We start from the raw sequence: 72089 nt of genomic DNA, 5'->3' as shown, positions 1-72089 counted from the left end.
GAGGAAGACGTCACACATTTTTAAAAATAAAATAAAAAACAATCCAACAAACAAGCATTTAATAAATTCCAGTCAACATTCTTTGACTAAAAGCTTATGCATGAAGCTCGATTTACACCACATCGCAAAAATTTTTTTTTGCTACCCAGAAGAAGAGTTTGAATGCTGAGGTATTTGGTAGCGGCACCAGCTTTATGCCAATAGTAACACCAAATCAGTTTCTACAGAGACAATGTTGCCAAGCAGTAATTAATTCCTATTTTATTACGAGTTTATTCGTACTTGTCTAATGTCCAGTAGTTGGACGGACCATCACATCAGAAAATCGTTGCCTGTACAAATTCTAATCATAAATGGTCATTCAATTGAATATTGGATATTCTTGACAAGACTTTGGCTGATTCAGACATTGGAGCGAGGCTGGTAGCAAAGCTTCTGCAACTTTTGCAACTGGTCATCATAGAATTGATTCTTTATTGTTATGTATAATTTTTAATTGACATTGCATAGAATCACTTTGTTGGTATCATTCGTGCTAAAGTGCTTTCATTGGCTACAATTAAAAGTTCATAAATTAATTTGCTGTGATCTGTTAATGCATAAAGTTGTAGGTGATGATCACATCTCATCCCCCTTTTTGGTTTATTATTGATTGTGAAATAATGGCGTTGTGCAATACGGAAGTATGTGAGATGAGTAAAGCATGGTTGGGAATTTTGTGTTGAGGAGTTATAAAAAAAACGATTTATTTTATTGTAATTTTAAAGATAATTGTATTAATAATTGTCATTTAAATTTAAATTTTATTTTTTACTTTTAATATAAATTTTTTAATTATTATTTTAAATTTCAAGATACATTTTAGGTTTTTTTTCTTTTTTAAATTTTAAAGGTAATTATACTAATAACCCACAAAAAAAATTGGAAGTTCTTCTACAGGCACAACCTTAAAAGCACTTCCAAAAATGTCCTCCCAAAGATGTTCTTTAGTTTATTTAAAAAATTAAATTTATATAAAAAATATAAAAAAATTAAATTTAATTTAATTTTTTATATCGCGCTTTTTTCATATTTTTAATGGGTAATTTTAACTTTTTTTGTTTCAGATCGGTAAAAAACAGAGTAAAAATTAACAAAATGGAACAAACTATTATAATTTTATTGGTAAGAATGCTGAATCCATTCATTGCGAATTTTTGAAAATATTTGAGATCAAACGTTTCAGACAAGCAATGGAATGCATTAAAAATCATAAAAAAATTTAAAAATTATTTATTTGTCAAAATATCTCAACATTTTTTATTTCACATCAAAAACACTGCATTCGGATTACACCTTAAGAAGTGATGCATATTCAGTGCAACGGCTGCTGAAGTGGTGTACATCCGTCCTATGACAAGCCCAATTTGGATTCATCGCTTCTGCGTCAGTTTTGCACCACTTCCGGATCCACAAAAAAAAAATTCACTACTTTTTTGGCGACGCTTTTTTGCTGGGTGATTATACTAATAACATAAACATAAATTCTATTTTTGTTTTGTGATGTTAATCAGAGCCTCTTGGAGGAGCAAATTTCATCCGATCCGGTTGAAATTTGGTATGTGGTGTTAGTATATGGTCTCTAATAACCATGCAAAAAATGGTCCATATCGGTCTATAATTATATATAGCCCCCATTTAAACCGATACCCAGATTTGACCTCCGGAACCTCTTGCGCTAGTATAGGGCCGCTAACAGCCATGGAAAAATTGGTCCAAATCGGTCTATAGTTATATATAGCCGATTACTAATAACACAAAATTGGTCCAAATCGCCAAAAATAATCCACCAAAATTTTATTTCTATAGAAAATTTTGTCAAACTGAATTATAAACGTATTTAATCCGCATGGACTAACTTACAATTTAGAAGACGATGTTAAGAAGTTTTAAGATACGTTGTAATCGGCAAGTGTTACCGCAACCCAAGTAATTCGATTGTGGATGACAGTCTTTAGTAGAAGTTTCTGCGCAATCCATGGTGGAGGGTACATAAGATTCGGCCTGGCCGAACTTACGGCCGTATATACTTGTGTTAATTATTGGTTTTAATTTTAATTAATATTTAATTTTTTAAAAAAATAACTTTAAATTTTTTAAATAGATAATTATACTAATGGTAATTATTATTATACTATGTATTTATACCCTAAACCACATAGTGGTCAGGGTATAATAAGTTTGATCGGCCAAAAAATGTGCCTATCAGAAATATTGATTTTAGACCCCATAAAATATATACCGATCGACTCAGAATCACCTCCTGAGTCGATCTAGCGCTTGGTGTCCGTCCGTCCGTCCGTCTGCCCATGTATTTGTTGTTCACAGGATTCCGGTCGCAATTATTAACCGATTTTGATGAAATTTGGTACAGGGAGTTTTTTGGGCACAAGGACGAACGCAATTGAATTTGGAATAAATCGGATCAAATTTAGATATAGCTCCCATATATGTATCGCCCGATTTCGACAAATGGGGTCACGTTGCGCGTTTTTTCAAACGGATCGCCACCAAATTTTGCAAAAGGTAATCTTTTCCATCGCCCTTCAAGTCTGCAAAATTTCATCCAAATCGGTTTAGATTTAGATATAGCTCTCATATATATGTATCGCCCGATTTTTCTAAATTTGGCCATAAAACCCTTATTTGTCAACCGATCTTACCCAAATTTGGCTAAATGTAGTCTTCTATAGCACTAACTATATGTGCAAAAAATCATCGAAATCGGTTCAAATTTATATATAGCTTCCATATATGTATCGCCCGATTTTGAAAAATTCGCCCTTATAACCTTATGTTTGACCATACAGGCCTCATTTCGTAACTGATCTTACTCAAATCTTGCACAAGGTAACCTTTTGTGGTATTAATCAAACCCGCAAAATATTATGCAAATTGGTTCAGATTTAGATATAGCTTCCATATATATGCATCGCTCGATTTTCCCAAATTTGGCCATAGTACTCTTATTTATTAACCAATGTTACACAAATTTCAAATTTTGATGTACTATCCGATCGTACTTATACGTACTTGTAGCTCTTACATATTGCTCGATTTTTACAAGTTTGTGTTTATTACCCATACTAATTTAACGATTTTCTCTTTTTTAATAATGGGCTCAATATTAATGGCATACTAACTCCGTAGGCACAGCCAGTGTTGCTAGAAGTAGGGGAAATTCCCTATATGTAGAGTTTTTCTAATATTTAGCGTCTTGTAGGGACGTAGGGCCACAATGTAGGACATTTTCACTCAATACAATTTATAATAATTTTTACTTTTTTTGGTGGCTCTTGTGGAGGAAATTAGAAGCCGGCAAGGCTTGATCTTTAACAATGTGGGGTAATCTTTATTCCTGTAGAAAATTTTGTCAACATTTTATTTCTATAAAACATTTTGTCAAAATTGTAAAATTTTTCTCAAAATTTTTTTTCTATAGAATTTATTGTCAAAATTTTATTTCTATAGAAAAATTTCTCACAAAAATTTGTTTATAGAAACTTTTTCCAAAATTTTATTTTTATAGAGATTTAACAAAAAAGATTACTAATTTGAGTAGAATTCTACTAACTGTGGCAACCGTGGTGATAATACAAATTTATATTCTAAGTTATATACGTTGCATATTCATGTTTTAAGATAATAAAGTACATAGTAAAATTTTTTTAAATTTAACGAAAAATATAGTAGGGAAAATTGTTTGGGAATGTATGGGAAAGTAGGGAACTTTTTTTGTCCTTGTAGGGTAAACCGAACATTTTCCCTGGCAACATTGATTATGAGCTATAGTCAGATTGACACAAAGCACCCATAGACATGTACCCCTTAATTTTCTTAAATATGCAACTGCGGTTTATTTCCCAGACCTATATGTTACCCCACAAATGCTTATGATTACTAATTCTGTAATGGTGGTTTAGGGTATGATATAGTCGGCCCCGCCCGACTTTCTACTTTACTTACTTGTTTTAAATTTAACTTTAATTTTTATTTTAATTTTTATTTCAAATAATTATAGTAATAACATTAATATAAATTTTATTTTTCATTTCGTTGATTGATTGCTTGATTTAATTTTAATTTTTCTTAATTTTAATTTTACTTTTAAGTTTATGTTTAATTTAAATTTTTATTTCAAATTTCAAGATATATTAAATTTTATTTTAAGGTTAATGATAATGATTTTAATAATTATTATTATTAATTTTTGTTTTGAGATAGGGTTTAATGTTAATTTTAATTGTAATTTAATTTTAATTTTTATTTTAATTTTAATTTTAAGCCGTCTTAATTTGATTATAGCAAACCATTACACATTTGACTTCAAATATTTTTTAACAGGAAATAATAGTGAATGTATTTAGGAAAAATTTCCTTTAGGGTCATTTATCAATTTTATAATTTTTGCCTGTTTTCACACACACACACACACACCCAAACAAATACAATATACAAAGAGTATCATTACTGTTTTAGTTCTCATTTGCAACACATGCGCTCTGTATAATACCTCTGAGTGACGTCACATCTGGACAAAAACATCGTAGGTCGGGATTGAATAATTTTGAGTGTAAATGAGAAATATGAAATTCCATTTATGTATGTATGTAGTGACAACAAATATTTACACACTCTCGCAAGAAAACATTCTCTTATAGGATTTAGTTGTCAAGGTCGTTTGTGCATAGCACCAGACAAAGAGACTAAAAGTGAGTAGTATAAAATTTGCATTTGTGTTAGTAATCATTGTATATATCCACATGGAATAAGTATGGTTGTGGTTTCTGATATAGATTTCTTGTCATTGTTTATGTTGCCTGCACACTTCTTAGGATAGACATATTCCCTACCCCCACCCCCACATCACACACTATGAGCGTGTGATATTTTCAAGAGACAGTAATAGACGAGATAATAGTAGTGTACTGTGTGAAATATCCTTGAAGTCAGGGACATCACAACGAATCCGAAAAAAATGCTATTGAATGTTAATATGGATGGTGAAATGCTTCTCTAAATATGTAGGCGAAGTCAATATTTTTCTCCATATCCTATGGTTCTTTAGTAGCACGACTTGTTGTCGTTTAGTGGCAATGATAGCTAACTTGTTTAGTTACTTAGAGTAAATAAATGCAAGTCTTGTAAGCCCTTGACTATGTCAACTGCATTGATTTTACTTACATATGCAAAAGATTTTTCAATGTATATCCCCACCAAGTTTTTCGTCCCATCATTATTTTGTTTTTAATTTATTTGCGAAAAGTTTTGCTTCGATTTCTTTTTTTAGATTCCACTGTTATTTCTCACTATAGCGTTTCAAATAATTTCCTTAAATTCATTACTTTGTTGGAGATATAAAAGAATTTCTTGAATTTATCTCCGCATTCTTGCAATCCAACTTGGGTCAATTGTCAGTTCATGCTATCGATGCAGCATAATTGAAGGAAATGAAAAAAGCACATAGTTTTGCCAGACGTAAAACTCTTCATTGTTTATTTTTGTTGAAGTGATAAAATTTGGGAGTATTTTTAATTTAAAGAAAACTATTTCTAGAGTTTGTATTTTTTCTAGAAATCTAAGTGTTGATACCTTATGGGAAATTGTATGATAAAGTCGTGTGCACAATAGAGAGATACATAGCATTTTTATAGCCACAACCATACACCCAGATAAAAGTGAACCATACACCCAAAAAATGTAGATTTATATTAGAAAAATTTTACATTAACTATTTTAGTAATTGCGACATGACACAAATAAAGTAATTATTTTTGTCAAATTGAATAAAATTTATTAAAAATAATATTTTTTTTCTTTCTGTTGTTTAAAAAAAGTTCATATTTTGGAATTAAAAATTGTTAAAAAATTATAAATAGAATTAAATTGCCTTTAGTGCCATTTTGGGTTAATTTTTTTGAGTTTATAAAAGCGCATTTTTGGATGTTAGTGTACAGTAGTGACTCAGGAAGAACTTCCAAAGTTGTTTGCTGTGTACTTTCCATGTAAAATAATCTAAATTTTATTCCATTTTATTACATTTCCAAAATTTAACTTAAAAAAGTTACTATTTTTGTGAGTTGTACGAAAATTTTATTCTGTTTTTATTTGCCTTGAACTTATGTATACACTGAAAACAAGTAAGGAAAGTCTAAAGTCGGGCGGTGGCGACTATATTATACCCTGCACCACTTTGTAGATCTAAATTTTCGATACCATATCACATCCGTCAAATGTGTTGGGGGCTATATATAAAGGTTTGTCCCAAATACATACATTTAAATATCACTCGATCTGGAAGAATTTGATAGACTTCTACAAAATCTATAGACTCAAAATTTAAGTCGGCTAATGCATTAGGGTGGAACACAATGTTAGTAAAAAAATATGGGAAACGTTTAAATCTGAATCAGTTTTGAGGAAACTTCGCAAAAGTTTATTTATGATATATCGCTCGATATATATGTATTAGAAGTTTAGGAAAATTAGAGTCATTTTTACAACTTTTCGACTAAGCAGTGGCGATTTTTCAAGGAAAATGTTGATATTTTGACCATTTTTGTCGAAATCAGAAAAACATATATATGGGAGCTATATCTAAATCTGAACCGATTTCAACCAAATTTGGCACGCATAGCTACAATGCTAATTCTACTCCCTGTGCAAAATTTCAACTAAATCGGAGTTAAAAATTGGCCTCTGTGGTCATATGAGTGTAAATCGGGCGAAAGCTATATATGGGAGATATATCTAAATCTGAACCGATTTCAACCAAGTTTGGCACGCATAGCTACAATGCTAATTCTACTCCCTTTGCAAAATTTCAATTAAATCGGACCAAAAAATTGGCCTCTGTGGTCATATGAGTACAAATCGGCCGAAAGCTATATATTTGAGCTATATCTAAATCTGAACCGATTTCAACCAAATTTTGCACGCATAGCTACAATGCTAATTCTACTCCCTGTGCAAAATTTCAACTAAATCGGAGCAAAAAATTGGCTTCTGTGGTAATATAAGTGTAAATCGGGCGAAAGCTATATATGGGAGCTATATTTAAATCTGAACCGATTTCAACCAAATTTGGCACGCATAGCTACAATGCTAATTCTACTCCCTGTGCAAAATTTCAACCAAATTGGGGTAAAACTCTGGCTTCTGGGACCGTATCAGTCCATATCAGGCGAAAGATATATATGGGAGCTATATCTAAATCTGACCGATTTCAATAAAATTTGGCACACTTGACTATAGTACTAATTGTTCTTCTTGTGCAAAATTTTAAGCAAATTAGGCTAAAACTCTGGCTTCTGGGGCCATATAAGTCCATATCGGGCGAAGTATATATATGGGAGCTATATCTAAATCTGAACCGATTTCTTCCAAAATCAATAGGGATCTATTCTGAGCCAAAACACATACTTGTGCCAAATTTGAAGTTCCACAGTGTGGAGCAGGGTATAAAAATATTTACGTGATATTAAAAATTACGCAACCTAAATTTTAGGATGCGAAATTTACAAACTATTAAAGACAAATTTTTTTAAAATAATGAAGTTTTAATTAAAATAAAGTTTATAATCTTTGCTTCAGAAATTATTTTCATTAAACTTAGGACACAAATTTTGTAAATTTGCGTCCCTCCGTTAAAGTCTCATGTCCTTGAACCAAGGCTAATTTTCCTTAAAGTAAAGAAACACATTTTTGATTTAAAGAATTCTCCCTTAATTGACTGAAATATTGAATCTTTAGATTTAAGATAAAAACGCTTCAAATATAGGCTAAGACTTACTTTGAGGATTTACCATCTTTGGTTTAAAGTTTTTTTGGAATTAAAAAACATTTTTTTCTTTGAAGTATCCGTTATAATTTGGATTTTAAACTGGTCTTTGTTTGTACATGAGTACCTTTATTAATAAACCGCGAAAAGAGAATGAAAATTTGATAAATGAGATCTGTATCCTAATTTTAGTTTTATTGGTCCTTGATTTAAAACCAGATAGGTCGTTAAAAAATTTCTTTATTTTAAAGAAGCCGCATATTTGGCTTGGAATCAATGCCAAAATCCTTATTGGAAGGTCAAAATCTTTGGATCCAAGTAAACTTTTTTTGAGTGTAGTATCATTGCTTTTTATACCTCCGTTTAGTTCATAAAATTTTTGAAACATACTAGGAATAAAGAAAATTCCATTAGAATGGGGAAAAGTTTGTTAAAATGTTTTTGTTAAAAATAATAACTTTATTTTTTTATTTCTATTTCTATTCTATTTTTTAAAATAGAATAAATTAAATTCAACAAAAAGTTAATTGAAACAAAAAACTAATTAAATTCATATGTGTTCGTGGATTACATATAAAAAATTGCATTGATTAAAGCTTCTAAGGGGAAATAAAGTACTATTAAATTTAACGAAATTTATTTGATTTTCATTTCAGTGGCCACAACACAACAATCCCTTCCTAGTTGCAACTGTTTTACAAATAATTTATATCAAGGTAAATTTTGTTCTAAAATTTATAAATTTCTCAATACAATGTTCCGCTAAATATCTACAAAACAGCTATTATTTGTGACTCATAAAAAATTAAGAAAAAAAACATTAGAGGAAATATTGAATTATTTATTGAACTCCTCTAATTTTACGATGCATTTTCATCTAACTCACCACACAATGCAACACAAATAGGCAGGTATCAACAATCAGAAGAAATGTTTATAAATAAATTAAATCACACATTACAAATTGAAAATAAAATTAATAGACGCACGCTAATGGAAGAACAATTTCAAAATAGAATTAGATGACAATTTCTGCTATGCGGAATCGAATTGAATCGATTCGAGTAATTGCATTGAATTGAATTAACGCATAAATAAATGGAATAACAACATCGACACATCGATTCTGATGAGAAGTTTTTTGTTTTTTTTTTGTTTTTTTCTTGCTGACAACATTAACACCATAAAGAGAGTTGGGTTATCTTGCAGTCAACCTGCCTGCTGGCAATTATTTTAGTTGCTATTACAATGACCACAACAATGCAACATAAAAATTGTCACAAGGAAACCTAAAGGCAGCAATGCCCAGTTCAATTGTCTTTAGACGTGAGTGTGTGGCCCATAGAGCTGAGTGATCTCTCGTATAACGAAATGTAATTTATGACCATATGCCTGGCATTTGTTTCCGGATGTGTTTTATTTCGACAATACCCTCAGATAGGGTTATGAGAGCTCGTCAGAAAGAAAATATGAAATAGGTATTATTACATATATGTGAGAGTTTGTGTAGGTTATTAACTTTTCCGGTAAGAAAATTTGGAAGTTCATTCAAAGATTATTTTTTAACATAAAAATTCAGAATTTTAAAGAAATTTGTCTTTAGTATGGTGAAAATTACGTGTCCTAAAATTTAGATTACACAATCTTTCATATAAGGTAATTTTGTATATAAAGTCAATGTAGATGAATATAGATTCCCAAAAATGTTTTTATACCCTTCACCACTACTGTGGTACAGGGTATAATAAGTTTGTGCATTTGTATGTAACGCCAAGAAATAATTGTCATAGACCCATCTTTTAGTATACCGATCGGCTTAGAATTAAATTCTGAGTCGATTTAGCGATGTCCGTCTGTCTGCACCCAGAGAAGGAATATGATCACCTTAAACATGTTTTAAGAGAAAAATGTTATTTTTGGGTGGTGACCATGTAACATGGTTTTCGCAACCATGTTATTTTCTCGGAAATCATGTATCTGATTTCGGCAAGCAGGTTATATTTGACGAGAAAATAACATTTTAGTGACAAACATGTCACATGGTCAACATACAAAAATAACAGTTTGCTCTTGAAACATGTTTGAGGTGATCATATTCCTTCTCTGCGTGTGTCTGTCTGTCTGTCTGTCTGTCCGTCTGTCTGTATATGTAATTTGGTGCACAAAGTTCAGGTCGCAGTTTAAGTCCGATCGTCCTCAAATTTGACATAACGTCTTTCTTCGGGTAGAAGACAATCGCTATTGATTTTGGAAAAAATCGGTTCAGATTTAGATATAGCTGCCATATATAGTTATGACCGATTTGATCATAATTCACGTATTTATGAACCGACGTTCTTCAAATTTTGTACATCTGAATGTTTTGTCAGTCCCGTAAAAACTGCCAAATATCAGCTAAATCGGTTCAGATTTATATATAGCTCCCATATATATCTTTCGTCCGATTTCCGACTTGTATGGCCCCAAAAGCGAGAGTTTTGCCCTGATTTGCTTCAAATTTTGCACAACGAGTACGTTTAATAGTATCGTTAATTGTGCCAAATTTAGTTGAAAACGGTTCAGATTTAGATATAGCTCCCATATATAGCTTTCGGCCGATTTTGACTTATATGGCTTCAAAAGCCAGAGTTTTGGCCTGATTTTATTAAAATTTTGTACAAGGAGTACGTTTAATAGTATCGCTAATTGTGCCACATATAGTTGAAATCGGTTCAGATTTAGGTATAGCTCCCATATATATCTTTCGACCGATTTGGACTTTTATGGCTCCAAAAGTCAGAGTTTGCCCAGATTTGCTTCAAATTTTGCACAACAAGTATGTTTAATAGTATCGTTAAGTGTGCTTAATTTGGTTAAAATCGGTTCCGATTTAGATATAGCTCCCATATATATCTTTCGTCCGATTTGGATTTATATGGCCTCTAAAGCCAGAGTTTTGCCCTGAGTTGCTTGAAATTTTGCACAAGGAGTATTGTTAATTGTGCAAAATTTAGTTGAAGTCGGTTCAGATTTAGATATAGCTCCCATATATATCATTCGCCCGATTTGGACTAATATGCCCACAGAGGCAAAAGTGCTGCTCTGATTTACGTGAAATTTTGCAGAGGAAGTAGAGAACTTGAAACTTTGCACAGGCAGTAGAATTAAGGTTCTGCATATGCGTGTTTATTTTGGTTGAAATCGGTTCAGATTTTGATATAGCTCCCATATATATCTTTCGCCCGATTTTCCGTCATATGACCACAGAGGTCAAAGTTGTTATCCGATTTACGTGAAATTTTGCACAGGGAGTAGATTCAACATAGTAACTATGCATGTGAAATTTGATTGCAATCGTTTCAGATTTCGATATAGATTCCATATATATGTTTTTCCTATTTAGGCAAAACTGGCCGAAATACCTACATTTTCCTTATCAAATCGCCACTGCTAAGTCGAAAACTTATCAAAATGACTCAAATTTGCCTATTACTCTATTACACATCTATCGACCGATAAATCATAAATACACTTTTGCGAAGTTGCCTCAAAATTGGTTCATATTTAAATGTTTCCTATATTTTTTTACTAACATTGTGTTCCACCTCAGCGCATTAGCCGACTTAATTGTAAAATCTATAAGTATTGCAGAACTCTGTACAGATCTGCTCAGATATACAGAATATATATATGGATTCATATAGCATCCAACATATGGACGGATTTGATATGGTATCGAAAATGTGGACTTACAAAGTGGGGAAGGGTATAATATAGTCGGCCCCGCCCGACTTTAGACTTTCCTTACTTGTTTTTTACTAGCTTGTGTTCCACCCTAGTGCATTTGCCGACTTAAATTTTGAGTCTATAGATTTTGAGAAGTCTAAAAAACTCTGTCCAGATCGAGTGATACTTAAATGTTTGTATTTGGGACAAACCTTTATATATAGCCACCAACACATTTGACGGATGTGATATAGTATCGAAAATTTAGATCTACAAAGTGGTGCAGGGTATAATATAGTCGGTCCCGCCCGACTTTAGACTTTCCTTACTTGTTTGACTTTGAATGGCCCAATGGCGCATTTTCTAGGACTGATCCTAAATAACTTCACCGGAAGTGAAAAAAAATTGATGGGCGATCTTGGAATGCTCTTAAAAAGAAATGATTGTGGAACAACTTCTAACTGTTTTGCTGGGATATAAACTATTTTTAGTTTCTCTGAAAACTATAAAATCGTCTAGAATTACAATATAGAAATTCCTCGAATTCCTTCTTTAGTTTGTAATTGACATTGATAATTTCTCATGCATAATTGTATGATTATAAATCTATACAGTAGTTATTGCTTTTGAAGCAATTTAATATCCGCTCAACTCTCACTTAGACAGATACTGGGAGTAGAAAAGGATATTGAATTGTAACAACAATAACAACAACAACATAACATTACTCAAGGACATTTCTACGCATACCAAAGAGAAAAAAATAATATAATATATCCATTTAAATGGACAAACATTATGTTTACTAGTGTGGGTAGAAGTATGTAAATATATACTGTATTCGTGCAGTTCATATAGTAAAACTACTTCAACCTACACATACCCCTCCCCCCCCCCACACGCACACCCACATATATTCTTCCCTATAATTATTTTCGTCTACAAAATCTCGTTGATATTTTGTTTCTAAGTGTCCACACAAAGAAACAAACACAACGTAAATAATACGGCACGGCATACACGCCTACACCAATACATTGTTGTAGCGCTTCACTGGGCCAAAATCAGATGCTTTGAAGAGAAATACTTTCATTTTTGCGTTTGACGTCACAGTTTTATTTAAGTAAACAAAAAAAAACAAGCCTAAGCACAGTGTACAGAATAAACGACGACGTCGTCGTCGTCAATAATGACCGTAAACGAACTAAAACGAGACTACAGCACAACCAAAGAACATGTGCCCGACTAAGGCATCACCATTCATGATGACGGCTTTAAGATGTATAGTAAAAAGGATGTGGACCTATGTGTGTGTGTGTGAATGTATGTTTTTGTGATTTTGTGGAAAGATGACGGCATATTTAGAGCACAATGAGCACACACACCTACTCATACATATGCTCACGAAACGGATGTCGGATGTAGCAATTATAAGTAGATAGGCGGATTTTTATCGATTGCCAAAAACGAATGAAAAATTAAAGAGAAATCAACGATAACCAAATATTATACACAAACACTCACACACACACAAGAACATTTTCTTTCTTCTACTTATTTGTTTTTTTTTTTCACATACTACATCCACATCGCTTTAATGACGTTATGACATATGTGAGTGTGTTTTTTGTTTATCCAAAGCCAAGGACGTCATCCTTTTAACCAATTCAAGTTCAGATTAAAAATCCTTGTTTGTGTGCGTTAGCATTTGTGTATTTTGGACGGGGTTTATTTTGTGGAAATTCTATGTTATCGCTGTTCTTATGAGTTGCGTGTTTGTTCTTGATTAATGAGATTTTGTCATTAAATACTCCACCTGTAGGCCTATTTTTTAATGGTGGGGTTTATTTGAGTTTGGTTTTTTTAGTTACAATATTCGATTTCATTAATAAAATTGTTTGTTTGTTGGTTAAAAAAAAATAGGCATGATTGTTGGTAATTTTCAATTATAGACTAAAAACAAGTATATACGACCATAAGTTCGGCCAGGCCGAAGCTTATGTACCCTCCATGGATTACGTAGAAACTTCTACGTAAGACTGTCATCCACAATCGAATTACTTGGGTTGTGGTATTTTAAAACTTCTTAACAACGTTTTCTAAATTGTGAGTTAGTCCATACGTGGTATATACTAGACAAAAAAGGTATGTATAGGTAAGTCTACAAATAAGTACGAATCGATATGGACTTTTGCACGGTACGTAGAGACCCAGAGTTGAAATATGGGGGTCGCTTATATGGGGGCTACAATTATGAACTTGATATGGACCACTTTTGGCAGGGTTGTTAAATATCATATACTAACACCACGTACCAAATTTCAACCAGATCGTATGAATTTTGCTTCTCCAAAAGGCTCCAACACCAAATCTCGGGATGGGTTTATATGGGGCTATATATAATTATGGATTGATATGAACCAATTCCTGCATGGTTGTTGGATATCATATACTAACATCACGTACCAAATTTAAACTGAATCGGATAAATTTTGTTCTTCCAAGGGGGTCCGGAGGTCAAATCTGAGGATCGGTTTATATAGGGGCTATATATAATTATGGACCGATTTCGACCAATTTTTGCATGGGTGTTCGAGGCCATATATTAACGCCACGTACCAAATTTCAACTGAAGCAGATGAATTTTGGTCTTCCAAGAGGCTCAGGAGGTCAAATCTGGGAATCGGTTTATATGGGGGCTATATATAATTATGGACCGATGTGGATCAATTTTTGCATGGTTATTAGAGACCACACACTAACACCATGTACCAAATTTCAGCCGCATCGGATGAAATTTGCTTCTCTTAGAGTCTCCGCAAGCCAAATCTGGGGATCGGTTTATATGGGGGCTATATATAATTGTGGGCCGATGTGGACCAATTTTTGCACGATTGTTAGAGATCGTATGCTAACATCATGTACCACATTTCACACCGATCGGATGAAATTTGCTTCTCTTAGAGGCAGGGCTGTGGAGTCGGAGTCGGAGTCTTGGAGTCGGAGTCTGAAGATTTGGCTGGAGTCGGAGTCGGAGTCGTAAAAATTTTGCTCGACTCCGACTCCGGCTAAACCAAATTTTTTAAAACATTTCACATTTTTGTAACTAAAAAAGTTTTTACGCAAATTAGTTTCCAATGCGTTATGCATTCGATCAATGTACACCATGATTGGAAATGAAAATCAACTTCCAATTACGGCTATCATTTTATATTTCCTAGAATGTTAGACTAGCAAATGGGCTGGATCGATCCATTTTAATCCCCATATCAATTTATTTGAAATAATTCGAACAATAATTCGAATTTATTGTTTTTAATTTTATTTTAAGGCTATATACCTACACACATATGACAGAAAAAATTGTCAAAGCTGTTTTTTATAGAAAATTTTGTCACTATTGTATTTATATGGAATGTTTTGTCAAAATTTAATTTCTATAAAAAAATTATTCGAAATATTATTACTATAGAAATATTTTTTTTTATAGAAAATTAAGTCAACATTTATTTCTATAGAAAATAAAAAATAAAATAAGTATATACAGCAGTAAGTTCGTCCGGGCCGAATCATAAACATGAATCAAATATACTAATTTCCCTAGAAAATTCCATGGGGGTTTGATGACAGATCAGTTTAACCAGTTCGCATCCCGAAAATAAATGCAAAGATTTTACCTATCAGATTCCGGATTTATAAAAACTATTTTTGTTTGAGTTTAAAGGAATCATAAACATATCCTGTAAATGTGCAAGAAAATTAAGAAAAAATACCTTGATTTGAAATCTAAAATCTATAGTACACCAACTGTTTTATGATTACGAGAAGTAATATCTGGCAAATTTACATTAATGGTAAATGCACCTTCTGTACCCTCAATATCTGAAACCGGTCTATATGGAGGCCTTACCAGCGTTGCAACAACGAATTTTTATTTTGGACCAAATTTTTCCAAAATTCGTACCAGGGGACCAGTTTTCTAATTTAAATTAATATAATTTAAAAGTTACAATTTTTCTAAAATTTTTCTTCGAAAGAAAATTTTTTCAAAATTTTATTTCTATATAAAATTTTGACCTCATTCTATTTCTATCGAAAATTTTGTCCATATTTTATTTCTATAGAAAATTTGGTCCAAATTTTATTTCAATAGATTTCATTTTAGCCAAAATTTCAATTTAGCCAAAATTTAATTTCTATAGAAAATGTAGCCAAAGTTTAATTCTATTGAAAATTTAGCCAAAATTTAATTTCTGTAAAAAATTTAGCCAAAATTATATTTCTATTACACATTTAGCAGAAATCTTTTTCTATAGAAAGTTATCGCAAAATTTTATTTTTTCTTAAAATTTGTACAAAATTTTTGCATAATATTGTATCCCAAAATTTTTTAAGAAGCTTATTTCTATACAAAATTTTGTTAAAATTTTATTTCTATGAAAAATTTGTTAAAATTTTATTTCTATGAAAATTTTGTTAAAATTTTATTTCTATAGAAATTTTTGTCCAAATGTTATTTCTGCAGAAAAATTCCATTTGGTCTGACCATCGGACCAACTTCAATAATTTTTTGGGTCTATTTTGGTCTAATCGGACTAATGGGGCTACGCCAAAAACATGGAAGGATACGTACAGTATTCAGCACACCTATTGTAGTTCTAGAATATAGACCCCAAAACGGAGGGCCGGTTTATAAGGGGACTATATCAAAAACTGGACCAATACACAATATATTCGGCACACCTCTTAATGGTCCTAGAATACCTCCAGATTTCCAATTTCAGACAAATTGGATAAAAACTACGGATTCTAGAAGCTCAAGAAATAAAATCGGGAGTTCTGTCTATATGGGAGCTATATTAAAACATGGTCCGATAATCACCATTTTCAGCACTCCTCCTTATAGCCCTAGAATACCTCTAGGTTTCCAATTTCTGGCAAATTGGATAAAAACTACGGTTTTTATGAGCCCAAGAACCCAAATCGGGCGATCGGTTGATATGGGAGCTATATCAAAACCTGGACCGTTCTAGCTCATCTTCGACATGACAAACTTATTATACCCCTGTCACCATTCTATGGTGGTGGGTGTAAAAATATTTTTATGTAGAAAATTTTGTCAAAAATTTATTTCTATAGAAAATTTTGCCAAAATTTTGCTTCTATAGAAAATTGTGCAAAATTTTATTTACACAAAAAATTTTCCAAAATTTCTATTAATAATTTTTTCAAATTTTTTTCTATAGAAAATTGTGCCAAAATTTTGTTACTATAGATTTTTTTTTTTATACAAAATTTATACAACATTTTATGTCGATAGAAAATTTAGTCAACATTTTATTTTTATAGAAAATTTAGTCTAAATTTTCTTTCTATAGAAAATTTTGCAGCATTTTATTTCTTTAGAAAATTTTGCAAAATTTTATTTACTACACAAAAAATTTTCCAAAAATTTCTATTGATATTTTTTTTCAAAATTTTATTTCTATAGAAAATTTTGTCAAAATTTGTTTACTATAGTTTTTTTTTATAGAAAATTTGGTAAAAATTTATTTATATAGAAAATTTTCTCAAACATTTATTTATATAGAGAATTTAGTTCAAATTTTGTTTCTATAGAAAATTTTGCAATCTTTTATTTACTACACAAAAATTTTTCCAAAATTTCTATTTATATTTTTTTCAAAATTTTATTTCTATAAAACAATTTGTCAAAATTTTATTTATATAGCACTGATACTCACTGCTAAGTCGAAAACTGGTAAAAGTGACTCAAATTTTGCTATATAAAAAATTATGAATGTTTCCCAAATATTGCACGAGATTTTGTAGAAGTCTGATTTCAGATTTTATCAAAAATGCAGATCTAAATACAAAGTTGTGCAGAGTATGTTACAATCGGCCCGCCCGACTTTAGACTTTCTTTGCGTTACGTCCCATAACGTTAGATTTAAATTTTAGGTACAGAGATTTTCTAGAAGTATATACAATTTTGTCTAAATCGATTCAGATTCAAATTCATGCATATGGGAATATAACCCTTTATAATAATTTTCGTCCACAAATACATATACTGTCGGTATCTTCTCATATTATGATGGGTATTTATATCATTATTTTATTTATTAAACATTGCCCTAAATTTGAAATAAAAAGTTTAATTGGTATAAATGCGAAATTAAGACCTTTCTTGCACACATAAATAAATACGATACTTTATATCGATCCATATATATACCCCATATATACCCCCTAAATAGAACTACAAATTAGTGGTACTAAAATGAGATTTAGTTATATTACCCGGAGTCGACTCCGGAGTCGGAGTCGAGTTGATGAAAAATGCTGGAGTCGGAGTCGGAGTCGAGCAAAATTGGCTCGACTCCACAGCCCTGCTTAGAGGCTCCGCAAGCCAATTCTGGGGATCGGTTTATATGGGGGGCTATATATAATTGTGGGCCGATGTGGACCAATTTTTGCATGGGTGTTCGAGGCCATATATTAACGCCACGTACCAAATTTCAACTGAATCAGATGAATTTTGGTCTTCCAAGAGACTCAGGAGGTCAAATCTTGGGATCGGTTTATATGGGGGCTATATATAATTATGGACCGATGTGGATCAATTTTTGCATGGTTATTAGAGACCATACACTAACACCATGTACCAAATTTCAGCCGCATCGGATGAAATATGCTTCTCTTAGAGGCTACGCAAGCCAAATCGGGGGACCGGTTTATATGGGGGCTATATATATTTATGGACCGATGTGGACCAATTTTTGCATGATTGTTAGAGATCATATGCTAACACCATGTACCAAATTTCACCCCGATCGGATGAAATTTGCTTCTCTTAGAGGCTCCGCAAGCCAAATCTGGGCATCGGTTTATATGGGGGCTATATATAATTGTGGGCCGATGTTGACCAATTTTTGCATGGTTGTTAGAGACCATATACTAACACCATGTACCAAATTTCAGCCGGATCGGATGAAATTTGCTTCTCTTAGAGCAATCGCAAGGCTAATTTGGGGATCGATTTAAATGGGGGCTATATAATTATAGACCGATATGGACCAATTTGTGCATGGTTATTAGAGACCATATACTAACACCACATACCAAATTTCAGCCGAATCGGATGAAATTTACTTCTCTTAGAGTCTCCGCAAGCCAAATCTGAGGATCGGTTTATGTAGGGGCTGTATATAATTGTGGGCCGATGTGGACCAATTTTTGGCATGGTTGTTAGATATCATATACTAACACCATGTACCAAATTTCAGCCGGATCGGATGAAATTTGCTTCTCTTAGAGGATTCGCAATCCGAATCTGGGGGTCCGTTTATATGTGGGCTATACGTAAAAGTGGACTGATATGGTCCATTTGCAATACCATCCGACCTACATCAATAACAACTACTTGTGCCAAGATTCAAGTCGATAGCTTGTTTCGTTCGGAAGTTAGCGTGATTTCAATAGACGGACGGACATGCTTAGATCGACTCAGAATTTCACCACGACCCAGAATATATATACTTTATGGGGTCTTAGAGCAATATTTCGATGTGTGTTATATATGTGTTAATATACCCCCCATCCTATGGGGGGTATATTAACTTCTCTATTCTTTTGAGAAGGTTTTGCAAATTACGATAATTTTTAATTTTTTTGTTGATTTTTAATGGAAAAAATATATTTATACCAAAACATAAGCCGAAAAAACTAAAAACGATGTATAACATAAAAAAAATTATTTTTTAGAAAAATGTTTAATAAAAAATTTCAGCTGGTGAGATTTGAACCAGCGTTCTTTATTTTTTCATTCATAATAAAAAGGGACATCACAGGAAGTAGTTGGAATGTCATGCCGTGATGTCATATTAGGTTCATGTCACAAACATTTGAACGTTTTGATGTATCGTCATCAATGGCGTTTGTGGCTGAGTGTGCTAAGGCGTTCTGTTAAAGGGCCAACAGACCCAGGCTCACCTCCGGTGGAAACGAAGAAGTTTTCAATTTATAAAAATTATACAATAAGAAAATAAAAATGTAACAAAAACTACTGATGAAAATAAAAAGTGAAATTGAAAAAAAAAATGTATTTTAGTTTTTTTAAATCACTTCATCCAAATGAGCTACCAAGGCACAACTTCTAAAGCAATGCAAAGGATCCAAAAATGGAGTACTGTCGTCCTATGACAAGCCCATGTAAAATTCATTGGAGATGATGCAAGTTTGCACTACTTCCGGATCACAAATTAGGGACCCAAACTACTTTTTTGGAAGCATTTTTAAAAGTGAATTTCGTTTGACTAAAATTTCGTTCCGGAGGCAAGTATTTTTTCTTTGGGTGTATATTTTTTTTCAAATAGAATATTCATTAAAATAAAATAATTTATAATTTTAATACATTTTGAAATTAAAATAATTTAATTTATTTAAGCACTTTTCAGTAAATAGAAATTCATTAACTTCGATTTACATTTGGAAATAGGGGAAAATTCTAACTCAATTCAACTTTTGTAGACTGCCTACAATATATCGTCAAGCAATACTACGCAATAAATAATTAACTTTTTATTATAAAAAAATTCTCAGTTAAACACTTTCCATAAAAATGTATGCCACATTAAAAAATATTTATCCAAACATGAGGTCAATGACTTCATATGATTAAGAAAAAAAAATTAATAAAAAAACTTTAAAAATTTGCCAAAAAACTAAACAAAGCTTTTTTAATTAATTAGTGCCATACATCATCATGCTGATTTGATGGCGGCATACACAAATAATATTTCAACAGCTTTGCCCCTAAAATGGGGCGTTTCTAAACCAACTTTAATGGCAGGCACTGTGCAAACTGAGTTTTATGTAATTTGTTGAAATTCCTCAGGCAAATAAGCAAACAAACTTAATCTTGTCGAAAACTGAGAATTTTAGTTACTCATCACTGAGGTCTTTAGTCAAATAGTTTTGAATTTGAATTTAAATTCAAATTCGTTAAAATGCATCTTCTTCAGCAATATACCGTTCGAAGTGTTTGAAGTCACATTGATTCACTATATATCAATTTATGTCATCGCTTGACTCTACAAACAAGCCCTATAAAAAACTACAAAACAATTTAATCACTATTAGTTTATTAGCAAAAAAAAAATATATCATTGGATTCATATCTATTTAGAGGATGGTTTTATTGCTTGTTAATGATAAAAAATATTAAAAACTGATATATTGTCTATTTCTAACTGAAATAATCAAAGATAAAATTATATTAAATTAAGTTAAACAAAATAATTAAATTACCTTTAACTACAACAGTTATATTTAAATAATAATAAATTATATGATAAAAATTTTAATTCAAGTGGGATTTAATTAAAATTAATTAAACTACAATAATTTAGATGTAAATTAAATTAATAAATTACTTTAGACGTAATTATATTAATTTTTTGTAAATTTAAGTGATTAATTTCGTGGTAATTAAATACAATAATTTAAATTCCATTAAATTATTAAAAATGTTAACAAAATTAGTTGAAAGACAGAAAATTAAAATAAAACAAATACATACGGCCGTAAGTTCGGCCAGGCCGAATCTTATGTACCCTCCGCTATGGATTGTATAGAAACTTCTACTAAAGACTGTCATCCACAATCGATTTACTTGGGTTGGCACTTGCCGATAGCAAGGTATCTTAAAACTTCTTCTAAAGTGTAAGCTAGTCCGTACGGGGTATATATTATTCAATTTGACAAATTTTCTATAGAAATACAATTTCGACAAAATTTTCTATAGAAATAAAATTTTGATAAAATTTTCTATAGAAATACAATTTTGACAAAATTTTCTCTAGAAATACAATTTTGACAAAATTTTCTATAGAAATAAAGTTTTGGCAAAATTTGCTATATTAATAAAATTAGAAATTAGATTATTTTTGGCGATATGGACCAATTTTTTTATGGCTGTTAGCGGCCATATACTAGCGCAATGTACCAAATTTCAACCATATCGGATGAATTTTGTTCGTCCAAGAGGTTCCGGAGTTAAAATCTGGGGATCGATTTACATGGCGGCTATATATAATTATTGACCGATATGGACCAATTTTTGCATGGTTGTTAGAGACCATATACTAACACCACTTACCAAATTTCAACCGGATTGAATGAAATTTGCTCTTCCAAGAGGCTCCGGAGTTCAAATCTGGGGATCGGTTTATATGGGGGCTATATATATAATTATAGACCAATATGGACCACTTTTGGCATGGTTGTTAGCGACCATATACTAATAAAACGTACCAAATTTCAGCCGAATCGGATGAAATTTGAGCCTCCAAAAAATTTGCTCTTCCAAGAGGCTCCCGAGGTCAAATCTGGAGATGGGGTTTTTGGGGCCTATATATAATTTTGGACCGATATGGACGATAGAGACATATACTAACACCACGTACCAAATTTCAAGCGGAGCGGATGAATTTTGCTCCTCCAAGAGGCTCCGCAAGCCAAATCTAGGGGTTGGTTTATATGGGGGCTATACGTAAAAGTGGCCCGCTATGGCCCATTTGCAATACCATCTGATCTACATCAATAGCAACTACTTATGCCAAGTGTCAAGTCGATAGCTTGTTTCGTTCGGAAGTTAGCGTGATTTCAACAGACGGACGGACGGACGAACATGCTTAGATCGACTCAGAATTTCACCACGACCCAGAATATATATACTTTATGGTGGCTCCCTATATATACTTTAGGGAGCCACCGTGTTACAATGTTTAGCATGCCCGCCTTGCATACACAAGGTCGTGGGTTCGATTTCTGCTTAGACAAAATACCAAAAAGTTTTTCAGGGGTGGATTATCCCACCTCAGTAATGTTGGTGACATTTCTGAGGGTTTCAAAGCTTCTCTAAGCTTTGCAATGTGGAACGCCGTTCGGACTCGGCTATAAAAAGGAGGTCCCTTGTCATTGAGCTTAACATGGAATCGGGCAGCACTCAGTGATCAGAGAGATGATCACCAATGTGGTATCACAATGGACTGAATAGTCTAAGTGAGCCTGATACATCGGGCTGCCACCTAACCTAACCTAACATGGGGTCTTAGAGCAATATTTCGATGTGTTACAAACGGAATGACAAAGTTAATATACCACCCATGCCATGGTATTTAGGTTAAATTTTAGTTTTATATTTTTAGATTTTCTAATTGGTTCCATATAAATTGAATAAAATAATAATAAATTATATGATACAATTTTTAATTCAAGTGAAATTAAATTAAAATTAATTAAACTACAATATTTTTGATACAATTGTATAATATTTTTCTCAAATTTAAGTCATTAGTTTCGTGGCAATTAAATACAATAATTTAAATTCGATTAAATTATTCATAATTTTAGCAAAATTAGATGAAAGATAACAAAATAAATTAAAAAATAAAGTTAAATTTTAGTTTTATAATAATGTTTAGATGTTCTAATTGGATCCATATAAATTGAATAAATTAATTAAATCAGTCTATATTAAATTGTATAAATTTTTTGTACTCCTTTTAAATTCTTATAGAATGTCATGGATTAAGATTAATTTGCATAATAATCATAATCATTTATAAAGTCGTTCAATATTATCTCATATTGCAAACTTCAGATTTCCATATGGAAATCGACAAAAATTAGCAAACTATTCATCACGAATTCTTAACTAGCTCTAATGACAAAAAGATGATGATGTTGAGACTGACGTTTTTTTTTTTTTTTTGATTATGATGTTGAAGAACATGCACCTGGCTATGTTGGAGTATGTATGTTGTTTTTGAAGTTTTTGATTTTAGTTTTAGTCCACTAAAACTAACATTTTTTCTGGTAAAACTTCATGAACATATTCATATGTACGTTAACCATAAATTCTCGTTTGCTTACAATGTTTTTGGTTTTTGTAAATCGTTTTTTTGTGGTGCTGTTGAGGCAACAAATCAATTCTTAACTTGAAATCTCCGCCCTAATGATAATTACAGAGTAGGTAGGCGAAACATTAAATTATTACAGTGGGACTTCATTTGGCCCAAGGACACATTTGAGTTTTGGGAAGCATTTGTTTGATATTTTAATGTAATGTGGCCAACAAAATATTTTTGAATACGTAAAAAATGCTGTTGTTAAAAAAAATATCGTTTATTGACATTTTTAACAACCACTTACGAAATTCTTTCTTCTCATTAATGCAAAAATAAATAATTCTCACCAAACTGTTATCATATAAGTCACGCTATAGTCATTTTGTGAAAAAAAAATTACAAAATAAAATTGAACAAAATAAATTTTAGATCGAGAAGAGGATAACTATAACGAGGCTGTGCTATGCAGAATTATTGGGACGATTTGATCCTGAACTGAATAAAAACGTACCTGCTCGGCGAAGTGATCTTTCACAATGATAACGTACCGGCTAACACCTCTAGTCTAGTCAAGAGTTACAAATTTGCTGTTTCCAATCTTAAACAAGTAAGCAAAGTCTAAAGTCGTTCGGGGCCGACTATATTATACCCTGCACCAGTTTGTAGATCTAAATTTTCGATACCATATCACATTCGTCAAATGTGTTGGGGGTATATATAAAGGTTTGTCCCAAATACATACATTTAAATATCACCCGATCTGGACAGAATTTGATAGAATTTGATCTATAGACTCAAAATTTAAGTCGGCTAATGCACTAGGGTGGAACACAATGTTAGTAAAAAAAAATATGGGAAACATTTAGATCTGAAGCAATTTTAAGGAAACTTCGCAAAAGTTTATTTATGATTTATCGCTCGATATATATGTATTAGAAGTTTAGGAAAATTAGGGTCATTTTTACAACATTTCGACTAAGCTGTGGCGATTTTACAAGGAAAATGTTGGTATTTTGACCATTTTTGGCGAAATCAGAAAAACATATATATGGGAGCTATATCTAAATCTGAACCGATTTCAATCAAATTTGGCACACATGACTATATTACTAATTGTACTCCTAGTGCAAAATTTCAACCAAATTGGGCCAAAACTCTGGCTTCTGGGGGCAATATAAGTCCATATCTAAATCTGAACCGATTTCAATCAAATTTGGCACACATAACTATACTACCAATTGTACTCCTTGTGCAAAATTTCAAGCTAATCGGGATAAAACTCTGGCTACTGGGTCCATATAAGTGCATATGGGGCAAAAGATATATATGGGAGCTATATCTAAATCTGAACCGATTTCAACCAAATTTGGCACGCATAGCTACAATGCTAAATCTGCTCCCTGTGCAAAATTTCAACCAAATTGGGCCAAAACCCTGCTTTTAGGACCATATTAGTCCATATCGGGCGAAAGATATATATGGGAGCTATATCTAAATCTGAACCGATTTCAATCAAATTTTGCACACTTGACTATACGACTAAGTGTTATGTTTGTACAAAATTTCAAGCAAATCGGTATAAAACTCTGGCTGCTCGGTCCATATTAGTGCATATCGGGCGAAAGATATATATGGGAGCTATATCTAAATCTGAGCCGATTTCTTCCAAAATCAATAGGGTTCTATTCTGACCCAAATTAGGAACATGTGCCAAATTTTAAGGCGATTGGACTTAAATTTCGACCTAGACTTTGATCACAAAAATGTGTTCACAGACAGACGGACGGACGGAGAGACGGACATGGTAATATCGACTCAGGGACCCACCCTGAGCATTATTGCCAAAGACACCATGTGTCTATCTCGTCTCCTTCTGGGTGTTGCAAACATATGCACTAACTTATAATACGCTGTTCCACAAGTGTGGTGCAGGGTATAAAAATTCACACGCCGCAGGAATGTCTTTTTGCAGGACTCGAAAAAATATCAGATGGGCTCAAAATGTTACAACGTCGATGGATTAATAATATGGAGGTTGACGGAGATTATGATGAACAACTATGTATGACCGAAAGGTATCCTAAAACTTCTTAACATCCCAGCAAAAAATGGGTCGCCAAAAAAGCAATGAAAATGTTTTTTTTTGGATACGGAAGTGCTGCAAAATTGGTTCAGAAGCGATGAATTTAAAACTTATCTTAGGACCGAAGTCATCATACTCATTTGCATCAGCCCGTTTTTGCAATTTTCTTCTATTTTTCGCATGGTCATAGCTCGGAGTTATGAAGTTTTTTTGCAACCTTTAGCAAAGATTTAGCTCTTGACTCGCCCATGAAAAATGCTGAATATGGTAAGCCGGAAAAATTTAATTGTTATGCTCAAAATCCCACAAATGTCGGCAAAATGAACATTTTTTTCATCGTTTTTTTTTCGTTTGAACTATTCAAAATTTTACCAAACAATCAAGGGAAGAAATGTAGCCTATTAAATTATGAACAACTTTCTAGTACAATTTGCAATTTTATATATCTTTTTTTTTGGTTTCTTTATATAGTAAACAACTAAATAAATGCGTAACTAAATGCGTATTTAAATGCGCATTTATTTTGTCGTTTCGTATATAAAACAAGAAAAACATAAAATTTTCATAAAATGATTATCAAGGAGTGGTCTTATGAAGTTGGTATGTACTAGAAAGTTATTCATAATTTTATAGGCTACATTTCTTGATATGCTTGTTTGGTCAAATTGTCAATAGTTCAAGACCTGTAGTCGAAAAAATCGGTGAAAACAGTGGTATTTTTTTCCATATTTTGAGTTTTGGGGTTTGAGCATGAATATGCTTTTTTCCGACTTAATATATTCAGTATTTTTATTGGCCGAGTCAGGAGCTTCAACGTTGCGGAAGACTGCAAAAAAAATCACTGCAGTTTTCAAGCAAGAGCTATGCGAAAAATAGAAGAAAATTGCAAAAAAAGTACTCAAAATCGAATTTGTCTATAAGTTGAGGAGGCTCATATAAAACGAATGTCACCAAAATCCAGAAATTACTTTACTTCCATCGAGTACTTTAGGCTGGAATAAGTGAGTTTTTGGTTGGAATTTTGTGTTGCATTTTGCTATTGACCCTATGAACCAATTTTGTTCATGCCATTAGAAGGCATATACTGACATCAAGTACAAAATTTCAACCAGATCCCATGAAATTTGCTCCGGTAGTCAAATCTAGGGATCGGTTTATTCAAAGAAAAAAATATTTTTTGCCTTCAATCACTAAATTAATAGATCCAACTAATTTTTAATGGAAATTTCTTCATTCACAGAAATGATAGTAGCAATCAACAACATCTATTAAAAATTAATTGATCCAATTAAACATTTAATTGATGCTATTAATTTTTGTGGTTGATGTGTGTTTCAATTAAAAACAAGTATATACGGCCGTAAGTTCGGCCAGGCCGAATATTATGTACCCTCCACCATGGATTGCGTAGAAACTTCTACGAAAGACTGTCATCCACAATCGAATTACTTGGGTTGTAGTATCTTAAAACTTCTTAACATCGTTTTCTATATTGTGACTTAGTCTATACTTGGTAGAGAGCCAGAATTGAAATATGGGGGTCGCTTATGTGGGGGCTACAACTATGAACTTGATATGGACCAATTTTTGTGTGATTGGGTATCGATTTATCTGAGGGATATATATATAACTATAGACCGATATGGACCTAGTTAGGCATGGTTATTAACGGCCATATACTAGCACAATGTACCAAATTTCAACTGATTATGTATATATGATTATTATATATATGATTATGGACTGATATGGACCACTTTTGGCATGGTTGTTGGATATCATATACTAACATCACGTACCAAATTTCAAATTTCGTATCGGATGAAATTTGTTTCTCTTAGAGGCTCCGCAAGCCAAATCGGGGGATCGGTTTATATGGGGGCTATATATAATTATGGACGATGTGGACCAATTTTTGCATGGTTGTTAGAGATCATATGCTGACACCATGTACCAAATTTCAGCCGAATCGGATGAAATTTGCTTCTCTTAGAGTCCCCGCAAGCCAAATTTGGGGGTCCGTTTATATGTGGGCTATACGTAAAAGTGGTATGGCCCATTTGCAATACCATCCGACCTACATCAATAACAACTACTTGTGCCAAGTTTCAAGTCGATAGCTTGTTCCGTTCGGAAGCGACCCATAATATATATACTTTGTGGGATCTTAGAGCAATATTTCGATGTGTTACAAACGGAATGACAAAGTTAATATACCCCCATCCTATGGTGGAGGGTATAAAATAAATTTGAGCCAGTTACATTTTTAATTGATTTTTTTTAGAATTCAATTAAAAATGTTATTAAAAAAATGTTGGTGATATTTTTTTTTTGTGTACATGGGGCCCAATAGCTCTACCATACCTACATAAATAACAAATATTGATGAAAAGTTTTAAGTTAATACATTTTTCTTCACATAAGTTCGATTAAATGAAAATAAATTATTGTAAATAAATATTATTTTAAATTAACTAACACTCATTTTCATTAAACCAGTGTCTGTGCTACCATACACAGAAAAAAATTTCCCTAAAAATTTTCCAATTAAAATCTTAATCTTAATTTTAAAAATATTCAATTAAAAATTTAATTGATTCAACAAAATTTTTAATTGAAACAAAAAACAATCACACAAATAAATAGTATCAATTAATTTTTTAATTGGATTAATGAAGTTTTGAATTGACTGTCAATTAATTTTTAATTGATACTATCATTTCTGTGATTGAAGACATTTCAATTAAAAAATTAATGGGATCAATTAATTTCGTGATTGAATCCAAAATTTTTTTTGTGTGATATATCTAACATTTAGCCTATATATTCCATATGTCAGTTAGAAACTGAGTTACGGAAATTTTTTCATTGAAAGTCAACTGGAGAGAAGACATTTGCAATTTATTTTCTGTTAACTGTTAAATTAAAGCCTAATAGAGTGAATTAAATCTATTTATAAACCATCATTTTCTACCCACTGTACGTTGCACTAGAAGCTAGACGATGATTAGTAATGTATAATTAAATATTTGTATGAAATAAAACTAATAAATTTACATCATTTATCATAATGATGATCATGGCGATGTATGTATCGCCTTCCTACCTCGGCATAAATATGGATGTGTATAAACTGAACGCCATTTGTAGCCACACTAGGTTGGTAGTACCTTCCATCTTAACTATTGTTAATAAATATGAACGAGTCATTGTGATAGACAATAGTTTTGTTTTTAAGTACATTTTTGTGGCTATGGATTCCTTATATCTTAACATATGAATGAATTGGTCTGACACATCCCAATCTCATTTTGGTTGTCTTTGGATAGATTGACTGGCCAATCATTTATCCTATGGAGTGGAGTCTGATGATTGGAATAGCTTTTTTTATCAATTTGCTACTAATATCAATACATTGTTCATTTCTAATGATCATTGCAGTATATTTTCTTTGTCCGTCTTTATGTATGAATATGTCCGTCCCATCGTTACTCTTGTCATCAAAATGAAACTATAAAGCTGGCTGTACATGTGTAAAAATTAAACTACATTATCTTGTAAAATCTACAAATGTTTTAAACAAATAAAATTTTGACAAAATTTTCTATAGAAATAAAATTTTAACAAATGTTCTATAGGAATAAAATTTCGACAACATTTTCTATAGAAATAAAATTTTGAAAAAATTTTCTACAGAAATATAATTTTAACAAAATTTTCTATAGAAATAACATTTTGACAAAATTTTCTATAGAAATAAAATTTTAACAAATTTTCTATAGGAATAAAATTTCGACATAATGTTCTATAGGAATAAAATTTTGACAAACTTTTCTATAGGAATAAAATTTTTTCAAAATTTTCTACAGAAATGAAATTTTCTATAGAAATAAAATTTTGACAAAATTTTCTATAGAAATACAATTTTGACAAAATTTTCTACAGAAATATAATTTTAACAAAATGTTCTATAGAAATAAAATTTTGACAAAGTTTTCTATAGAAATAAAACTTTGACAAACTTTTCTATAGGAAAAAAATTTTGACAAAACTTTCTATAAGAATAAAATTTTTTCAACATTTTCTACAGAAATAAAATTTTCTATAGAAATAAAATTTTGACAAAGTTTTCTATAGAAATACAATTTTGACAAAATCTTCTATAGAAATAAAAATTTGACAACATTTTCTACAGAAATATAATTTTGACAAAATTTTCTATAGAAATAATATTTTGACAAAATTTTTTATAGAAATACAATTTTGACAAAATTTTTTATAGAAATACAATTTTGACAAAATTTTCTATAGAAATAAAATTTTGACAAAATTTTCTATAGAAATAAAATTTTGACAAAATTTTCTATAGAAATAAAATTTTGACAAAATTTTCTATAGAAATAACATTTTGACAAAGTTTTCTATAGAAATAAAATTTTGACAAAATTTTCTATAGAAATAACATTTGGACAAAGTTTTCTATAGGAATAAAATTTTTACAAAATTTTCTATAGAAATAACATTTTGACAAAGTTTTCTATAGGAATAACATTTTTACAAAATTTTCTATAGGAATAAAATTTTGTAAAAATTTTCTATAGAAATAAATTTTTGTAAAAATTTTCTATAAAAATACAATTTTGATAAAATTTTGTATAGAAATAAAATTTGTACAAAATTTTCTATAGAAATAAAATGGTGACAAAATTTTCTATAGAAATAAAATTTTGACAAAATTTGCTATAGGAATAAAATTTTGACAAAATTTTCTATAGAAACAAAAATTTGACAAATTGTCTATAGAAATAAAATTTTGTAAACATTTTCTATAAAAATACAATTTTGATAAAATTTTCTACAAAAATAAAATTTTGACAAAATTTTCTATAGAAAAAAAAGTTTGACAAAATTTTCTACAGAAATAATATGTTGACAAAATTTTCTATAGAAAAAAATTTTTGTAAAAATTTTCTATAAAAAAAAACAATTTTGATAAAATTTTCTATAGAAATAATATTTGTACAAAATTTTCTATAGAAATAAAATTTTTACAAATTTTTCTATAGAATAAAATTTTGACAAAATGTTCTATAGAAATAAAATTTTAACAACATTTTCTATAGAAATAAAATTTTGACAAAATTTTCCACAGAAATAATATGTTGACAAAATTTTCTATAGAAATAAAATTTTGACATAATTTTCTATAGAAATAAAATTTTGAGAAAATTTTCTATAGGAATAAAATTTTGACAAAATTTTCTATAGAAATAAATTTTTGTAAAAATTTTCTATAAAAATACAATTTTGATAAAATTTTCTATAAAAATAAAATTTGTACAAAATTTTCTATAGAAATAAAACGGTGACAAAATTTTCTATAGAAATAGAATTTTGACAAAATTTTCTATAGGAATAAAATTTTGACAAAATTTTCCATAGAAATAAAAATTTGACAAAATTGTCTATAGAAATAAAATTTTGTAAACATTTTCTATAAAAATACAATTTTGATTAAATTTTCTATAGAAATAAAATTTTGACATAATTTTCTATAGAAATAAAATTTTGACAAAATTGTCTATAGGAATAAATTTTTATAAAAATTTTCTATAAAAATACAATTTTGATAAAATTTTCTATAGAAATAAAATTTTTCAAAATTTTCTATAGAAATAAAATTGTGACAAAATTTTCTATAGAAATAAAATTTTAAGAAAATTTTCTATGGGAATAAAATTTTGACAAAATTTTCTATAGAAATAAAATTTTGACAACATTGTCTATAGAAATAAAAATTTTGTGTAAATTTTCTCTAAAAATACAATTTTGATAAAATTTTCTATAGAAATAAAATGTTTACAAAATTTTCTATAGAAATAAAATTGTGACAAAATTTTCTATGGAAATACAATTTTGACATAATTTTCTATAGAAATAAAATTTGGACAAAATGTTTAATTAAAAATTTCCATAGCGTTCCATATTAATATATATATTGTTCCCATATAAACCGATCCTCCCAATGAAGGAACACAATTCATCTCATCCGGTTGAGAATTGGCTATCCAATTACCATGCGTAATTGATAATTTATATCGTAAGATAATTCATATCGTAAGAACCATTGATAATTCATATCGAACTAATGAGGGCCTGGCCGATTTTTCTTGTTATTGTTGTTCTTTTTTCGATTTATGTATCTATAAAAAAATTAATCTATCTTTTCTCTTAGTGTATACCTTCAATGGTGTGGCGCTGAAGAGAAACTCACATTTTTTCTATTTGATTTTCGAATTTCTATCTTAACGCTTCTTTTGCTTTTGTTACTCTCTTGGAGGTGTTTGTATGTGGTGTGTGCAGATCATGGCATAATGCCTTAAATATGGTGTGAATTTAATTTGAAATTATTTTTTATTGTTTCACCTCAATGGTCCCTAAGCATACATGGGGATGGTTTGTTGTCGAATGGTCTGTTGTTGGGTTATTGGAGATACTGAATTTGATTGTTAGTTTTATTTTTATTTTTTGAGCTTCTTATTAATTTACATTTATGTTTGACGTTGATGTGGATGTCGGTGGCGTTGTCGATGACTTTGTTGAGATTTCAGCTTTAATCGAGATAACGAATCGAGGTTTAAGTATCTTGTGTTTCTGTTTTTTTTTTGTTTTTGAGACCTCTTTATTGAAAGATTTCTGTGTTGTTTTAGCTACTGGAATTTTAATGGAGTTGTTTTAGGGTAATCGACAGTAGCCACTTTTTTATGTCTATTGTATGCAATTATCTTTTGCTTTTATATAGAATTACCCCAATGTGGATTACATTGAATGCATTAATGACACTCAATGATGATGATATGATGTTGGGACAGTGGTTTGAATTCCACAAAAAAAAAAATGATATTTGAAGAGAAAAGAAAATAAATGTGCGAGTATTAAGAAAACTTTTGGAACGCTGTCAATTTATTCATTCTTACTTTTAAATCAGTTTCAAAAGTGTAGCTTTGAAGGAATAAAAAATAAAGAAGTTTTATATTGATCATTTATGAGTTCCATATATATACGAAATATCGAAACATTCTCATTAAGAAAATGAAAATGTTTGTTAATAGTATGAAACGTTTCATTGATTAGCCCAAAAATTCGTTATAACGTCGTTATGTTAACAAACTTATTTCATTGGCTCAATTTCGTTTAACATACAAAAAGTCTTTAACCAAATAGGTTCCGTTAATCAAACTAACCCATTGCAAATTAAATTATGAAACAATTGCACAGTAGCCTATGATGAAATCACTTTAACTATCCACCCATATCCATCACCATCTGATGATGGTAGCAAATAATATAAAACGAATGAATACAATCTGCAGACATTCATATCAGTGAGACATCAACAAAATAAATAGTCTATGCTTGAATAGGACTATCATAATTGTATGAGGTATGTATGTTTGTGTATGTGTGTTTGTACTTCTAATGTTGTTCGTACGCACCACGGTCTGCCTAGATGATTTGCATAAAAAATCAGCAAATATTTTTTTAATAACTGCGAAACAAATAATCTTCCATATTTCTTTCTTCGCCTCATTGTTCATACATCAAACTGGTCATTGTAAACCAATAGTTAATACTCAATAAGACATAGAGTATATGCCTATGAGTCAATGTTTCAAAATCCCAACCTTCTCTTTCCTCTTTACTCTCTCCTCAGAAGCCCAGCAACAATAACTTGATTAGATTTTTGCAAGACACCAGAGTAAAAACTACTTAAGACAATAAAGACATCACCCATCAGTATTACCACCACTCTTCGTTGCCCCCACAATGCAACAAGAAAAATCTTTGGCCATTGAGCATAATCAAACAATATATATTTGGAAAATCTTAAATAAAGGCGCGAACTTAACTACCGAAGAAATGTTGTCGTGTAATAGGTAGTTGTTGTTGTTGTCGTCGGTCAGCATCAATTGTTTGCCAGTTTAGGTGATTGAAGAGGGGGTCTATTTCCCCGTTTTAAAGTGCGAATAGAGAAATCCAACTTGCCTGTTTGCCTGTCATGGCAATCTGTTACAAAGTTAGCAACATCCATTATTAAAGCCTTAAGATGTGTGTGTATAAATACATGCTTGCGTGCATCCAACCCAAATCGACGCTGCAAGTGTAAACCTAACAAAATAACAAATCACTCTCACATACTCTCTCACAGAAACCCATAGATGTATACTCTTCATATGTACTCTTCTCTATTCAGAGATTCCAAATACACACGTCATTAAAATCGTTTTTTTTTTGCTTCCAATGCTCTAAGTTTTGTTGCATACACGTGTGTTCAGTGTGTGTGCATAAAGAGGGTCTGGGGGAGGAGGGTTGTGAGGTACATTGAAAAAGCGTGCCTTATGTCCAAACAACACAAACTATAGCATCATGAGAGAAAGAAGAAGACAATATGGAGGCATATAAAAAATAACAACAATAATAAAAATAACACACAATCATCCAACCAACAATGACGACATAAATACAAGTGTACATTATTATTATTATTTTTTTGGTTTAAAATAAATAATCTTTTGTATTTTCTTTTCTTTTCGAATATGTAGTGTCGTATCAATAAAATATGAGGAAAGGTAAGAGAAAATTTGCAAGGAATTGTAAAGTCAATACAGTAATGGCAAGTACTAAATTGTGTATGGAGAGACAAGTTTTCCAATATTCTTTAACAAATCCTGTTATTGCAGTGAGAAAAAAGAAAATTTATTATTAAACCAGAAATGTTTAACAAAATTGTACAAATTTGTAAGAGTAGCAAATAGAGTAAGATATATCGGATAGAAATTTGGAAGAAATGTATCTTTTTGCAGTAGACCTGTCCGCTAATTTAACTCCCCAACACGAAAAGCGTCGCCAAAAACATACTGAAAATGTCCTTCTTTGATCCGGAAGTGTTAAAAAATTGACGTAGAAGCGATGAATATGGGCTTGTCATTACGGTTGCTAAAGTTGGTAGAATCCAACAAAAAATGGTAAATTTTTTACTGTTTGGTAGATTGGTAGAATTCATGATGTATTGGTAGTACCAACTAAGAGGTACTTAATAAATAGAAATAAAATTCTGACAAAATAAAATAAAATTTTACAAAATTTCCATAGAAGTAAATTGTTGACAAAATTTCTATCGAAGTAAACTGTTGATAAAAGTTTCTATAGAATTAAATTTTAAAAAATTTTCTATAGAAATTAAATTTTGATAAAATTTGCTATAGAAATAAAATTTTGACAAAATTTTCTATAGAAATAAAATTTTGACAAAATTTTCTACAGAAATAAAATTTTTACAAAATTTTGACAAAATTCTTTATAGAAATTAAATTTTGACAAAATCTTCTATAGAAATAAAATTTTGACAAAATTTTCAATAGAAATAAAATTTTTACAAAATTTGCACAGAAATAAAATATTGATAAAATTTTCTATGGATATAAAACTTTGACAAATTTTTCTATAGGAATAAAATTTTGACAAAATTTTCTATAGAAATAAAATGTTGACAAAATTTTCGACAGAAGTAAAATTTTTACAAAATTTCCATAGAAGTAAAATGTTGACAAAATTTCCACAGAAATAAATATTTGAGAAAAATTTCCTTTGAAGTAAAATGTTGACAACATTTTCTATAGAAATATAATTTAGACAAAATTTTCTACAAAAATAAAACGTTGCCAAAATTTCCATAGAAGTAAAATGTTGCAAAAATCTATAGAAATAAAATTTTGACAAAAATTTGACGAATTTATTTCTGAATAAGCCGGCTATCATTCAAAAACTTTTCAAGGTTCAAGTGTGGTCCATTGTTGGGTTTAATGAACTGCCTGAATTTATTCTGATAATTGGTTGATAGTTTTGCTGCAAGTAGAGGATGCTGATGGGGAATGTGGTAATTCCGAAACGTTCGTCCATCCAACCATCTTGCAGTCTATAGGGCTTTGCCCAAATAAATTTGACAAACATTCTTTTCCTCTGTTGGTGAAGCTACACTTGCAGTTTAGTCAATGCATGGTTTTAAGCTGAAATAAAAAAAACAACAACAATGCTTAAAGAACAAAACCATATTTTTGACAAAATTTTCTACAGAAATAAAATGTTTACAAAATTTTCTATAGAAATAAAATGTTGATAAAATTTTCTATGGATATAAAATTTTGACAAAATTCTTTATAGAAATAAAATGTTGACAAAATTTTCTAAAGAAATAAAATGTCAAAATTTTCGACAGAAATAAAATTTTTACAAAATTTATATAGAAATAAAATTTTGACAAAATTTTCTATAGAAATAAAATTTTTACAAAATTTTCTATAGAAATTAAATTTTTACCAAAATTTTCCATAGAAATAAAATTTTGGCAAAATTTTCTACAGAAGTAAAATTTTTACAAAATTTCGTATAGAAATAAAATGTTGACAAATTTTTCTTCAGAACTAAAATGTTGACAAAGTTTCCACAGAAATAAAAATTTGAGACAATTTTCTTTTGAAATAAAATGTTGACAAAATTTCCACAGAAATAGAAATTTGACAAAATTTTCTATAGAAATAAAATGTTGACAAAATTTTTCTTTGGAAATAAAATTTTGACAAAATTTTCTACAGAAATAAAATTTGACAAAATTTTCTATAGAAATAAAATTTTGACAAAATTTTCTATAGAAATAAAATTTTGACAGAAATTTCTATAGAAATAACATTTTGAAAAAATTTTCTATAGAAATAACATTTTGAAAAAATTTTCTATAGAAATAAAACTTTGACAAAATTTTCTATAGAAATAAAATTTTGACAAAATTTTCTACAGAAATAAATTTTCTATAGAAATAAAATGTTGACAAAATTTTCTATAGAAATAAAATTTTGACAAACTTTTCTTCACTAAAAATATTTTGAAAAAATTTTCTATAGAAATAAAATTTTGACAAAATTTTCTATAGAAATAAAATTTTGACAAAATTTTCTATAGAAATAAAATGTTGACACATTTTTCTTCAGAACTAAAATGTTGACAAAATTTTCACAGAAATAAAAATTTGAGAAAATTTTCTTTTGAAAAAAAAAGTTTTGACAACATTTTCTATAGAAATAAAATTTTGACAAAATTTTCTTTGGAAATAAAATTTTGACAAAATTTTCTATAGAAATAAAATTTGACAAAATTTTCGATAGAAATAAAATTTTGACAGAATTTTCTATAGAAATAAAATTTTGACAAAATTTTCTTCAGAAATAATATTTTGAAAAAATTTTCTATAGAAATATAATTTTGACAAAATTTTCTACAGAAATATAATTTTTACAAAATTTTCAATAGAAATAATATGTTGATAAAATTTTCTATAGAAATAAAATTTTCACAAAATTTCCACAAAAATAAAATGTTGATAAAATTTTCTATGGATATAAAATTTTGACAAAATTTCCACAGAAATAAAAATTTGAGAAAATTTTCTTTTGAAAAAAAAGTTTTGACAAAATTTTCTATAGAAATAAAATTTTCACAAAATTTCCACAGAAATAAAATGTTGATAAAATTTTCTATGGATATAACATTTTGACAAAATTTTCTATAGAAATAAAATTTTGACTAAATTTTCTATAGAAATATAATTTTTACAAAATTTCCTATAGAAATAAAATGTTGACAAAATTTTCTATAAAAATAAAATGTTGACAAAATTTTCTATAGAAATAAAATGTTGACAAAATTTTCTATAGAAATAAAATGTTGACAAAATTTTCTATAGAAATAAAATTTTGACAAACTTTTCTTCAATAAAAATATTTTGAAAAAATTTTCTATAGAAATAAAATTTTGACAAAATTTTCTATAGAAATAAAATTTTGACAAAATTTTCTATAGAAATAAAATGTTGACACATTTTTCTTCAGAACTAAAATGTTGACAAAATTTTCACAGAAATAAAAATTTGAGAAAATTTTCTTTTGAAATAAAAAGTTTTGACAACATTTTCTATAGAAATAAAATTTTGACAAAATTTTCTTTGGAAATAACATTTTGACAAAATTTTCTATAGAAATAAAATTTGACAAAATTTTCGATAGAAATAAAATTTTGACAGAATTTTCTATAGAAATAAAATTTTGACAAAATTTTCTTCAGAAATAATATTTTGAAAAAATTTTCTATAGAAATAAAATTTTGACAAAATTTTCTACAGAAATATAATTTTTACAAAATTTTCTATAGAAATAATATGTTGATAAAATTTTCTATAGAAATAAAATTTTCACAAAATTTCCACAGAAATAAAATGTTGATAAAATTTTCTATGGATATAAAATTTTGACAAAATTTCCACAGAAATAAAAATTTGAGAAAATTTTCTTTTGAAAAAAAGTTTTGACAAAATTTTCTATAGAAATAAAATTTTCACAAAATTTCCACAGAAATAAAATGTTGATAAAATTTTCTATGGATATAACATTTTGACAAAATTTTCTATAGAAATAAAATTTTGACTAAATTTTCTATAGAAATATAATTTTTACAAAATTTCCTATAGAAATAAAATGTTGACAAAATTTTCTATAAAAATAAAATTTGACAAAATTTTCTATAGAAATAAAATGTTGACAAAATTTTCTATAGAAATAAAATTTGACAAAATTTTCTATGGATATAAAATTTTGACAAAATTTTTTATAGAAATAAAATTTGGACAAAATTTTCTATAGAAATAAAATTTTGACAAAATTTTCTAAGAAATAAAATGTTGACAAAATTGTCTAAGTAATAAAATTTTGACAAAATTTTCTATAAAATATTGAATATTGACAAAATTTCCATAGAAATAACATGTTGATAAAATTTTCGATAGAAATAAAATTTTATAATTTATATTGTTATGATTTGTAATGCATTCTAACGCTAACGTTTAACTGAAAATCTTTGTAAAGCTTCGCAAATTTTTACCATGTTATTAATTCTTACTCTACTTTTAACCTATTTAAAATTTAAAAAAAGTTCAAATTACCTATTAAAACTATGAAAAAAACGAGTTATAAAAATTTAATTAAATGAAAAAATGTATTGAAAAAAAAAAAAATAAATTAAATTAAAGAACATCTTTGAGAGGACATACTTGGAAGTGATTTTAAATTTGTTCCTTTAGAAACACTTTCAAGGCATATGTTTTTCATCCGATATTAAAGTATACTTAGCGGTCAATTAACCCAATTTATGGATATGATTGTTTTGCTATCCTCAAGGCTTTTTGTCCCCATTTCGGTAAGACCAGGAGAAGAGTGGTGTAGTGCGTTAGGGATTTTAGCCTTTAATTAATATACTGAAAGGTTATGCCAATATATAAAACTGTGCATAAAAATTAAAGTACAATTCCCGCAGTTGTTTTTCAAATTTCAAAATGGAAAATTTTAGATTTTTTACATTTTTCTAAATTACTTAAATACTTTATCTCATAAACGATTCAATATATTAGCAAAGTTCCTTTTGTGATTTTTTAAGAATACAATGAGAAACCTAAATTTTGGAGGAAAATTATAGTAAATATACTTTCAGGGCACATTTCTCCTTTAAATTTAGATTTTGCGTACTTGATTTTAGGACTAAAATTTAATTTATTAGTATTATTAGCTTTTTTCTTTATGTGCTATTAAAGTCCTTTAAAAACGTGTTAACGACAACTTAAGTTGAATAAAATATAAATATAAAGACTTCATTGAAAAGTTTATCGACTTTTGGACAAGAAAAAACAACTTTATATCAGAGAAATGCGTCTTCTATGCTAAGCAAAATTTCCATTGGTGTTTTAAGGACATGTAATCTTTGGCCTCACGACAATATTTTTTTCTGTGATAGAGATGAGACATATTATAAGTTTTTTCTTATAAGAATGTGGATTCATATGAGTCATATCGATTAAATGATTTAATAGGACTAAATCACATGAGACACCATTCTTGATTCAAACGTAACCAAACATCTTTGACGTTATATTACAGTTGCATTTAATTTCTTACGTCTTTGAATTTCATGAGAATATTAATGGACATTATTTTAGTGTATTCCCATCTACATGTGTCGAAATAAAGGCGTCATAGTATTTATGACACATAGAGCTATACGATTTTTATATTCACAATAAATTTTTTCTTTAATAAATTTCCTTGTGATTTTATTTCTGACAATGCATACACTATGAACATTAATGGGGGTCGATTTCATGCACTGACGACGTGGTCAAGAAAATTACCGAATGTACTCGATGAGAGGAGAATACATAATTTCTGAATTTTGCTAGATTGGTTACCATTCGGTTTTTTATGAGCCTCTATAAATTTTTCACGAAATTCGATTTTTAACACTTTTTTGCAATTTGCTTCTATTTGACGCATGGCCATAGCTCGAAAAATTATGTGAATTTTTTTTGCAGTCTTCAGCAAAGTTGTAGCTCTAAACTTGGCCAACAAAACTGCTGAATATATTAAGAAAAATTTCATCTTCATGCTCAAATCTCCAAAAATGTCGAAAAAATACCACTTTTTTCCACTGGTTTTTCCCCGTTTTTCGACTATAGCTCTTGAACTATTGCAAATTTGTAATTCAAACAATCAAACGTACACCTAATAAATTGTCATTTTAAATCCCAGAAAAAATAACTTGAAAGTTGTTCTGTAGGCATAAGATTAAAAGCACTTCCACAAATGTCCTACAAAAAAAAAAAAAATCATAAATGTGAAGCTTTCCGATAGAGCTATCAGTTGACAGATTTCAACACTAGGGTTGTCCAATCCCGAACTATACAAGTCAACCCTCGTATAAAGGCATTGCCTTTATATAGCAATATTGTCTCTTTACATCCAGTACACAATAGATACCAGATAAATAATGAACATTGGCGCCATGGAAATGAAGAGTTTTTCATAGTGCCTTCTTGTCATCTTCTCACTCTTATATCATTATCGTGCATTTTTCTCTGAGTAGTCGAAGAAAAAAAAAACAAATAAAATTTTAACCACAAAATTCCTAAAGAGTTTCAAGATATCGATATTATATCACAACATAAACACCAAACATTTTACAACGGACTTAAATGTCCATATGATTATTTTCTCATTCCTATGTCATTCCCATACGTAAAATTATACAGTGGGTATATTGTGATATTTACAGAAATTTAATTAAACAAAATAAATGTTATTATATTGAGTAACAGAAATTATAACGTGATTTCATATGATGCAAGAAATTGAAAGAAAAAAAATTTTTGAACTGTTTAACGAATACAATCGGAATGAAACTTGACGGTACTAGAAATTGATAAAGGAATTTTTGAATAACAAAAATTCTATAGAAATAAAATGTTGACAAAATTTTCTATAGAAATAAAATATTGACAAAATTTTCTATAGAAATAAACTTTTACAATAAAAATTTTCTATAGTACTAAAATTTTGACAAAATTTTCTACAGAAATAAAATTTTGACAAAATTTTCTATAGAAAAAAAAAATTTACAAAAAATTTGCTGTAAAAATAAAATTTTGACAAATTTGTCTATAGGTATAAAATATTGATAAATTTGTCTATAGAAATAAAATTTTGACAAAATTTTCTATAGAAATAAAATTTTGACAAAATTTTCTATAGAAATAAAAAACATTGCAAAATTTTTAACAAATACAATCTGAATTTTGAAAAAATTTTCTATAGAAATAAAATTTAGAAAAAATTTTCTATAGAAATAAAATTTAGAAAAAAATTTCTATAGAAATAAAATTTTGACAATTTGCCTATAGATTTAAAATATTGAAAAATTTGCCTATAGAAATAAAATTTTGACAAAAATTTCTATAGAAATAAAATTTTGCAAAATTTTTAACAAATACAATCTGAATGAATCTTAACGGTACTATAAACTGATAAAGGAATTTTGAAAAAAAATTCTATAAAATAAAATTTTGAAAAAAAATTTCTATAGAAATAAAATTTTGACAAAATTTTCTATATAAATAAAATATTGTTTTTTTTTTTATTTCAGCTTAGAACCATACATTGACTAAACTACAAGTATATCTTAACCAACAGAGGTTAAGGTTATTCTGATAATTGGTTGTTGGTTTTGCTGCAAGTAGAGGATGCTGATGAGGAATGTGGTAATTCCGAAAATAAATACAGAAATAAAATTTTGACAAATTTGTCTATAGATATAAAATATTGACAAATTTGCCTATAGAAATAAAATTTTGACAAAAATTTATAAAAAAAAAATCTTGACAAAAATGTCTATATAAATAAAATTTTGCAAAATTTTTAACAAATAAAATCTTGACGGTACTAGAAACTGATACAGGAATTTTGAAAAAATTTTCTATAGAAATAAAATTTTTGAAAAAAATTTCTATAGAAATAAAATTTTGACAAAATTTTCTATAGAAATAAAATTTTGACAAAATTTTGTATAGAAAAAAATTTTTACAAAAAATTTTCTGTAGAAATATAATTTTGACAAATTTGTCTACAGATATAAAATATTGACAAATTTGTCTATAGATATAAAATTTTGACAAAAATTTCTATAGAAATAAAATTTTGCAAAATTTTTAACAAATACTATAAAAATAAAAAATCTATAGAAATAAAATTTTGAAAAAATTTTCTATAGAAATAAAATTTTGACAAAAATTTCTATAGAAATAAAATTTTGACAAAATTTTCTATAGAAATAAAATTTTGACAAAATTTTCTATAGAAAAAAATTTTTACAAAAAATGTTCTGTAGAAATAAAATTTTGACAAAATTTCTATAGAAATAAAATTTTGACATTTGGCTATAGATATAAAATATTGACAAATTTGTCTATAGAAATAAAATTTTGACAAAAATTTCTATAAAATTAGAATATTGACAAAAATTTCTTTAGAAATAAAATTTTGCAAAATTACAAATACAATCTTGACGGTACTAGAAACTGATAAAGGAATTTTGAAAAAAATTTCTATAGAAATAAAATTTTGACAAAATTTTCTATAGAAATTTAATTGTTAAAAAAAATTATATTTTCCTCTTTTCATATTATTTAAATTTAATGAAGGCCGTAACTGAAATTAGTATAATTTTGAAATTAATATATTTCTATTTTTTAGAAATAAATTTAAAAAATACGAAGAAAGAAGCAGTTTTACCCGGAATATAAAAAAGCTACTCAGTGAGCTCACACCTACATAACATGAAATTATATAAAACATTTTTGAAAAATTGAAAATTTTCAGAGATTATATTTAGTTGGATATCCTAGACCTTAAAATGCTTTCCTGCTTAACCATAAAATTCCTTCCCATCTCTATAAACATTTCACAATTATATTAGTATCGATAATAATGCTATTTTCATCCTCTTGAGCAACATATGGCCACTATTGTAAAATTGATTAACGTACATAGCGTATCAAACAGAGAGAGAGAGAGAAAAACGACAAAAGTTAAAAATGTAATTGATTGAGATAATTATGAGGATGACAATGACGACATTCAGGATTTTTATAAAAGATTTCGTCACAAATATATCTTAAAATAAACATTAGCATCATCCATCCACAACGATTGTGGCCCATAAGTCAATGAGCAGATGGAGGATGACTGTTTGGATACTTAGGACATGTAGTGTTTTTGTGTTAGGCCCCTCTCAACCACAAGACAATCAACGATACTAGAGGCCAATGTCTGGTCGCAATAACCATTGAAGATAATAGAGAAATTAATGGTGGCAAGCAAACTGATAATGAGGAAGAAAATTATTTCTCAAATACATGCAAATTTATATATGGCATCTTCATGCAATCGACATCATAAGCAAAGAAAAATAACTAAATTTTCTCTTTATTTGTTTGATATATATGCCGAATTTTGATACGTCGATAATTACGTTATTTAAATGTGCTGATGAACAGTGGGTCCGTTAGGTAATGCAATTTGAATTTTTTTCCCCAAACATTAACAAATAATAATAATTAATACGACGTAAAGTACACAGAAAAAGATATCACCACATTTTTTCCAATTAAAATTTTATTTGAATTTTAAAAAAATATTCAATTAAAAATTTACTTGGTTCAACAATTTTTTTAAATTAAAACAAAAATCAATCAGAACAATTAATTGTATCAATTAAATTTTTAATTGACTTTGGTGATTGAAAGTATCATTTATGTGAAGACATTTTTATTAAAAATTAATTGGATCCATTAAGACAAACAATATTTTTTCCGTGTAGTTTAGCATGGTTGATCTGATAAGTACTTAGCCTTAAAATATAATTCCCAGCACAAAGTGACAAAAATTAAAAATCCGGTCGATTTGGCTGAAATTACTACAGTATCAAGTTCAATACCTTAATATTTGGCGATGAGTCTAAGGACTTATGCCGATGTCCACGAATGCCATTCATTAATTTTGTGAGCTTTTGTGACCTTTGTCCTTCCAGGGTTATAGAGTGATCAACAACGCTGGATAAACATCGGTGAACCGGTTTCATTTTTTGCACCGATATTCGGTTTTGTTGAAAACCTGTTCGTCGGGATTTAATTTATAGTGCACTAAAGCAAAGTGGTTTAACGATTGTCAGTAAAACAGGTTGAACCGGTTATGCCGGTTATTTTGCTTTAAAAACACCGGTTTTGTAATATTTTCAAGTTTTCTAGAAATAACAAAAAGACAAAATTTTTTGCTCACTCTAGATGGCTACGAAAAACTTCAATGTGCTTTGATTATCAACGTCCAGTTACCACAAGAAATGCTACCAAGAAGGATAAAGTGACAAAAATCCATGATCTCAAGCCGCCAATGCGAGATCATGTTGAGTAAATCTGTAACGAAGTTTTCGAGATAAGAAAGCAATGGCTCATTCCAGACAACAAGCGCAACCGTGAAGCTGAGTCAGATCACCGTTCAACACAGTTTAATTACAATTCTATGGAGTTTCTCCTTCCATGACAAAATTTTCCATAGAAATAAAATTTTGACAAAATTTTCTATAGAAATCAAATTTTTACAAAATTTTTCATAGAAATAAAATTTGGACATCATTTTCTTAAGAAATAAAATTTGGACAACATTTTCGTTAGAAATAAATTTTTGAGAAAATTTTCTATAGAAATAAAAATTTTACAAAATTTTCTATAGAAATGAACTTTTGACAAAATTTTCTATAGAAATAAAATTTTGACAAAATTTTCTATAGAAATAAATTTTTGACAAAATTTTTAATAGAAATAAAGTTTTGAAAACAAATTTCTATAGAAATAAAATTTTGCCAAAATTTTCTATAGAAATAAAATGTTGACAAAATTTTCTGTAGAAATAGAATTGTGACAAAATTTTCAATAGAAATAAAATTTCGAAAAAAAATAAAAATTCGAGAAATAAAATTTTGATAAAATTTACTAAAGAAATAAAATTGTGATAAAATTTTCGATATAGATACAGTTTTGATAACATTTTCTATAGAAAGAAAATTTTGATAAAATTGTCTATAGAAATAAACTTTTGAAAACAAATTTGTATAGAAATAAAATTTAAAAAATTATAGAAATAAAATGTTTACTAAATATTTAATATAAAAAAAATTTTGACAAAATTTTCTATATAAATACAATTTTGACAATTTTTTCTATAGAAGGAAAATTTTGACAAAATTTTCTATAGAAATATAATGTTGACAAAATTTCCTATAGAGGTAAAATTTTGACAAAATTTTCTATAGTAGTAAAATTTTGACAACATTTTCTATAGAAATAAAATTTTGACAAATTTCCTATAGAAATAAATTTTTGAGACAATTTTCTATAGAAATGAAATTTTGACACAATTTTCTATGGAAATAAAATTTTGACAAAATTTTCTGTAGAAATAGAATTTTGACAAAATTTTCAATAGAAATAAAATTTCAAGAAAATTTTTGTATAGAAATTAAATGTTGACAAAATTTTCTATAGAAATGAAATTTTGACAAAATTTTCTATAGAAATACAATTTTTACAAAATTTTCTATATAAATACAATTTTTAAATATTTTTTCTATGGAAATGAAAATTTGTATAGAAATAAAATTTTGACAAAATTTTGTATAGAAATAAAATTTTGAAAAATTTTCTAAAGAAATAAAAAATTTTGACAAAATTTTCTATTGAAATAAAATTTTGACAAAATTTTCTATAGAAATAAAATTTGACAAAATTTTCTGTAGAAATACAATTTTTACAAATTTTTCTATAGAAATTAAATTTTGTATAGAAATAAAATTTTGACAAAATTTTGTACAGAAATAAAATTTTGAAAAACTTTTTAAAGAAATAAAAAATTTTGACGAAATTGCTGTTGGACTAAAATTTTGTCACAATTTTCTATAGAAATAAAATTTTGACAAAATTTCTATTGAAATAAAATTTTGACAAAATTTTCTATAGAAAAAAAATTTTGACAAAATTTTCTATAGCAATAAAATTTTGACAAAATTTTCTATAGAAATACAGTTTTGATAAAATTTTCTATAGAAATAAAATTTGGCAACATTTTCTATAGAAATAAAATTTTGATAAAATTTTCTATAGAAATTAAATTTTGAAACTTTTACAGAATAAAACCAAATGTAATCTAATATCATCGGATTGTATGTTCGGTCCTTTAAAGATGAAGTTGCATTGATTTTCAATGCAATATAAAGGGATATTCAGTTGTGAACAAAAATATCCACGTTATACTGAAAATAATTTTTTCATTTCCTCAATTGTCCACCTATGGAAATGAAAAGCATGTACAGACGTCATTGTTATAGTAGAGACTGCTTGTGTTTAGCCCATATCAAATGATGACATCTTTACTTGCTAAGGAAGTGGGCAAAATCAGTTGGCATGGTATTGAATATTAGGTGAACACATATACAAATGCATAGCGATGGCTTAATAGAAAAACTTTCTAATACGTATTTTTTTTAATATTAGTTTTTAAATCTTCTGAAAGAAAAATATCAGAAGAAAAAAAAATAAAACATTTTCTAAAGAGGAAAAAAAATTGTTACCGTTTTGTGATAATAATAATTTAGATATATGTTTTGTATTAATATTTGAGGGATTTTTTTGAGTTATTTCTATCTCCTTTAAAGTAACGAAAACTCAAGTTAGTCTTTTTCGTCTATTAACCCATCGATAATATAGTATTTACTCTTGGTTATTACGATTGGAAATCAGATGATGACATAGTATTTGAGGGAAAACACCTGCGTCAATTTCTGTGTATCGCAATTGTTTGTCATAATAAATTTGGGTTGTTTTCGTTTTGCCTGCTTCCTCAATGCTAAGATGGCAATGAATGCCTTTAGAAATAGAATAAAAATATATTCGATATATATTCATCAAGATGTTATTGCCAATTATTGAATTAAACAATAATGATGTCGCCATGGGTAAATCTCTACTTATGATAATCAATGATGATACATTTCTTTCATCAAGTTTGTCGGCTGATTTTGCCAAGATAGATACATTTTTAAGGTATAAGGGGAATGTTTTGTTTTACTTTCTTGTTTTTTTTTTTTAATAAACACATAATCATAAGGTAAATTTATAAAATTTGCTTTTATTGTACTTTTTGCAAATATTTTCTAATTGCATAGACTATACACAGGTTCTTATTTGTGTTTATTTATTGGCGTAATAGTTTTGTGCAGCGTCGTTGCCATTGCGAAGACCGATTCATCAACGATTTCTGTTTTTGTTGTCGGTGGGGGCTTAAAAATAATAACCACGTGAATTCAATGGCACTGTTTGTTGTTATCGTTGTTTTTGCAATATTTATGGTAATTGCAAATCACGAGAATTTTAGCTCGTCGATGATATGAGCCAATATTTATAGAAATAGTTTGGGTCGTTTTGGTTTTGGTTTTTTTTTTTTTTTTTTTTTTTGTCTTAATATGTTTTGGGTTTATGTGGGGACGGTAAGTATGGGTGTTGTTCGATTTTCTTAAGGTATGAAAAATTTTCAATATGTTGTAGCTTTGTTGTTCTATGTTTCTTCTTTTTCTTAAATATACATGCAACTAACAAATATGTAAAAATCTATTGCATTTCCTCATGGATACAAGAAATACGTAAGTCATCTTGTTTAGGGTTCACTGGTGCGTATGGTTGTTGGGGGTGGGTTCATGAATTCATAACAATCATACGTAACAATGGCCATGGTTATTTAAGTTAATTGATAAGATATAGCAATCTGATTAATTTGGTATAATTAGTACAAATCGTAATCCAATTTATTTTATTAATTATATATAATATTCCAAATTTTTATTATTTTATTAAATTTGATTGATAACACTACTTTTTGTGATTATTAATTTTTTGTTTCATTAATAGCATTTATAAAATTAAGTAGTATAACTATTTTTTTTTTCAATTAAAAAATTTTTTTTGGTTCAATTAATTTTTAATGAATATTTTTTAAAATTTATATATTTTTGTCTGTGTAGCCCAGCAAAAAAGCACAGAATACTATTTTTTTCTTCTACCGCGAAATAAATTGATCCAATAAATTTTTAATTTGCATTTCTTCAACCATAATATATCACGGATAGTATCATTTTAAAGTATAATTTTTGTGATTATTTGTTTGTTACCTAAACTAGTAGAATAAATTTAAATTTCTTTATAATTTAAAGTATTAATATTTTTAAAAATCCAAGTAAAATTTTAAATGGAAAAATTTTGTTGATATTTATTTTCTGTGAGTCTATTCTTTAACTTTGTTTATAACATTTGTGTTTGTTTATGGCAGTTTTATTAAGTCCATTAAAGAAATGTTTCGTGGTCCATGTCGTTTCTCTTTTTTATAAAATCCCAAAGACAAAAAGAAGTCACTAAAAATGAGCCATATGTCAATTTCCATATATTTGGAACATGTTAAATTTTTTAATACCTCAATTGTTCTAGTATATATGGGCTCTGACCGGCTAAATAGTAGTTTAACTTCTTTTTTAATTTTTTTCCCAATCATACAAATGTTAATAGTTTGTCCGTATTGTCTATAACTGACATCCTAGTATTTTTTGGTTCTCGCGAATGAGGAGAATATCATTCAATTCATCACCGAAAACCTTTTGCCAACAATTGACGATTACGAATTTTATTATATGACAAGCTTCCCTTTGTGGGGTACAATCACATGTTTTCGCCCTCATTCTATGTCAGTGTTTGCATCTACTCTGTTATATTCGTCTGCCCTCCCTAGTCGTCCGGTATATATATGATCGATTCATATTACTTATACGCATCCTAGGAACTAAGATTTCTTTTAAAAAATAATACGCACCGTGGTTGCACGGTTGGTAGAATTCTACCAAATATGGTAGATTTGTTACTGTTTGGTAGATTCTTGATGTTTTGGTGGATTTTGCAAAATATTCCTCTCCAACTAACAGATAATTGAAAAATTTTCTATAGAAATAAAATTTTGACAAAGTTGTCTATAGAAATAAAATTTTGACATAATTTTCTATGGAAATAAAATTTTCACAAAATTTTCTATAGAAATAAAATATTGACTAAAAATTTTTATTGAAATAAAATTTTGAATAAAATTCTTTTGACAAAATTTTCTATAGAAAAAAAAAAATTTACGAAATTCTCCATAGAATTTTAACGAAATTTTCTATTGAAATTTGATGAAATTTTTCATGGAAAAAATATTTTGTCACAATTTTCTATGTAAATAAAATTGTGACAAAATTTTCCATCGAAATAAAATTCTGACATAATTTTTCTGACATAATCTTAGAAATAAAATTTTGAGAACATTTTCAATAAAAATGAAATTTGGACAAAGTTTTCTACAGAAATACAATCTTGACAAAGAAATAAAACTTTGACAATATTTTCCATATAAATAAAATATTCAGAAAATATTCTATAGAAACAAAATTTTGACAAAATTTTCTATGAAAATAATATTTTCACAAAATTTTCTATAAAAATTAAATGTTGACCAAAAATTTCTATTGAAACAAAACTTTGACAAAATTTTCCAAAGAAAAAAAAATAAGACATAATTTTCTATATAAATAAAATGTTGACAACATTTTCTACGGAAATAAAATTTTCACAAAATTTTCTATGGAGATAAATTTTTCTATAGAAAAAAATATTGACCAAACATTTCAATTGAAATAAAACTTGGACAAAATTTTCCAAAAAAAAAATTGTCAAAATTTTCTATAGAAAAAAAATTGACGAAATAAAATTTTGACAAAATTCTCTATTGAAACAAAATTTTCAATTGAAATAAAATTTTCTATGGAAATAAAATTTTGACGAAAGTTTTTTACGGCAATAAAATTTGGTAAAAAATTTCGATTAAAAAAAGTTTTGACAACATTTTCTGCGGAAATAAAATTTTCACAAAATTTTCTAAAAAAAATTAAATTTTGACAAAATTTTCTATGGAGATAAAATTTCCTGTAGAAAAAAATATTGACTAAAAATTTCAATTGAAATAAAACTTTGACAAAATTTTCTAAGGAAAATAAAATTTTGACAACATTTTCTAAGGAAAATAAAATTTTGACATTATTCTCTATTGAAATAAAATTTTCAATTGAAATAAAATTTTCAATGGAAATAAAATTTTGACAAAAATTTTTTACAACAATAAAATTTGGTCAAAAATTTCTATAAGAAGTTTCAGAAGTTTCTATTGAAATAAAACTTTGACAAAATTGTCCATGGAAAAAAATATGACATAATTTTCTATAGAAATAAAATTTTCAGAAAATTTTCTATGGAAATAAAATTTGCACACAAATTTCTATAGAAAAAAATGTTGGCAAAATTTTCTATAGAAATAAAATTGTAACAAAATTTTCTATAGAAATAAAATTTTGACAAAAATTTCTATAGAAATAAAATTTTTAAAACATTTTCTGATGAAATAAAATTTTGACAAATTGTCTATGGAAATAAAATTTTAACAAAATGTTCTATAGAAATAAAATTTAGAGAACATTTTCTATAGAAATAAAATTTTAACAAAATTTTCTATGGAAATAGTTTTTGAGAACATTTTCGATAGAAATAAAATATTGACAAAATTTTCTGAAGAAATAAAATGTTGACAAAATTTTCTATTGAAATAAAATGTTCATAAAAAAATTCTATAGAAATAAAAAAATTGTATGGAATTTTATTTCTTGGAAATGTTAAATTCTAGAAATTAAAACGATCAAAAATTGGGGAACTGCAATTATCGGAAAATATAAAATATTTATATATTTTTTATTCAGTTTTTTTTTTTATAATAAAAACTACCACCACCATAACATACAAAAAATAATAAAATATTTAAAAAAAAATAAGAAAAATGTATACATACAATTCGTATTAGGGAAACTATGATCCGGTAATGATGAGGTCACATTGAAGTTGCCCAACTGCTTGCGATAAGTAAAATTGCTTAAACACCACAAATTATCTGGGGACGTTGCTGAGGCTGCTGCTGCAGCAGCTACCACATCCAATACCGAATGGTCATAGGATAATGGTTCTGATTTTAAAACAAATTTCTCACCCTGCGATGTGGCATAGGGTGGTGTAACAGGCGATGGTGTATCATTTAAATTATAATAATAATTCGAACAATTATTATGATGGCCGTGATGTGATATATCACAGCCATCGGGAAATAGATTGCGGCAAGGATATATAAGATTAGGAGGATTTGATGCCGCCGATGTTATTGGGGATTGTGATTGTTTGTGATTGGAATTCGCCGAGAGGGGAAAATTATAATTGTCACTATGATGTAAATGATTGTTATTGATTTCATAGAGATTTGTTTCAGATTTTATGGATATCGTGGCAGCGGCATTCAATTCCTCCGATGCATTATTAGGATTAAAATTATTATTATTATTGATGTTATTATTGATTTCATTGGTCCCATAAGGTAAATGCGTATTAAGAGAATTTTCCAGAGTTACTAAAGTATTGGACGATGGAGGTTCTTGTTTAACCACAATCAATGAAGCCAAACGATTGCGCATTTTATGGCTATGTTATATTTTTTTCCAAAACAAAAAAAATTGAATTGTATGACTTGTTTGCTGCGAATTCTTAAAAATGTAAAATCCTGGAAATTTTTTTGAATATAACTTTGTAAAATCTTTACATGTTTTTTGTTCTTCAAGGTTAATGAGATGAATGTTGAATGAGAAAAACATAAAATACACACGAAACACAAACAAAAATATTTACAACATTTAGGAATATTTTATAAACACCTGTGGAAGGTTGCAAAACCCTCAGGCGCACGTTTAAACTCTGCAGCTCCAGCACGCCGATTTTTCACTAAAAACAGCCTTAAATAATGAGGATTCACTAGAAGTACTTTATATTGAGTTGTATTTTGTAGGTGTAGAAAATTTCCTATACACTTTTCAATGTTGTTAATTTTCTCTGTAAAATTCTGCTCTCTTTTTTTACATTTTATTATACAGCATTTATTACTTTGTATGGCACGTGCGTGTGTATATGTGAATTTTTTCGTTTTTTTTGTTTTGGTTATTTTGTTTTCACTGAATCTCTTGTATATTTTGCGTATTCATCTAGATTCCGTTTTTTGCTGTTTCTCTATCTATAGAAAATGTAAAACGACGTCAGCATTACGACGTAATCACTTGATGGTATATATACACATGATTTTGTTTTTGGTTTGTTTTTCAGGTTCATATTATTTCCGTTTTGCTTTTGTTGTTGCTACTCTTGTTTTTGTTAAGTGAGGCACAAGGACTTTTTCCCATATACATATTTTGTGCACTACCATGTACAATGTATATAATATGCAGCGTAGTATTTTTCATATTATAACATAACTGGGATCGTTTAAAGTAAATTTGTAAATTTAAGAAGTCTTTAAATAAAAGGATTTTGGATATATATTTTTTCGGCAATTAACACATCATCATAGTTAGAAGAAAGCACTTTTATTTTTCTTAATCATACGCACTAGTGTTCTTGTAATTATTTTTTCTTTATTTATCATACGCTCCCTTGAGTTGTTTGTTGTAAGATTTAAGATTGGTTCTGGTTTAACATATACTCGTATTTTACTAAATTCATTGCATACTTTAAGGCTTTCGTGTATAAATTCGTTCAAGATTACATGCCACTTTAAATAACGTCCTTTGTTTTCTATATATATGTATATAAAATTGGCCTTCGTGTTATTATTTGAATTAGATGTGATTTTTAATGTTTTTTGCTTTTCTGCTGGTACTTGTAATGTTTTTGAACTTTTTGTTTTGTAATGTAGTTTTTGAGTTATTTTATTTTCAACTTAAACAATGTTGAAACCAGAAGATTTTCATTTTGTATTTGTTGTTAAGGTCCTGAAATGAGAATATAAATAAATAGGATATATTAGTTTTATTAAATTTAATAAATAAATACATAAAATAACTTAAATAAACTAGTGAAGTACAAGGATACGGACGTCAGTCGCATAACTGTTTTAAATATACCAGAAATATACACAGAAATAAAATTATTTTATCAAATTGGCACTATACTCCAAAAAATAAGCCCCATAACCCAAATGAAACAGAATCTCAAATATGGGGATGATGCTTCATAACGAATATTAGCCCCAGTAAAATGTAACTAAAGCATGAAAGTCGTCCGCAAAATAAAATTAGGCTTATTAAAGGGTGATACGGTCCAAATTTGGTCAATATAAATTTGACGTATTTCTTTCAATTTTGCATTTAAAAAACCTGAACACCACTCATTTTGAAGGTGTGTGTGTAGAATGTTGCTCCTATTTTGATTTTGGAATTCACTCTTCAGTTGTCAAAATGCCGTCCAAGCAAGAAGAGCAGCGTATCAAAATTTTGCTCACGCATCGCGAAAATCCGAGCTACTCGCACGCAAAGCTGGCAAAGTCGCTAAAAGTTGCCAAATCAACCGTTACAAATGTAATTAAAGTGATTGGGGAACGTTTGTCGACAGCCAGGAAGTCTGGATCGGGGGGAAATCGAAAACCGGAAGCCGCTGAGACGACAAAGAGAGTTGCTGGTAGTTTCAAGCGAAACCCTAACCTCTCTCTCCGAGATGCCGCAAATAAGCTGGGTGTATCGTCTACAACCGTGCATCGACCCAAAAAACGAGCGGGACTATCGACTTACAAGAAGGTAGTGACTCCAAATCGCGATGATAAACAAAATACGACGGCCAAAGCGCGATCCCAGAGGCTGTACACGACGATGCTGACGAAGTTTGACTGCGTGGTAATGGACGACGAAACCTACGTCAAAGCCGACTACAAGCAGCTTCCGGGACAGGAGTTTTATACGGCAAAAAGAAAGGGAAAGGTAGCAAATATTTTCAAGCACATACAACTGTCAAAGTTCGCAAAGAAATATCTGGTTTGGCAAGCCATCTGTACCTGTGGCTTGAAAAGCAGCATTTTCATAGCTTCCGGGACTGTCAACCAAGAAATTTACGTGAAAGAGTATTTGAATAAGCGTCTGCTGCCTTTCCTGAAGAAACACAGTTGTTCCGTACTGTTTTGGCCGGATTTGGCATCTTGCCATTACGGTAAAAAGGCCATGGAGTGGTACGCCGCCAACAACGTGCAGGTGGTTCCCAAGGACCTAAAGAAGACCAAAAAAACTGCTAAGGACGAGCAGCAGTTCAAGGCTTTCTGCGGCGAATAAGGTGGACAAGGTGGCTGTACAAAATCTGATGGCAGGTGTCAAGCGTGAGGCCCGGCAATTCGGATTTGAAAAAGCGAAAGCCTAACTGAATATTTTTCCTGAATTTTATACTAATTGAACTCGAAAAAGAAATTTAATTTGATTTTTTAAATAAACGATTTCACCGATTAACTCGCGTTTTCCCTTGACCAAATTTTGACTGTATCACCCTTTATTTATAAATTTTCTATAGAAATAAAATTTTCAGAAAATTTTCTATATAAATAAAATTTTGATAAAATTTTCTATGGAAATAAAATTTTCCCAAAATTTTCTATAGAAAAAAAAAATTGACAAAATTTTCTAAAAAAAAAATTGACAAAATTTTCTAAAGAAAAAAAATTGACAAAATTTTCTATAGAAATATAATTGTAACAAAATTTTCTACTGAAATAAAATTTTGACAAAATTTTCTATGGAAATAAAATTTTAACAAAATTTTCTATAGAAATAAAATTTGGAGAACATTTTCTATAGAAATAAAATTTTGACAACATTTTCTATTGATATAAAATGTTGAGAACATTTTCGATAGAAATAAAATTTGACAAAATTTTCTGAACAAATATAACAGGAAAAAAAAATAAAAAAAATAGCCCCAGTAAAATGTAACTAAAGCACGAAAGTCGTCCGCAAAATAAAATTAGGCTTATTAGCCACCGTGGTGAAATGATGCATGCCCGCCGTACATACACAAGGTCGTGGGTTCGATTCCTGCTTCGACCTAAAACCAAAAAATTTATCAGAGGTGGATTATCCCACCTCACCAATGTGGTATCACGATGGACTGAATAGTCTAAGTGAGCCTGATACATCGTGCTGCCACCTAATCTAACCTAATGCTGGTGATATTTCTGAGTGTTTCAAAGCTTCTCTAAGTGGTTTTACTGTAATGTTGAACGCCATTCGGACTCGGTTATAGAAAGCAGGTCCCTTGTCATTGAGCTTAATATGGAATCGGGCAGCACTCAGTGATAAGAGAGAAGTTCACCAATGTGGTATCACAATGGACTGAAGTCTAAGTGAGCCTGATACATCAGGCTGCCACCTAACCTAACCTAACCTAACCTAAGTGAGCCTGATACATCGGGCTGCCACCAAACCTAACCTACGCCAAATTTTCTCTTTTAATAAACACGATCAGAGAATGAAGCCCAGCGATTTTTGTCGGCGGCGACAGACACTAAATTTTTCCCTCCGGCGGCGGAGGTTTGACGGCTAAGCCGATGTGTGCACCCAGAGAAGGAATATGATCACCTCAAACATGTTTTAGGAGCAAAATGTTATTTTTGGGTGGTGACCATGTAACTGATCGATTGTGGATGGAAAGTTCAAAATTTTGGCAAAAAATACAACAATTATTAATAATTTTTGCTGATTTAAATCAAAAATTTTGATTTGATTAATTTGCGACTAAATTTGAGTCGAGATGAGTCAACACGAGTCGACTGGCAAAAACTGGTTGGTGGTGCGACTCGGCGGCTTTATTCTCTGTACACGATCGTGTGAAAATCAATCTTAGCTGATGGAAAAAATATGAAGTTTTCAGAAAAAAAAATCACATATGTGTTTTTGAATCTCTTCGGAATCGCGTTGGGACACTTTGGACTCTGTTCGTAGGAAAAAAAGTCTTAAACCCCGTCTTATAAAAGTTTGTATAGGTTAGGATAGGTATAGTGGCAGCCCGATACTTCAAGCTAACTTAGACTATTCAGTCCATTGTGATACCAGAGTGATAAACTTTTCTCTTATCACTGAGTGCTGCCCGATTTTATGTTAAGCTCAATGACAAGGGTTGCGGAAGCTTTGAAACGCTGAAAAATGTCACTGATGGGGGGATAATCCACCTCTGAATTGTTTTTTGGTATTAGATCAAAAGTGGGATTAAACCCATGGCCCTTTGCATGCAAGGCTGGCATCCTAACCATTGTTCCACAGCAGTTCCGAGAACACAGAAAAATTGTTTTCTGGTTCAATCACGAAATTAATTGATCCAAATAATTTTATAATTAAATTATTTCAGTGAAGTGAAATTTCAGTGAGAGAAATTTGTAATTTTATTTTAATGTTTTTTTTTTCTACTTTTTTATCGATTTTCTTTTTTGCGACATTTAATAGTCCAAAATTATAGCTTTAAAACCAACAATTGCGTACTATCTAAGTCTGGCCCAAAAGAAGTTAATTTTTTAAATTGATACTATCATTTCTGTGATTGAAGACATTTCAATAAAAATTAATTGGATCAATTAATTACGTGATTGAAGCAAAAAATATTTTTTGTGTCAATAAATGATCCACAACAACACACAAAAAAAAAATATTTTTGTGTGAATAAATGATCCACAACAACACACAAAAAAATGGTTTCTCATTCAATCACGAAATTAATTGATCCAATTAATTTTTTAATTGAAATGTCTTCAATCTCAAAAATGATAGTTTCAATTAAAAAATTAATTGATCCAATTAAAAAATTAATTGATCCAATTAAAAGATTAATTGATCCAATTAAAAAATTAATGGATACTATTAATTTGTGTGATTGATTTTTTTTTGCAATTAAATTTTTTTTTGAATCAATTAAATTTTTAATTGAATATTTTTTAAAACTTAATTAAAATTTTAATTGGAAACATTTTCGTGAAATTTTTTCCTCTGGATGTATTAAGGTGTCGCTACGGATTTATGCAACATCCATATATCTATTTAGTTTAACTTATGTCTGTATTAGATTTAAACTTTCATGAAGTGTCCTTATTTTTGCAAACGCTCAACCAATCACAAAAAAAATCTTTACTCTCTTATTTTTTGTTACACATTAATAAATACTAATATTTTCATAATGTACATTCCACTGTTCAACTTTCATGGTAAAGGATTTCAAATCTGAATTAGTTTCTTAAATAATATAACTTATACGTGAATGAACAACATGTATTCATAACACTCATACGCCTAATGGTACATTTTTTCGCATAACTCATACGCCAACCAGCTGAAGAAATAATTATCACATATACGTCACGGTGTATATCAAAGTTTCACATTTCGCTTTAAACCAACAGTTACAGAACATTTTCTCTTTAAATTGACAATAAGGGTAAGCAAAATGTCCACTTAAGCTTTTAGGTTTGTGTCAGTGCGCTTTTGCTTAAAACCACCAGTTAAGAAATTTGTCTCTTTAAATTAACAATAAGTGTTTGCAAAATGTCCACTTAAGCTTTTAGGTTTGTTTACCTATTCTTTATGTTTTTTTTATATTTTTAAAAATATTTTTTTATTGTTGCTTTAAGATTTTTATATGCAACACCTTTACCTCATTTAGTTAATAATTTGTTAAATCTTGGGAAAAAACGTATATTTTCATTATTTTGGAATTACGTATTTCATACAAATAATTAAAGAAGTTCCTTTGCACTAATTCCACATAATTATATACCACTTGTTGGGAAACTTACTTAATTCACAAATACACTTAATCCAAATACAGATAGCCGTCGCACAGCAGTTCTATATCCGTTTCCTGTTGTATATTTCCATATTGTCCAACTTTGAAAATATATATATGTCCGGCACTTATTTAATATTATGTTTTATTCTATTTTTAATCGTAACATTAGATAAATCCCGATTTATAAGCTTTCTTGATGTAGCACCTTAAGCAATTGCCTTTCTTTTTAATGATATGTTTTGAGATGTAATTAAATAATAACACATTTAATAAATTCAATATATTGTTTTTTTTTTTTGTCAACTGAAGAATTTTAATCACTCATATGTCAAGTTTCAATGCATGTTGTTTGTTTGCTATAGTCCATTGCACGTTCTCTCTAACTCCTCATGCAAATTCTTATTCGTTTTTAAAATTGAAATCAAAGCAAATAAACTTCCGTGATTTAATTTCGCCAAAACTTTTCTCAAAAATTGCTCTTGTTTTTGTTCTTGTGATCGTTTAGAAAAATTTGTTATTATTTAATAATGTTTTGTTTTGTTCTTCTATTGTATGGTTCTTGGTTCATTTGCGAATATAAGTTTTGTGCTCATCTAACGGTATGTGTTAACAACGCGGCGTCTGTGACGCGACTAAACTTATATTTACGGTTACACGCGACTATATTCACTTTACCGTTTGCTGGCTAGCTGGCGCATTGTGTTTGATTTTCATTTCATTCGGTGCGGCGCATTGCTTTTGCCAAAACAACAACGTTACACGAGAAGACGAAGCCAAGAATAACAACAAACATTAATGACGAATTTCACAGAGCCCATGTGCCCATGCATGCGAAGGAGGTTGATGATCATAATGATGATGAGAGATGATGGTAGTTTCTGTCAAACCGAATGTGCTGTGATGAGGCATACAACAACCCCCAAAACAATGACGATGATGGTGGCAAAGTTCTAACACTGTTGCCTGTTTATTATGGTGTTACCAATACAAAGCAAACCTTACCTTTCCCACCATTTTACAATGTGCCTGCGGTGCGGTGGGCCCCCTTATTGATTTTATTTTACTCTCTCATCCACCTACCTCAATACTAACAAAATGCAGTTAAAAAGAAACAGAGTGACTCAGTGAGTATAAGCTTTTTAACTTGCTCTCAGAGTATATAGCGAAACGTTAGTTAAAATAAAACACTCTCACTCTCTATGCCATCATATAACGATGGATGTCTATGCACGATGTCGTTCTCATTCATATGATAGACGAAGTGCATTTCGTTAGTTCGTCTAATGGAGTGTGTCTGTGCATAATTCAATTACGTCATTGCCTAGCCATCATTATTATCGCGCACATGTAAGGAGCTTTTCGTTTTGGGGAGGAAATGATGTTTTTGTTGTTGTTGTTATTGATATTGGCCCAAAGCATGTGAGCTATTAAAAATAAACAACAGCAAAGCCCAAAACAATTCATCAGCAGAAAATAATGACGTTTTGGTGGTGAAGAGCGCTTGCGTTAGAAACAAACACAGCATTGCTGATACAATACAATAATCAGGGGGGGCCAATTCCCGGCTTCCTTTTGACCATCACACACACTTCTAGCAAAAATATTGAAACGAATAACGGTAATTGGAAGAATTCACAATCATTGACGTCACTAATATTGGTAGATAGAGAGAGAGACAGACAAACGCCAATGATTGTGTCCATATCAAAAGAAATCCTAATTGTTATTGCTACACAAATACCATAGTTTTTGACAAGCAATACATCATGCACAGCTATAACTTTTAATTATAATTATTAAACATATAAACATTATCGAAAATCGAATCTCAATCCAGTTATAGAAATGACCATATTACCAAACCATTGGTAATATTATGTATGTATATATATTTAGCGACTAATACATATACGAATAGGTTGTAGCGGCAAGTCCATTTCCATACACATCACCATGGGAGGAGGTATTTTAAGACATTTCGTTTATAAGACATCGAAATATCGATTTCCGACTATACAACTACCGACTATATATATATTCCTGATCGGAGTGAAATCCTAAAGCGATCTAACTACATCCGTCTGTAGTAATCAATAATGAAGTTATCATACTGATATTTTGCACAGACACTTTTTTGTCTACCAACAGGTCGAAAATACCTCATCCCATGTAAACCAATCCCTCGATTTGACTTCGTGAGCATCCAGATGTAACTCTTTCAAAATTTCTTTGCCATTTGTTAAAATTTCATTTGTATAGAAATTTTCGAAAAAAAATTATTTTTTGTCAAAATATCTTTATTATAGGAGTTTTTAAATTGCATAGAAAAAAAAACACGAAAATTTTTCCAATTAAAATTTTAACTGAGTTTTAAAAAAATTCAATTAAAAATTTATTGATTCAACAAATTTTTTAATTGAAACTAAAATCAATTTTCGAAAAAAAAAATATTTTTCGTCAAAATATCTTTATTATAGGAGTTTTAAAATTGCACAGAAAAAAAATTCACGAAAATTTTTCCAATTAAAATCTTAACTGAGTTTTAAAAATATTCAATTAAAAATTTAATTGATTCGACAAATTTTTTAATTGAAACTAAAATCAATCACACCAATTAATAAAGGGTGGTTAAATTGTAAGGGCCGATGTTGAATGTGAACCACACCTAAACGCTAAGTTTTTTTCCGAATTTTATTTAACATTTCTCTATTTCAGACTTACTCAATTTGAACCATGTAGAGATAAACAAGTATATACGGCCGTAAGTTCGGCCAGGCCGAAGCTTATGTACCCTCCATCATGGATTGCGTAGAAACTTCATCTAAACACTGCCATCCACAATCGAATTACTTAAGTTGCGGTAACGCTTGCCGATGGCAAGGTATCTTAAAACCTCCTAACACCATCTTCTAAATTGTATGTAAGTCCATACGTGGTATATATTAAATCAAAAAAGATCGATCCAATACGTATATAATTCAGTTTGACAAAGTAGACATAAGATTTTGAAAAAATTTTCTACAGAAATAAAATTTTAACAAAATTTTCACAAAATTTTCTATAGAAATAAAAATTTTGACAAAATTTTCTATAGAAATAAAAATTTTGACAAAATTTTCTATAGAAATAAAAATTTTGACAAAATTTTCTATAGAAAGAAATAAAATTTTAACAAAATTTTCACAAAATTTTCTATAGAAAAAAAAATTTTGACAAAATTTTCTATAGAAAGAAAATTTTGACAAAAATTTCTACAGAAACAGAATTTTAACAAAATTTTCTATAGAAATAAACTTTTGACAAAATTTTCTATAGAAATAAAATCTTGGTAGCTTATTTTTGGCTCGAGTGGCAACCATGATTATGAACCGAATAAAATTTGAACAAAATTTTCTATAGAAGTAAAATTTTGACAAAATTTTCTATAGAAATAAAATTTTGACAAAATTTTCTATAGAAATAAAATTTTGACAAAATTTTCTATAGAAATAAAATTCTGACAATGATGAAAATTTTATTATGAACCGAATAAAATTTTGACAAAATTTTCTCTAGAAATAAAATTTTGACAAAATTTTCTATAAGAATAAAATTTTGGTAGATTATTTTTGGCTCTAGTGGCAACCATGATTATGAACCGATGTGGACCAATTTTTGTGTGATTGGACCAATTTTGGTATGGTTGTTAGCGACCATATACTAACACCACGTGCCTAATTTTAACCGGATCGGATGAATTTTGCTCCTCCAAGAGGCTCCGGAGGTCAAATCTGGAGAATGTTTTATATGGGGGCCATATATAATTATGGACCGATATGGACCAATTCTGGCACGGTTATTAAAGACCATATACTAACACCATGTTCCAAATTACAACCGGATTGGATGAAATTTGCTTCTCTTGGAGACTTCGCAAGCCAAATCTGGGGATCGGTTTATATGGGGGCTATATATAATTATGAACCGATGTGGACCAATTTTTGCATGGTTGTTAGAGACCACATACCAATATCATGTACCAAATTTCAGGCGGATCGGATGAAATTTGTTTCTCTTTGAGGCTCCGCAACCCAAATCTGGGGATCGGTTTATATGGGCGCCATATATAATTATGGACCGATGTGGACCAATTTTTGCACGGTTTTTGGAGACCATATACCAATACCATGTACCAAATTTCAGCCGGATCGGATGCAATTTGCTCCTCTTTGAGGCTCCGCAAGCCAAATCTGGGGATTGGTTTATATGGGGGCTATATATAATTATGGACCGATGTGGACCAATTTTTGCATGATTGTTAGAGACCATATTTCAACACCATGTACCAAATTTCAGCCAGATCAGATGAAATTTTCTTCTCTTTGAGGCTCCGCAAGCCAAATCTGGGGATCGGTTTATATGGGGGCTATATATAATTATGAACCGATGTGAACCAATTTTTGCATGGTTATTAGAGACCATATACCAACACCATGTACCAAATTTCAGCCGGATCGGATGAAATTTGCTTCTCTTTTAGGCTCCGCAAGCCAAATCTGGGGATCGGTTTATATGGGGGCTATATATAATTATTGACCGATGTGGACCAATTTTTGCGTGGTTGTTAGAGACCATATACCAACACCATATACCAAATTTCAGCCGGATCGGATGAAATATGCTTCTGTTAGAGGCTCCACAAGCCAAATCTGAGGGTCCCTTTATATGGGGGCTATACGTAAAAGTGGACCGATATGGCCCATTTTCAATACCATCCGACCTGCATCGATAGCAACTACTTGTGCCAAGTTTCAAGTCGATAGCTTGTTTCGTTCGGAAGTTAGCGTGATTTCAACAGACGGACGGACGGACGGACATGCTTAGATCGACTCAGAATTTCACCACGACCCAGAATATATATACTTTATGGGGTCTTAGAGCAATATTTCGATGTGTTACAAACGGAATGACAAAGTTAATGTACCCCCATCCTATGATGGAGGGTATAAAAAATTCGAGCAAACCGGGTCTGTAGAAGATGTGAGAACACCAGTGCATGCTCGTACAGCTCGTACTGCAGAAAATATTGCTGCTGTTCGCGATAGTGTGGCTGAAGAGCCGTCCACCTCAACTCGTCGTCGTGCCCAACAATTGCACCACTCACGCTCGTCGTTGATGAACATTATGCATAAATACTTCAATTTACATGCTTACAAGGTGCAATTGCCTCAAGAACTAAAGCCTCTTGACCATTCCAAAGGTCGTGAATGGGCAGAATGGTTCCAAGAAATGGCAACAGTGGATGAGCACATTTTCACCTCAGTGGATTCGTCAATAAACAGAATTGCCGCATTTGGGCGAATGAGAATCCAAGAGTGATTGTCGAAAAACCAATGCACCCACAAAGAGTGACTGTTTGGTGCGGTTTATGGGCTGGCGGCATCATCGGGCCGTATTTTTTCCAAAATGAGGCCGGTCAGGCAGTTACTGGGATTGGTGTTCGCTATCGTGAGATGATAACGAACTTTTTATGGCCCGAATTGGAAGATATGGATGTGGACGATATGTGGTTTTAGCAGGACGGTGCCACTTGCCACACAGCTAACGAAACAATGGCTCTTTTGCGCAACAAATTCAATGGCCGTGTTATCTCACGTAATGGCGATGTCAAATGGCCGCCAAGATCATGTGATTTGACACCGTTGGACTTTTTTCTTTGGGGTTATTTGAAAGAAAAGGTGTACGTCGATAAGCCAGCAACAATTCAAGAGCTAAAGGATGAGATAATTCGGCACATTAACGGCATAGAACCTCCATTAATGCTTCAGCGTCATCGAAAGTTTGGACCATCGGATGAGGGTGTGCCACCGTGGTCGCTGCGCCCAATTGGCCGATATTTTGCTCCACACATAATTGAGTAATACCAATATATCATAATAAAATTACAATAATTTCCTAAATAGTTTGTGTTTTATTCAAAATCAACATCGGCCCTTGAAATTTGATTAATTAAATAATTAATTGGATCAATTAATTTTTTAATTGATACTATCATTTCTCTGATTGAAGACATTTCAATTAAAAAATTAATTGGATCAATTAATTTCGTGATTGAAGCAGAAAATTTTTTTTGTGGTTATTATGGGAAGTTTCATCAAAATTTCATTATTATAAGATATCATTATTACATGAAATTTCGTCAAAAACTGCATTATTAAAGAACATTTTATTAAAATATTGTTATTAATAAAGTTTGTCAAAATTTCGTCAACATGTTGTTATAATAGGAAATTTCGTCAAAAATTTCATTATTAAAGGATATTTTGTTAAAATATTGTTTTTAATAAATGTTTGTCAACATTTCGTTGTTATATAAAATTTTTTCAAATTTGTGTTATTATAGGAAATTTTGTCAAAATTTCATTATTATAGAAAATTTTATCAAAAGTTCTTTATTATATGAAATTTTGTCAAAATTTGGTTATTATCCAAAATTTTATAAAATTAAAATTTAAAATTTGTTGTTATTGGATTTTTTTTTTTTTAAATTTCTATATAAGAGGAAATTTTTGAAATTTTGAGGAAATCTTATCTACCGGAAATGGTTTCACTACACGGACGAAAAAGACTGTTTTTTATAGGTTTGGTGTACAAATTATATATTTGGAGCTCAAATTTTTTAACACAATATTTTTAAGTGCAAGCATATAAACTAGAATAACATGTTTGGGACATATATGTTAATATGTTAGAACATATTATGTTTGGGACATACAATTTTTGTAAATATAATATGCTTAGATGCAAACATATATTAATTTGGAAATAGCCTATAAACGTATATGTGTTTAGAAAGAGAGAGACCTAGAGAGTATGCTGCAAGTAAAATAAAGGAAGTACCCAATTGGCGCCTTAAAAATATATCCACACAAAGAAAATTTCATTAAAATTTTTTACTACTAATGTATGTCCTAAGGTGAAACATAATACGTTTAAACAATACAAATAGTATTTTGTTTGCACCAATCCTGAAAATATATATGCTTGAAGCAAAATGTGTTTGGGGTATATGTTACAGAAGCGATTTTTTTTTTGGGGTGTACATGGAATTTTGTGCTTGGTTTTTTTCAGCGTAAATTCAATTTTTCTATCACACTTAGAGTGCATCATGATTTAACCCTTAGTTTGCATTAAAATGTCCACTTTATTACAAAGAATGGTTAATGTTTTATTTTTGAATAAAATAAACGTGTTTTACTTTTTTTTACAAAATAATAACCCAAAGAAGACTTTTAAAAAACAATTTATTTTTGGGATAATCCGAAAAAACAAAAAATCTTGATTATGTTGTCCCATTATTATTTATGAAATTTTATTACATTTCTATTTTGAACGAAACCTTGAATCATTAATATTTCTAACATAAATATTTATCAGCTTCTCCTGAGGCGTAAGAAAGAATGAGGACACGAAAACCCTTCGCACCCGATTGATCGTTCGAATTTCCTTCATTAATATAACTTAGGAGTAATTGGACCCAATAGAAATTTTCAATTGTGACGCTTTTCTAGACAATTTTGAGATCCATTTAATTCAAATTCAAGGTTTAGGATGAATTTGGCCAGACCGAACAGTCGTTTTTTCTTAATTCGAAACAAGTAAGTAAAGTCTAAAGTCGGGTGGTGCCGACTATATTAAACCCTTCACCACTATGTATACAAAAAAAAACTTTTATTTAAAAATTTTTGGTACCATCTTAACTCCTTCAAATTAGGACAACATTTTTTAAACTTTTACAAAATCTCTAGACTCAAAATTTAAATCGGCTAATTCCCTGTGATGAAACACAATATAAGTAAACAAGTAAGGAAAGTCTAAAATCGGGCTTGGCCGACTATATTATACCCTGCACCACTTTGTAGATCTAAATTTTCGATACCACATCACATCCGTCAAATGTCTGGGGTGCTATATATAAAGGTTTGTCCCAAATACATACATTTAAATATCACTCGATTTGGACAGAATTTGATAGACTTTTACAAAATCTATAGACTCAAAATTTAAGTTGGCTAATGCACTAGGGTGGAACACAATTTTAGTAAAAAATATGGGAAACATTTAAATCTGAAGCAATTTTAAGGAAACTTCGCAAAAGTTTATTTATGATTTATCGCTCGATATATATGTATTAGAAGTTTAGGAAAATTAGAGTCATTTTTACAACTTTTCGACTAAGCAGTGGCGATTTAACAAGGAAACTGTTGGTATTTTGACCATTTTTGTCGAAATCAGAAAAACATATAAAGGGTGATTTGTTAAGAGCTTGATAACTTTTTTTAAAAAAAAAAACGCATAAAATTTGCAAAATCTCATCGGTTCTTTATTTGAAACGTTAGATTGGTCCATGACATTTACTTTTTGAAGATAATTTCATTTAAATGTTGACCGCGGCTGCGTCTTAGGTGGTCCATTCGGAAAGTCCAATTTTGGGCAACTTTTTCGAGCATTTCGGCCGGAATAGCCCGAATTTCTTCGGAAATGTTGTCTTCCAAAGCTGGAATAGTTGCTGGCTTATTTCTGTAGACTTTAGACTTGACGTAGCCCCACAAAAAATAGTCTAAAGGCGTCAAATCGCATGATCTTGGTGGCCAACTTACCGGTCCATTTCTTGAGATGAATTGTTCTCCGAAGTTTTCCCTCAAAATGGCCATAGAATCGCGAGCTGTGTGGCATGTAGCGCCATCTTGTTGAAACCACATGTCAACCAAGTTCAGTTCTTCCATTTTTGGCAACAAAAAGTTTGTTAGCATCGAACGATAGCGATCGCCATTCACCGTAACGTTGCGTCCAACAGCATCTTTGAAAAAATACGGTCCAATGATTCCACCAGCGTACAAACCACACCAAACAGTGCATTTTTCGGGATGCATGGGCAGTTCTTGAACGGCTTCTGGTTGCTCTTCACTCCAAATGCGGCAATTTTGCTTATTTACGTAGCCATTCAACCAGAAATGAGCCTCATCGCTGAACAAAATTTGTCGATAAAAAAGCGGATTTTCTGCCAACTTTTCTAGGGCCCATTCACTGAAAATTCGACGTTGTGGCAGATCGTAAGTCTATTCATGATGAAATGTCAAAGCATACTGAGCATCTTTCTCTTTGACACCATGTCTGAAATCCCACGTGATCTGTCAAATACTAATGCATGAAAATCCTAACCTCAAAAGAATCACCCTTTATATGGGAGCTATATCTAAATCTGAACCGATGTCAATCAAATTTGGCACGCATAGCAACAATGCTAATTCTACTCCCTATGCAAAATTTCAACTAAATCGGAGCAAAAAATTGACCTCTGTGGTCATATCGGTGTAAATCGGCCGAAAGCTATATATGGGAGCTATATCTAAATCTGAACCGATGTCAACCAAATTTGGCACGCATAGCTACAATGCTAATTCTACTCCCTGTGCAAAATTTCAACTAAATCGGAGTTAAAAATTGGCCTCTGTGGTCATATGAGTGTAAATCGGGCGAAAGCTATATATGGGAGATATATCCAAATCAGAACCGATTTCAACCAAATTTGGCACGCATAGTTACAATGCTAATTCTATTCCCTATGCAAAATTTCAACTAAATCGGACCAAAAAATTGGCCTCTGTGGGCAAATAAGTGTAAATCGGGCGAAAGCTATATATGGGAGCTATATCTAAATCTGAACCGATTTGGCTGATATTTTGCAAGTTTTTTGAGACTAATAAAATATTCGGATGTACGGAATTTGAGAAAGATCGGTTGATATACACGCCAATTATGACCAGATCGGTGAAAAATATATATGGCAGCAATATCTAAATCTGAACCGATTTTTTCCAAAATCAATAGGGATCGTTTTTGAGCCGAAACAGGACTATGTACCATATTTTAGGATAATCGGACTAAAACTGCGAGCTGTACTTTGCACACAAAAATACACCAACAGACAGACAGACGGACATCGCTAAATCGACTCAGAATTTAATTCTAAGACGATCGGTATACTAAACGATGGGTCTCAGACTTTTCCTTCTTGGCGTTATATACAAATGCACAAACTTATTATACCCTGTACCACAGTAGTGGTGAAGGGTATAAAAACATGTTAGTAAAGTCTAAAGAACCGATTTTAGTTAAATTTAGCAAGGATTGGTACAATATCAATTCTGCTCTCTATGCAAAATTTTACCTGAATCGGTGTTAAAATTTGGCCTCCATGGTCATATGAGTCTAAATCGGACGAAACATATATATGGGAGCTATATCTAAATCTGAACCGATTTCAATTAAATTTAGCCAGGATTGGTAGAATATCAATTCTACTCTCTATGCAAAATTTTACCTGAATCGGTGTTAAAATTTGGCCTCTACGGCCATATGAGTCTAAATCGGGCGAAACATATATATGGGAGCTATATCTAAATCTGAACCGATTTGGCTGATATTTTGCAAGTTTTTGCAAGACTCATAAAACATTCGGATGTACAAAAGAAGATCTGTGGATAAACACGCCAATTATGGTCAGATCGGTGATAAATATATATATGGCAGCTATATCTAAATCTGAACCGATTTTTTCCTAAATCTGAACCGATTTTTTCCAAAATCAACAGCGATTGTCTTTGTCCCGAAAAACGACCCTATGCCAAATTTGAGGGCGAAACTGCGACATGTACCTTGCACACAAAAATACATGAACGGACAGACAGAAGACAGACAGACTCAGAATAAATCGACTCAGAATTCAATTCTAAGCCGATCGGCGTTCAGCGTTCTTGGTGTTACATACAAATGCACAAACTTATTATACCCTGTACCAAAGTAGCGGTGAAGGGTATAAAAACTCACTCTACTTTTCAAATCACTATCAACAATTTTCGATAACGACTCAGATCCAGTGAATAGAACGAAGACAATCCCATATTTTCCATACTTGATCGTTTTGAATGTCCCAACCATAATCATTGTCAATATCATTTAACCAATTAAATACAAATCAATCTCACGCTGTCATATAAACTAGTGCACATTTCAAGATCAACTATAACAACGACTTCATCTCCCTGCTTACAGTTTCTACGTATCTCAACAAGTACTCACTACGTTTCAACGAAGCAAATAAGCCATAAAGAAAACACAAAACTCAAATCTAATAAAAGAGATCTCCCTCTCTCTCAATCGTTTTACCATCTATATCTGACTAATTGCTAGAAGAACAAATACAAAAGACGTTTTATCTTTTTCAATGCATATCGCAACAATCTCCATCGTGTTGTTAGAGGAGGGAAAAAGAACCGGTAATACTCTCCCATAGACATGATCAGCTCTTGGATAAATCCACAACAACAAAAAAACTATGGGTGTGTTGAGAGTTGTTTTGGTTTTTTGCAAAACTCAACTCAAACCCAGTTTCAAACGAGAGTGAGAGTTATTTCTCACACATTGAGGTAACAATGGCATGATAAACGACATACAACGATGCTGCATTGACTCTATTATAGTCGGGTGGTCTTCTACGATGACTATAACAACAATAATAGCAACAGCCATAACAACGAGTATCAATAATTTGTGGTGGGGAAGAATGTTACTTTGTTTTGCTTTATCATCTCACTTTGATGTTGCGGAAGATGAAGCAAAGCAGCTTAGCCTTTGGCAACAACAACCTCACTACAAGCTTTGTAAGGCACAAAATGCTATTTTTAGTTTGCTCTTAAGTCAGGTTCAAGACACGATTTCTAACTGTTTTCTAAGAGTAAGGCAGAGCAGTGCAGTTGCTGAATACTTTAGCAGCAGCATTTTTAAGGCCTGGCTAGTAATGGAGTGGAGAGTGTGAGAACTAAAGAGAGAGTGTTATAGAGAGATTACCAACTATAGAGTGGAATTTTGCATGAAATGCCGGACTAACATGACACACTGCTGGCAAGGTATGGGGAGTTTGGCACACAAAATCTGTTATTGTTAATTTAAACGAAGATTAGCAATTTAAAAAAAAATACTCTTCCTTTCGTTTAATGGTTCGTTAGTTTCTTCGTTTCTTGATGTCGTGGTTGTCCATCGTATGTTTGGCGAAATATTTTCCCACAGTATGGTGAGTGGTAGTGGTGGTGTAGTGGCACAAAAATATTAGCTTGTATTAAATCTGCATGGTACGAATGGGGTGTGAGCGAGTTCGATGCGAAATCTGTTCATATTACGACGATCGATGCTCGCTTCTTTAGTGGGGCCGAACTGGTCTAGCTGGCGATTTGTGTTTGGTTATAGAATTCGTTGGCAAAACTCGTGGTGTATAAAAAAAAAAAAACAAGCATCTAGAAAATCCCATTGTCTATGTTAATAATGAAGAGGCTTGCTTGCTTACTTGCTGCTGCCGGAATGGTGGTGGGTTGTCTATTTGGATAGCTCTAAGGCAACCCAGGCATCCCATATAATAAAATGGCAGGGGAGTGATCGTGTACATATTTTTGGAGGCAAGCAGCAAGCATCACCACTTAAGTTTATGTTGCCGCTCGCTTGTCCGGAGTTCATTCATCGCCATCGGTTTCTGATGCCTGGCTGGCTTCATTTTTGTTTTGGCCATCGTTCACCACCAGTAGGTGAGGTTTGAAGTTTGTAAGGGAGTATGTTTTGTGTGTGTTTTTTGGTTGACCCGTACGTGGCCTCTACTGTGACTTCAAACACTCTTGTTGTTGGTATTACCATCGATATGAAGCCTGAGTAGGAGCAGCATCTAAACTCCTAGAGGTAATGGTTTTCTACAAGTGATTTTTTTTGTATTGGGGTGATTGGTGGGTTTCGAAGTTGGCATGAAAGAAAAAAAAATGATTTTGATACCATTTTTGGTATTGGTTTTGTTGTTGTTGTTGTACGTAGTATGGTTCACTGACACATATAGGGATTTTTGGTTCCGAAACAGTAGTATCTTGTAGAAGACTGAACGAATTAAGTAGAACTTCTCGAAACTTTCAATAAAGTACCGGAAAAACCAAGAATTTTTACTTTAAATCTCAGGTGACCGAAGAAGCTGAAATATTAAGTATTTGAAATAGTTTTTGATTATCTTGAAGATTGATTTAACGACTTCCAACGCCATATTGTGTACGTCTTAAATATAAAAATTTTTGTTTTTGAATTCAAGAAAGCATGTATTACTTGAAGTATCTGTTATTATTTAACATTTATTTGTACGAAAATTGCATTTATAATACCAAACAAAAAACGACGAAAATTCGATAAATGAGATCGGTATCCTGGTTTTTATACCCACCACCATAGAATGGTAATGGAGGTATAATAACTTTGCCATTGCGTTTGTAACACATCAAAATATTAATTTCCGACTATATAAAGTATATATATTCTTGATCAGGGAGAAATTGTAAAACGATATAAGCATGTCCATCTGTCTGTCTGTTGTAATCACGCTACAGCCTTCAATAATCGCGCTATCGTCTTGAAATTTGACACAGATTCGTTTTTGTCTACACGCAGACCAAGTTCGAAAATGGGCCATATCGGCCCCGGTTTTGATGCAGCTCCCATATAAACCAATCACCCGATATGGGGTCTTGAACACCTATACACCGCAAGTTTCATGCGATTTGCATGAAATTGGAAATGTATCGATATTTTAGGTCCACAAAGAGAAGTGCCAAATATGGTGCGTATCAGTTCATGATTGGGCAGAAATTAAAAACTTAAAGATATTTTAGGTCCACAAAGAGTTGTGGCGAATATGGTGTGTATCGGTTCACGTTTTGATATAGCTATCATATAGACCGATCTCCAGATTTGACTTCTTGGGCTTCTCAACACCCCAATTTTTATCCTTTTTGCTTGCAATATGAAATCTGGGGGTACTTGAGTTCCACAAAGAGATGTGCCGAATATGATGTATACCGGCCCAGGTTTTGATATAACTCCCATATAAACCAACGATATAGCTCCCATATAAACCGGCGATTCCACCAAAAATGGTAGATTTTTTTTACTGTTTGGTAGATTGGTAGAATTCTTGATGGTTTCGTAGAATAGAAATAATATTTTGACAAATTTCCTATAGAAATACAATTTTGACAAAATTTTCTATAGAAATAAAATTTTGACAAAATTTTCTATAGAAAAAAAATTTTGACAAAATTTACTATAGAAATAAAATTTTGACAAAATGTTTCATAGACATAAAATTTGGACAAAATTTTCAACATATATAAAATTTAACAAAATTGTCTGTAGAAATAAAATTTTGACAAAAATATTCTATAGAAA

The 72089-nt window shown here is 30.1% G+C and overlaps 1 protein-coding gene across 1 annotated transcript; it reads right to left on the bottom strand.

Moving 5' to 3' along the window:
* Positions 1 to 47516: 47516 nt before the first annotated feature.
* On the bottom strand, positions 47517 to 58412 carry LOC142225123 (uncharacterized). Its single transcript, XM_075294899.1, has 3 exons — positions 57808 to 58412; positions 50971 to 52984; positions 47517 to 47647 (listed from the first exon to the last, which is right to left on the bottom strand). Exons 2-3 carry the CDS (start codon positions 51638 to 51640, stop codon positions 47517 to 47519), a joined length of 801 nt encoding a protein of 266 aa, XP_075151014.1. The 5' UTR covers positions 51641 to 52984; positions 57808 to 58412.
* Between the last annotated feature and the right edge of the window lie 13677 nt (positions 58413 to 72089).

The sequence above is a fragment of the Haematobia irritans genome, chromosome 2, assembly GCF_050003625.1.
Source record: "Haematobia irritans isolate KBUSLIRL chromosome 2, ASM5000362v1, whole genome shotgun sequence".
In the NCBI taxonomy this organism is placed as follows: Eukaryota; Metazoa; Arthropoda; class Insecta; order Diptera; family Muscidae; genus Haematobia; species Haematobia irritans.
This window is presented reverse-complemented; position numbering and strand designations above follow the sequence as displayed.

What these genes read in the sequence shown, in the direction of transcription:
- LOC142225123 (XM_075294899.1), bottom strand. Translation starts at nt 51,640, where the DNA reads ATGCGCAATCGTTTGGCTTCATTGATTGTGGTTAAACAAGAACCTCCA. An exon ending in TAGTTTCCCTAATACGAATT is followed by an intron (nt 47,648 to 50,970) that starts GTATGTATACAT and finishes CATATTTGTTAG; the next exon opens with TTGCATGTATATTTAAGAAA.